The sequence below is a fragment of the Oncorhynchus gorbuscha genome, linkage group LG04, assembly GCF_021184085.1.
Source record: "Oncorhynchus gorbuscha isolate QuinsamMale2020 ecotype Even-year linkage group LG04, OgorEven_v1.0, whole genome shotgun sequence".
NCBI lineage: Eukaryota > Metazoa > Chordata > Actinopteri > Salmoniformes > Salmonidae > Oncorhynchus > Oncorhynchus gorbuscha.
Window position 1 is genome coordinate 46,366,603 of NC_060176.1, and position 60,948 is coordinate 46,427,550.

The 60,948-nt window shown below is 41.2% G+C and overlaps 4 protein-coding genes across 6 annotated transcripts in view; all 4 read left to right on the top strand.

Moving 5' to 3' along the window:
• LOC124034151 (caspase-3-like) overlaps positions 1-2,447 on the top strand; it is a 5,243-nt gene extending 2,796 nt beyond the window's left edge. Inside the window, exons 5-7 of the mRNA XM_046346931.1 lie at positions 116-291; positions 444-558; positions 1,072-2,447. Of these exons, the coding sequence (XP_046202887.1) occupies positions 116-291; positions 444-558; positions 1,072-1,301 (521 nt within the window). The 3' untranslated portion in view covers positions 1,302-2,447. The remainder of the gene's footprint in view (positions 1-115; positions 292-443; positions 559-1,071) is intronic.
• A 12,690-nt stretch (positions 2,448-15,137) lies between these two features.
• On the top strand, positions 15,138-24,208 carry ncaph (non-SMC condensin I complex, subunit H). Of its 2 annotated transcripts, none has more exons than XM_046345229.1 (18): positions 15,138-15,299; positions 15,828-16,047; positions 16,162-16,252; positions 16,435-16,527; positions 17,043-17,160; positions 17,358-17,509; positions 18,022-18,211; positions 18,544-18,626; positions 18,902-19,122; positions 20,499-20,644; positions 20,774-20,880; positions 21,202-21,321; positions 21,817-21,924; positions 22,141-22,287; positions 22,503-22,613; positions 22,931-23,010; positions 23,291-23,366; positions 23,787-24,208. In XM_046345229.1, exons 2-18 carry the CDS (start codon positions 15,833-15,835, stop codon positions 23,844-23,846), a joined length of 2,118 nt encoding a protein of 705 aa, XP_046201185.1. In that variant the 5' UTR covers positions 15,138-15,299; positions 15,828-15,832; the 3' UTR covers positions 23,847-24,208. The 2 variants fall into 2 exon arrangements, with proteins under 2 accessions (XP_046201185.1, XP_046201186.1); XM_046345230.1 differs by having other exon boundaries at positions 22,934-23,010.
• Positions 24,209-27,559: 3,351 nt separating this feature from the next.
• Positions 27,560-38,358, top strand: vamp8 (vesicle-associated membrane protein 8 (endobrevin)). The gene is made up of 3 exons (XM_046346932.1): positions 27,560-27,757; positions 35,734-35,889; positions 36,218-38,358. The coding sequence occupies exons 1-3, from the start codon at positions 27,743-27,745 to the stop codon at positions 36,401-36,403; spliced, it is 357 nt and encodes a 118-aa protein (XP_046202888.1). The 5' UTR covers positions 27,560-27,742; the 3' UTR covers positions 36,404-38,358.
• Positions 38,359-39,846: 1,488 nt separating this feature from the next.
• LOC124034153 (vesicle-associated membrane protein 5-like) lies at positions 39,847-52,399 on the top strand. Of its 2 annotated transcripts, none has more exons than XM_046346934.1 (3): positions 39,847-39,984; positions 49,977-50,120; positions 51,144-52,399. In XM_046346934.1, the coding sequence occupies exons 1-3, from the start codon at positions 39,922-39,924 to the stop codon at positions 51,342-51,344; spliced, it is 408 nt and encodes a 135-aa protein (XP_046202890.1). In that variant the 5' UTR covers positions 39,847-39,921; the 3' UTR covers positions 51,345-52,399. The 2 variants fall into 2 exon arrangements, with proteins under 2 accessions (XP_046202890.1, XP_046202889.1); XM_046346933.1 differs by lacking the exon at positions 39,847-39,984 and adding an exon at positions 41,681-41,955.
• The last annotated feature ends 8,549 nt before the right edge of the window (positions 52,400-60,948 follow it).

Sequence of the window (60,948 nt, forward strand, 5' to 3'; positions counted from 1 at the left end):
AGTGATGTGACATCTGGCAAAATTTGATCAACTGAAGGAAATCTCTTTTTAATGTTAAGTTCGATTGACTTCAAGAGCCACTGTGTGTGTGCGTGCGTGTGTGTGACATTTTCAGTGTCTCAAGACGACCACAGCCAGTCGGCCTCCTTTGTGTGTGTGATGCTGAGCCATGGAGACGAGGGGGTGTTCTATGGCACAGATGGCAACGTAGAACTCAAGAAGCTCACTGGCCTCTTTAGGGGCGACCGCTGCAAAACGCTGGTGGGCAAGCCCAAACTCTTCTTCATCCAGGTACTGTAAGGTTTTAGCTGCCTGTTCAAACTTTCTGTACTGAAGTGATGAACATGTATTTGCATGACTGATATTCAGTGGTACATTGCTAAGAGTAGCTTATCTTCCCCTGGCCCTTAACCCCTGATCCTTTCTGTGGATCTGGTGACTAGGCGTGCCGTGGCAATGACCTGGATGGTGGCATAGAGACAGACTCCGTTGCTGATGACTCTCCAGAGAGGATTCCTGTTGAGGCAGACTTTCTCTACGCTTATTCTACAGCTCCAGGTAATAAACTCTGTTTTATTAATGCCCCACTTTGACATACTTTAAAGGGCCATGGCAGTCAAAAATGTGATTTTTTTAAATATTTATTTCCACACTGAGGTTGTAATAACTGAAATTGTGGAAATTATAATCCCTTTTTAGTGTAAGAGCTGTTTGAAAAGTTTTGGTGGATAGAGTTTTGCCAGCCTAGCGACATCACCATTTTAATTGAAAACAATCGCAGTAAGTTACTTCATTGTTACCAAGAAATGATTTGGTATTGAGATAAAAACGTCTGCAGTCGTGCATACTACATATGTTACATTTACATGGTACATAGTACTGATATATGTTATAACTTTTACACACAAACTGCAAACGGGTATGACAGTAGACTATAAGCCTACTACTATAGCCATGTATACTTGTATGGTAATTGCACTGTACCATGTACAAAAACGACCATGTATGTGCTTTAGAGAGATTAATGATTGGTTGGTCTGATTGGTTTGTGACGTCCATGTCTCTCCATAGGCTACTACTCCTGGAGGAACACCCAGAAGGGCTCCTGGTTCGTGCAGGCCCTCTGTGAGATGTTACAAAGGTACGGCAAACAGCTGGAGATCATGCAGATCATGACACGTGTCAACCACATGGTGGCACTTGACTTCGAGTCTATGTCCAACATGCCTGGCTTTACTGCCAAAAAGCAGATCCCTTGCATTGTGTCTATGTTGACCAAAGATCTCTACTTTCCACATTGATTTGATATTGTTGTCTAGACATTACTATGACTTGATTGTGTATCCTGTGGGACCTTTTTAGCTATGTGCACAATGTTTACTGGACTTCTAAGTAGTGCTGCGCAATTACACAACATTTCTAAACTACCTATGTCGTTTCAATATTTTGAATTCCCTTTATGCACATTTTCTCTAGAGATAAACCAGATCATGCCGAACTGCAAATTAGGAGGGAGTTGTAGTTTCCAACAGGACAACATTATACGTGGTTTAATGCAGAAAACGTGGTAATTAACTACCATGACCAGAATCCTACTTGAGACAGAAAAACACTCGATTGAGAGGGGTAGAGGGCAGTTGCTCTCTATGCCTTATTTACTTTGAAGAACTACTAAAATTGTGATTTTGTCAGACAGCATAGGCAGAAGCTCTATAGAGAGGATGACTAATATTTTTTTTAATTGTCATCAAATAAAAACACTTAAAAGTAATCAAAATAAAACAAATGTAATATACACAACTCAAATATTTGTTTAAAGTAATGTGAATAAAGTATGGTTAATAAGTGATAAGCAGTTATGGGCAGTCACTACCATCATGGGACTTTTAATGATTGTTTTATTTTGTGTTACCGCATTCAACCCACATAATGCATTTAATGTATTATCGAAATCGAAAACTGGGATTATTGTTTAAGAATTTAAATGAAACCGAACCGACCTCAAAAAGCACTAATCGCTCAGCACTACTTCTAAGTGGATACAAATTTAAATACTTGTATTCTGTTTGGGTTAAGTCTTAAAGAGAAAGCTAAAGGTTTGATTCAATATATCTTGGACTCGGAGGCCTAAAAGGCATGATGTTGGACCAAAGAGAATGGATTTTTAATGGCAGGCATTAAGCAACGATTATGCAATATGAATACTTGCTATTGATTTGTTGTATATGTTCTGAATTATCGAGTATAAAGGGAAACACGCTTTCAGATAGCAATAATGTAGTAAATCAATCACTCAGGCTTTAAAAGTATTGAAAAATGTGCCATGTCCTTTTAGAAATGATAACTGTCTTACCTGTGGGATGGTTTGTTTTTTTCATTGCACATTGTACATTCAAATAGCTTACTACATGAAATATAAACTTGAATAAACTAGCTTTTATCCTTGATTCAATTGTTATCCTATTATTTTCCAAGAAACCAAACATTTCTGTGAATGGGATTTTAATTAATATATACAGTACCAGTCAAAATTTTGGACACGCCTACTCATTCCAGGGTTTTTCTTTATTTGTACTATTTTCAACAATGTAGAATAATAGTGAGGACATCAACACTATGAAATAACACATATGATAGTCAACTGGAATGCATTTCAATTAACAGGTGTGTTGTTAATTTGTGGAATTTCTTTCCTTAATGCATTTGAGCCAATCAGTTGTGTTGTGACAAGGTAGGGGTGGTATACAGAAGATAGCCCTATTTGGTAAAATACCAAGTCCAAAGAGAAACGACAGTCCATCATTACTTTAAGACATGAAGGTCAGTCATGGTCAAATTGCAGCAAAGAAACCACTACTTATTTAACCAGAAGTTGTCTGAGAACACATTTTACAGCAACAACCTGGAGAATAGTTACAGGGGAGAGGAATGAGCCAATTGTAAGCTGGGGATGATTAGGTGACCATGATGGTATGAGGGACAGATTAGGAATTTAGCCAGGACACCAGGGTTAACACCCCTACTCTTACAATAAGTTCAATGGGCTTGTTAGTAACCACAGAGTCAGGACACACGTTTAACATCCCATCTGAAAGACGGCACCCTACTCAGGGGAATGTCCCCAATCACTGACCTGGGGCATTGGGAAAAGGTGCCCAATGCCCCAAGTCTCCCATCCAGGGACCTAACATACTTAGCTTCATAAGCAAGCCAGCAATGGGATGCAGGATGATATGCTGCTGGCTGTAAAGGACACCCATAAGAAGAAGATTGTTGCTTGGGTCAAGAAACATGAGCAATCTGGAAATCTGTCCTTTGGTCTGATGAGTCCGAATTTGAGATTTTTAGTTCCTTTTCGAGACGCAGAGTAGGTGAGCGGAAGACCTTTCAAAGCTTTGCACACTCTTGGAATTCTCTCAACCAGCTTCATGAGGAATGCTTATCCAACAGTCTTGAAGGAGTTCCCACCTATGCTGAGCACTTGTTGGCTGCTTTTCCTTCACTGTGCTGTCATCAAGGCAAAGGGTGGCTAATTTGAAAAAATCCTAAATATATTTTGATTTGTTCAACACTTTTTTGGTTACTACATGATTCCATGTGTGTTATTTCATAGTTTTGATGTCTTCACTATTATTCTACAATGTAGAAAAGAGTAAAAATATAGAAAAGCCTTGAATGAGTAGGTGTGTCCAAACTTTTAACAGGTACTGTAAGTTTTTTTATTTTTAATGTTAGTCTGGTGGTGCAAGATAATGTCTCCCACAACATTGTGAAATAACTAACGAGAAAATTCTTACAAGACTAACGTGATGTATGGCGGCAGATAGCCTAGCTGTTAGTGTTGGGACAGTAACTGAGGGCACATCGACAAGGCTCTGTCGATGTGCCCTTGAACAATGTACTTAACCCTAATTGTGTAATGCTCGTCAGAAGAAGTGGACCAACGTGCAACGTGGTAAGTGTTCATGATTCTTTATTACATCCGAACACCAATCAAAAGACCAACTAACGTCACGTTCCGTACACTACGCAGAGCTAACAAAAAAAAGAACATCCCACAACCTAAGGTGGCAAAACATTCTGCCTAAGTATGATTCCCAATCAGAGACAACGATAGACAGCTGTCCCTGATTGAGAACCATACCCGGCCAAAATATAGAAGCACAAAACATAGAAATAAAGAACATAGGATGCCCATCATAGTCTCACCCTGGCCTAACCAAAATAGAGAATAAAAACCTCTATGGCCAGGGTGTGACAAATTGCTCCTGTAAGTCACTCTGGACTGTCTGCTAAATGCCTAAAATGTCAAATGAATAAATGTCATGAATGCCTGATTCAGTATTCTGTATGAAAATCTAACATACTATGGGTTATTCAAAACTATAATGTCATTATCCAATATATGATGGGCAGCATAATGGCCTGCTCGTCTCCGCAGTCTCACATCTTATCTGAGGCCACACACTCCATGCAGTGTGTGGCCTCAGATAAGACGTGTGACTGCAGAGAGGAGCAGACTCATGGCTCTTGGATTTCCAGATTATTTCCTGTGGTAGGAGCCAGGGAAACCTCTGCTTTGGCTTTCTGACAAGAAACTACAATAGGTTTTTACTTTCATTCAGTTGAAATACAGAGAGGTTACAGTGCATTTAATCATGACACGGGCAACAATTATATTCTTGTCTAATAGATATTGTGAAAGGGGAGCAGGCAAATAGGATTTAACAGAAGATCAGAGTGGGTATTCTGCCTCCCAGAAATAAATATTCTGCCCCTCCAGAAAAGGCACCTGTCCCACAGAAAAAATATTCTGCCACCCAGACAAAGGCACCTGTCAGAAAGGAACTGGAGCAGATGACTCGGTATGACATTTATCCCCACATTCAGTCGCATATTGCTAAGAGCAGTGTTACGTCATGTTGCCTGTGCTGAGCCAAAACATGTCCTCCAATTATTGCTTGATAATACGAGGAGGATATTTAGGCGTGTGCTTCGGGCTCCGGCCCTCGGCCTGTTCAAATAAGACATAGAGCATCCCTGTCTTCAGAGGATCTGACTGATGGGGACGTTAGTTAAAGGGGAAGTTTACCGAAATTTACCAAGCGATTCCATTCATTGAAACTATGTAATTGGAGTTTGCCTTTTGATGCCCCGTGTACACTAGCACGCGGTGAAACACTGCTTCCCATTCATTTTCAATGGAGGAAAGTGGTGAGGAGCGGAGAGTGCGGATGACGTGGCATGTTCACTAGCAAGCGGTAAATTGCCGCGTGCCACTTAGGCCGCCCATTGTGACTCGCTTGTGGGTGTGCTGGCAGCATATAGCAGCATGTTCGATTGTGCGTCAAGAATTCAGCATAGCAAGTTTGTATGAAGGTCTGGTTATTAAATGGGTAAATAGTTCAATAGTAATATGCTCTAAAACGCTCTGGTGACAAACTTTGCTAGGGCAGGTACTTTTGTGTAGTTCCAGTCCCTAGAAGTGAGGAAGATAATAGTAACATAATATTCAGTGCAGTGTAATTTGAGTATAATGAAGTCTGTTTCTTGTGAGGTTTTCTGTCCTCAGATTAAGAGAGCTATGAAAGCCTGTCTACAGATGAAGAGGTCTCAATGAAGAGCAGTGGTTCTCAGTCCTGGGGACTCAAAGAGGTGCACATTTTTGTTTTTGCCTTAATACTACACTGCTGATTCAAATGATCAACTCATCAAGCTTCAAGTGTTATTTATGTATTCATTTGTGATGCTATCCTTGATATGATTCTGTTAATGTCACATGCCACACATTCACATATGTGTGCCAATGCATCTTTCAATCCAATGTTATCATGATTTGTTATGAGGGATATTATACTTTAGTAATCCACAATGACCTGGTGATGTAAAAGTCTAATAATATTATTTTCCATATTCCTAGATACCTTGTAACTGGAGATTCCTTCAAAATGATTGCCTACAGTTACCGTGTAGGGCACTGCAAGGTTGGGTGACCAGGGCCATCTGGGACTGCCTCCTGGAGAAATTCAGGCATATGAAGGCTACCTGTGTCCTGCATAACTTCATGAGGATGGACACGAGGGCCAGGAGGGGAAATGCAGCTTGCCGGCGTGTGCCAGAGGAGAAGTCTGGTGCTCTGCGGGATGTTTCAAGGTTGGGGTCCAGCAACGCAGCATGAGAGGCAATCCGTGTGCGGGGGATCTTCACCTCCTACTTCTCCAAAAAAGTGCTGTTCCCAGGCAACACCATAGACTACACTATGCACAACCAAAGGCTATTTTAAGAGCCATCCACATTGCAATAAGAATATTCTTCCATTTACTTAGCTATGTCAACTGCAGTTATTCAATTCCCAGTTTCCCTCCCTTTGAGTTCTACTTCTCAGGTGAGGGTGCTGTTTAGATAAGGGTGTGATGTCTGTAGAAAACCAAAATAGGCTATTTTAAGTCACCCATATTGAAAAAATGTAGAACAATTAGACACCCTATAACCCACACCTACACGCACATGTATCAATCTGATTGCTGGATTGTGTTGTGCAGTAAGTAGGCTCAGGTGTATAACTGTAACTCCTTCCACCTTCAAAGAACAGGCAAGAGGGCCAACCATGGAGAATAGTAAGACACTTCATTATTTCTATAACTACGCTATATTGTTTGTCCTCGTGTGTCCGTTCATGTTTTTCAGCATAAAGTACTCTGCAGCTACTTAGTGTGGACACCATGTGAGGCCACACACACAGATTCCTGTTGAACACTCATTAACCTCTACAGGATCGGTGTCCTCCCGCAGTACTGTTGAGCTAATGTAGGCTAATGTGATTAGCATGAGGTTGTAAGAAACAAGAAAAATTCCCAGGACATAGTGTTAGGGATTTCCTCCTCTTCTTCCGAAGAGGAGAGGCAAGAAGGATCGGCGGACCAATACGCAGCGTGGTTGAAGTTCATGGTTTTTTAATAAGAAAACTATACATGAACAAACTACAAAACAATAAATGTGAAAACCCGAAACCAGTCCCGTGTGGTACTGACACAGGAGACAATCACCCACAAAACCCAACACCAAACAGGCTACCTAAATATGGTTCCCAATCAGAGACAATGACTAACACCTGCCTCTGATTGAGAACCATATCAGGCCAAACACAGAAACAGACAAACTAGACACACAACATAGAATGCCCACTCAGATCACACCCTGACCAAACAAAACATAGAAACATACAAAGCAAACTATGGTCAGGGTGTGACACAGATATATCTTATATGGGCAGAAATCTTCAAATCTTGTTAATCTAACTGCACTGTCCAATTTACAGTAGCTATTACAGTGAAATAATACCATGCTATTGTTTGAGGAGAGTGCACAGTTATAAACTTAAATGTATGAATAAACCAATTAGGCTCATTTGGGCAGTCTTGATACAAAATTTGTGTTATAATGTGTTATATCCTACATGAATTTCACATTTCCACAAACTTCAAAGTGTTTCCTTTCAAATGGTATCAAAAATATGCATATCCTTGCTTCAGGTCCTGAGCTACAGGCGGTTAGATTTGGGTATGTCATTTTAAGTACCTTATTAAGTACATTATTTACTCAATATCAGTCTCTCTCCTTCACATCATCCCTCTCTCCCCTTATCCCTAAATCCTCTAGGTTATTCAGCTGTGTCGGTGAACCCCTCCCGCATCTGAACTGGCTACATAAAGGGCACAGCATGATCTGAGGTGAGAGGTCACTTGGTTAGGTCAACAGTAAGTATTATTAAAGAGATGCTTTACATTGAAATACAGATAGAGATGCAGTAGTCCCAGAGTTTATGATCCAAGGTCAGTGTTGTATTTCACCTCCTGATAATTATAATATATATGCCATTTAGCAGACGCTTTTATCCAAAGCGACTTACAGTCATGTGTGCATACATTCTACGTATGGGTGGTCCCGGGGATCGAACCCACTACCCTGGCGTTACAAGCGCCATGCTCTACCAACTGAGCTACAGAACCCCATGACTGACAGTGTTAGATGTTTTTTTTAACAAGGTTTAAACATGCTATCTCTCTCTCCATCTGTCTCTCATCTGCAGGTATGTTTTGTTGTGAAAGAGGATGCCAACCCCCAGTCCCGTCATCGCCACCTCACCCACTCTTAAGATGTCCTTCGGTAGGGATTACGAAATAGGAACCAAGTCTAGATTTAACCTTAGCCTGCAGCTTTGGTATGTGCTGAGAGAAGGACAGTGTACCGTCTAGCCATACTCACAAGTTCTTGTATGAGGTGACAACCTCAAGCCCTAAACCCTCAGAGGTAGTAATCACACTGGTGGGAAGAGGGGTGTCCTCCTTACCAAACCACATGACCTTAATTTTGGAGGTGTTCAGAACAGGGCTAAGGGCAGAGAAAGCTTGTTGGACACGAATAAAGCTTTGTTGTAGAGCGTTTAACACAAAATCCAGGGAGGGGCCAGCTGAGTATCATCTGCATATAAATGGACGAGAGAGCTTTCTACTACCTGAGCTATGTTGTTGATGTAAATTGAGAAGAGTGTGAGACCTAGGATCAAGCCTTGGGATACTCCCTTGGTGACAGGGAGTGACTGACAGATGTTCTGACGTTATACACTGCACTTTTTGAGAGAGGTAGTTAACAAACCAGGCCAAAGACCACTCCGAGAGATACTAATACTCCTGAGCCGGCCCACAAGAATGGAATGTTCTACCGTATCAAAAGCTTTGGCCAAGTCAATAAAATTAGCAGCTCAACATTTCATAATAGATTCAAGAGAAATGGTGACATATTTTAGGACCTTTAAGGTTGCAGGGATACAGCCATAAACTGAGCGGAAACCAGATTTCATAGCAGAGAGAATACTATAGACATCAAGAAAGCCAGTCAGTTGATTATTGACAAGTTTTTCCAACACTTTTGATAAACAGGACAAAATAGAAATTGGCCTATAACAGTTAGGATCAGCTTGATCTCCCCCTTTAAATAAAGGATACACCGTGGCTGCCTTCCAAGCAATAGGAACATATCCAGAGAGGAGAGACAGGTTAAAAAGGTCAGAGATAGGCTTGGTGCTGATAGGGGCAGCAACCTTAAGGAAGAAAGAGTCTAAACTATCTGACCCAGATGTTTTTTGGGGGTTAAGTTTCAGGAGCTCCTTTAGCACCTCGGACTCAGTGACCACCTACAGGGAGAAACTTTGTAGTGGGGCAAGGGAAAAATAGGGAGGAGCATTGGGGCTAGTCGCATTAGAATGGGTGGGAGATGAGGAAATATTGGACAGGCAAGGAGGCATGGCTGAGTCAAATAGGAATCCTGACTTAATGAAGTGGTGATTAAAGAGCTCAGTGATGTGCTCCTTGTCAGTAACAACCACATCCTCTACATTAAGGGACATGGGAAGCTATGAGGAAGAGGGTTTATTCTCCAGGTCTTTAACATTTTTCCAGAACTTCTAGCAGTTAGACCCATAGAGATAACTGCTCCTTAAAGTAACTAACTTTGGCCTTCCGGATAGATAGCCTGAGTGCATTTATTTCTCATTTGCCTGAACGAGAGCCAGTCAGCCTGACTATGCGTGTGCCGATCCTTTCACCAAATGCAATTCCTGAGGTGGAGTAACTCTGCAAGATCACGGTCTAACCAGGGGCTGAACCTGTTATTAATTCTCATTTCTTTATGGGGGTGTGTTTTAACAATTTTATTTATTTTTATTTAACTAGGCAAGTCAGTTAAGAACAAATTCCTATTTACAATGACGGCCTACCCCAAGGATTCGATACCACTGAAAATATAGAAAAACAAGGTCCAAGGACCTTCGACAAAGGGGATCAAGCTGATTCTATACCAATTTACAGAGGCCCAGTCATGAAGGAAGGCTTGCTCATTAAATTATTTTAGCAAACGTCTATGACAAATCAGGACAGGTCATTTCATTGAGCAGCCATTACGAACACAGGCTGTAAAACAGTGATCACTAAGGTCATTATAGAAAGCACCAGACCGATACCTATCAGGATTATTTATGAGCATAACATCGAGGAGAGTAGCCCTTTCTGGGTGTTTGGAGTCATACCTTGTGGGATTGGTAATAATCTGAGAGATTTATGGAGTCCCATTGCTTTAGGATTTGGTCAGGTGGTCTAAGCATGTCCCAGTTTAGGTCACCGAGCAGGACAAATGCAGACTTAGTGTAAGGGGCCAGGAGAGAGCTTAAGGCATTTAGGGTACAGGCCAGTGCTGATGGTGGCCGATAACACCCTGCAACAGTCAACAAAGAGCTATTTGAAAGTTTAATGCTTAAAACCATCAAATCGTTTGGGGACCGACTTGGTGGAGACAACCAAGCACTGAAGGGGTTCCTTGGAAAAGATTGCCAATCCACCACCTTTGGAAGATCTGTCTTGCCAAAAAAGTTTATAACCAGAAAGGTTAACATCAGTGTTCAAAACACTCTTTCTTAATAACCTCATCTCAGTAATGACCACCACATCTGGATTGGATTTGTGACCCCACACTTTCAATTGATCAATTTTAGGTGATACGTTTCTAGTGTTAAGGTGCAGAAACCCAGGCTTTTACGAGAGCAGAAATCAGTGAAGCCGATATCCGAGCACAAGTCAGAATTGGGGCTAGCAACAGTAGATGGGCCATGGTCTACATGCACATTTCCAGATATCATCAACAGTAATACAATCAGGGCACGGCAGAGGACAGGTAGAGCTCTGCAGTGTTGATTTATGACATTGGAATGTGCATTAGATGGCAACAAGATCATATTGTACAGCAATTTCATCAGGTAACATGAATACAAAGCCGGCGAGAGGTGGTTAGAATAGGATGAGAGGCCAAGTGTCCGTGAAACCAATAGAGAGTCAGAGTCCCGAGTGTGGGAACAAACATAGTCTGTCCCACGGTCGGGTAAACAAGCAAGTTCATAGTCAACAAAGCCCGCAGGAGTCATGAGGTAAATAGCATAAAGCACATGAAAAAAATATATTTATATTATGTGTTAAGCACATTTTTGCTCTTGAATTTATTTAGGCTTGCCATAATAAAAGGGTTGAATACTTGTATATATATTTTTTTATATATTAATTTGTCAAATAAACGTAACTCCATTTTGACATTATGGGGTATTGTGTATAGGCCAGTGACACAAAATCTCAATTTAATCCATTTAAATTCAGGCTGTAACACATTTTTTTAAGTCAAGGGGTGTGAATACTTTCTGAAGGCACTGTATCACACATGTACATCACGCTTTGAATACATTATGTCTATCATAATATAAAGAACCACCTTTCCTGTTACAACATAAACTAACTGTAATTTGTGAAACATAAAATTTGAGAATAAGAATGTGTGTCTGCCATGTAAAGATGTCTAACTGCACATCATAATTATTTTGCAGTCACATTACCTAAACTGACACATCACAGGCTGGAAGCAGCATAAATTTGTAACTTTGACTATTCACAAGTGCTGGGAGTCTTCCACTTCCTGAAAACAAGTGTAGGTGATGGATATTTGGCTCAGATGGCGTTTACCACGCAGGATGGGAAAATAATCCTGACTCCTAGACCCAGTGTCTCACCGCGGAGGACCCACTCCAAAATTATGAGGTATAAGAACTGTCTGGAATGACAATTATACACTGAACATAAAAATAAATGCAACAATTTCAAAGATTTCACCAAGTTACAGTTAATATATAACTGACTAGTTATCTCCCTTTCATTTCCCTTCATAAGGAAAATTCATTTAAATTCATTAATTTGGCCCTAATCTATGGATTTCACATGACTGGGAACACAGATATGCATCTGTTTGTCACAGATACCTTAAAAGAAAAGGTAGGGGTGTGTATCAGAAAACCAGTCAGTATCTGGTGTGACCGCCATTTGCCATATGCAGCACCTAAAGTTGATCAAGCTGTTGATTGTGATCTGTGGAATGTTGTTCCACTCTTCAATGACTGTGAAGTTGCTGGAAATTGGCGGGAACTGGAACATGCTATCTTACACATCGATCCAGAGCATCCTAAACATATCTGGTGAGTATGCAGGCCATGGAAGAACTGGAACATTTTCAGCTTCCAGGAATTGTGTACAGATCTTTGCGACATGGGGCCGTGCATTATCATGCTGAAACATAAGGTGATGGCGGATGAAGGCCCGAAAATGGGTCTGAGGATCTCGTCACAGTATCTCTATGCATTCAAATTGCCATAGATAAAATGCATTTGTTGTTCGTTGTCCATAGCTTATGCATGCCCATACCATAACCCCACCATGGGGCACTCTGTTCACAACGTTGACATCTGCAAACCACTTGCTCACATAACACCATACACGCTGCCATCTGCCCGGTATAGTTGAAACTAGGATTCATCCGTGAAGAGCACACTTCTCTAGCATGCCAGTGGCCATTGAAGGTGAGAATTTGCCCACTGATGTCGGTTATGACGCCGTACTGCAGTCAGGTGAAAACCCTGGTGAGGACATTGAGCATGCAGATAAGCTTCCCTGAGACTGTTTCTGACAGTTTGTGCAGAAATTCTTTAGTTGTGCAAACCCACAGTTTCATCAGCTGTCGGTGGCTGGTCGCTTTGCTTTGCTTTATCTTGGCCACGTCGCAGTTGTAAATGAGAACTTGTTCTCAACTGGCCTACCTGATTAAATAAAGGTGAAATAAAATAACATTTAAAAATAATTCATTTAAGCAATTCTATTTTGCTCTTTACTCGTCAGAGGCTGTTCCTGACACATCTGGACATCCCCTGTCTCAATTCAGATGAACAAACCAACATGGATGCCTCAATAAGTGATGATGAAGCTACTCTGGCAATTCAGTTCATGCAGAGCGGTAAAGCCCCTGGGCCTGATGGCTTCCCTGTTACATTTTTTTTAGCATTCTCCTCTAAATTATCCCCTATCCTCAGCTCAATGTACAATGAAATCCTTTCTAGACAGAAACTGTCACAGACACTTACCCAGGCGACTAATTCGGTTTTGCTTAAAAAAGACAAGAATCCCCTAGACTGTGGCTCATACTGCCCTATAAGCCTTTTGTGCTGCGATTATAACTTTCTCACTAAGGTCCTCTCATGCCGTTTAGAGTTGGCTTAACCTGGTCCCCATTAATACAATACGTGGAGAGTCTGTCTTTTACTTAGTGTAACTTGCATAGTTTGGTAAGCAGTAATGTCTGTTCTAGTGGCCATTTTATTTATTTATTTTTATTTCACCTTTATTTAACCAGGTAGGCAAGTTGAGAACAAGTTCTCATTTACAATTCCGACCTGGCCAAGATAAAGCAAAGCAGTTCGACAGATACAACGACAGAGAGTTACACATGGAGTAAAACAAACATACAGTCAATAATACAGTATAAACAAGTCTATATACAATGTGAGCAAATGAGGTGAGAAGGGAGGTAAAGGCAAAAAAGGCCATGGTGGCAAAGTAAATACAATATAGCAAGTAAAACACTGGAATGGTAGTTTTGCAATGGAAGAATGTGCAAAGTAGACATAAAAATAATGGGGTGCAAAGGAGCAAAATAAATAAATAAATTAAATACAGTTGGGAAAGAGGTAGTTGTTTGGGCTAAATTATAGGTGGGCTATGTACAGGTGCAGTAATCTGTAAGATGCTCTGACAGTTGGTGCTTAAAGCTAGTGAGGGAGATAAGTGTTTCCAGTTTCAGAGATTTTTGCAGTTCGTTCCAGTCACTGGCAGCAGAGAACTGGAAGGAGAGGCGGCCAAAGAAAGAATTGGTTTTGGGGGTGACCAGAGAGACATACCTGCTGGAGCGTGTGCTACAGGTGGGAGATGCTATGGTGACCAGCGAGCTGAGATAAGGGGGACTTTACCTAGCAGGGTCTTGTAGATGACATGGAGCCAGTGGGTTTGGCGACGAGTATGAAGCGAGGGCCAGCCAACGAGAGCGTACAGGTCGCAATGGTGGGTAGTATATGGGGCTTTGGTGACAAAACGGATTGCACTGTGATAGACTGCATCCAATTTGTTGAGTAGGGTATTGGAGGCTATTTTGTAAATGACATCGCCAAAGTCGAGGATTGGTAGGATGGTCAGTTTTACAAGGGTATGTTTGGCAGCATGAGTGAAGGATGCTTTGTTGCGAAATAGGAAGCCAATTCTAGATTTAACTTTGGATTGGAGATGTTTGATATGGGTCTGGAAGGAGAGTTTACAGTCTAACCAGACACCTAAGTATTTGTAGTTGTCCACGTATTCTAAGTCAGAGCCGTCCAGAGTAGTGATGTTGGACAGGCGGGTAGGTGCAGGTAGCGATCGGTTGAAGAGCATGGATTTAGTTTTACTTGTATTTAAGAGCAATTGGAGGCCACGGAAGGAGAGTTGTATGGCATTGAAGCTTGCCTGGAGGGTTGTTAACACAGTGTCCAAAGAAGGGCCGGAAGTATACAGAATGGTGTCGTCTGCGTAGAGGTGGATCAGGGACTCACCAGCAGCAAGAGCGACCTCATTGATGTATACAGAGAAGAGAGTCGGTCCAAGAATTGAACCCTGTGGCACCCCCATAGAGACTGCCAGAGGTCCGGACAGCAGACCCTCCGATTTGACACACTGAACTCTATCAGAGAAGTAGTTGATTTGTGCAGATAAGCATTTTTATCTAACTTTTTCCCCCATTGTTTTTGTTTCTATTACTGTTTGTTTCTGTTTTTCATTCCTATTTAACTTACATTTATAGATGCCTTGGTGGGAGGGAGGGGATGGATGGATGGATAGGAGGATGAGGAGTTGGGGTTGTACTGTTTTTGTTGTTATATCTGAAAATCTATAAACAAAGTACAAAAAAAAGAAATTGTTGTTGACATGCTTAGCAATCCTATGGGTGGAGTGTTTCAGCATGATATAGATAACGTTTAATTGCGTTGGGGGAGGGTATGGTAGAAGTTAGGGATTTATTTGGTTTTAAATGTATTTTCATGGTAGTACAGAATGGTAGTATAGGGGCAGTTCATGATTGATCGTACATGCCAGCACAGTAGGTCGTGGCATGCACAAGAAACCTCTCTGCCCAAAATGTGTGTATGGGCGGAGTTGAGTGTTTACGTTCTTGAATCCACGTGGTGACGCATCCTGTCGTTACGTAAACCGTTCGGCGCAAAAATTCAAATGTTCTCAGGAAGAAAAGTGCATTAGTACAAAGTAAAACACGCTTCATGTTAATTTAGGCAGTTTAACCTTTATATAAAGAAAGATACGTTCACTGTTGCAGAAGCGTTGGATATAATCGAGGTAATGTATGAAATCGAGCTACAGCTTTTTTGTTTTCATCCAGCATTCGTAGCTAGCTAGCGTAAGCTAAAACATGTTCTGTAGGATAGCAAGTTAGCTAACGTTAGCTAGTTCACTCACTGATGTCAGATACCTATAGCAATTTAGCAAACTAATCCAGCGTGTCATGTCTTTAAGCTATATCGTTGGTTAGTTAACGATGGTATCACTGCTAACCGTAACAACAATAACAAACGATACCTTGCTCTATCTAGCTAACATTAGCTAGCTAGGCTGGATTTTGCTTGCAGCCCTGCTAACTAGCTACGGTTACTTGCCAACAACAAAATGTTATTACTGCTTTGATGGTCAAATCAAGCCTTCTTTGCATTGGTAGTGTTAGCTAGGTTCCTACATCGAACTGTTGAATCTAACAGATAATGTCTACGGTAGCTAGTTACAGTATAACTTGTCTACATGCAACTTTTGGAAGCAGAGAGGAATAGAGAACTGAAAGTACATCACTGTGTCCGTTTCTCCCCCGGACAGTCACGATGAGCGCATCCTCCACACCCATCTCCCGGGTGCGTCAGTGGGCCTCACCGTCCCTGAAGCACAAGGGCGCCTCTCCTGCCGCCATCAGCACACCGCTCCTCGCATCTTTCCCGGGCAACGATGATGAGCTGGAGCGGCGTCAGAGGCGCAGATCCCGGGTCATTGATCTGCAAGCCGCCGCTGACTCTTCATTTAATGAATCTACCTCTCATAGGTAGGGCACCCCAAACCCTCTTTTTGTTAGTAATTAAGTTAACTCGATCTTGACAGGTGTCATATTGATTTGTTAGACCTTTGTATAAGATATACAATCCGTGTTTGTATTCAGCACCACCGGGACCCCTGCCGCTGTGCCTAAGCTGTCAAATGCACAGATCTCAGAGCATTACTCTACCTGCATCAAACTTTCCACTGAAAATGTAAGCAGAATGTCCATTCACATATTTACTATCTTTAACAGCCACTTCTAAGAGGGGAAGAATCCATCCCAAGGAAATGTTGTTGCTCTCCCTCCTCATGTCTTATTACATCATATCTCCAACCATGCAAGTTATTAGAAACTGGCATCTCAGATGTTCAAAGCCTTCTTCTATTTTTGTAGAAAATTACCACCAAGAATGCCTTTGGTCTCCACCTGATTGACTACATGGCTGACATCCTCAAACAGAAAGATTCTGAGCTCACAAATTTCAAGGTATGGCTTTAGACACAAATGATTCCATTGTTGTAGTTTCTGTTTATTTGTCTCTTTGAATTTCCTCTTTACACAATACTTTCTTCAGATTTGTGCTACTGTTGAGGAGATGAAAGTATAATCTGGTAATGGAGAGAGAATAAATGCACTTATAGCCCAACCACTTAAGATAGTCATTGTTTTTATAGGCCTACTCCAAAAAATGTATTTTATTTGTACCTTTATTTAACTAGGCAAGTCAGTTAAGAACAAATTTGTATTTTCAATGACGGCCTAGGAACAGTGGGTTAACTGCCTGTTCAGGGACAGAACGACAGATTTGTACCTTGTCAGCTTGGGGATTTGAACTTGCAACCTATCGGTTACTAGTCCAACACTCTAACCACTAGGCTACCCTGCCGCCCCTTAAATAATTAAGCTTATGATAGACTATTCATTTAACTTTACTGGCCTAGCGTCTGTTGGCTATATGGGAGAGTAACCATCTCATACTATTCCTCTCTGTCCTTGCCAAGGTGGCAGCGGGTACCTTGGACGCCAGCACTAAGATTTACGCGGTCAGAGTGGATGCTGTCCATGCTGATGCCTACAAAGTGCTGGGAGGACTGGGTGCTGAGACCAAGCCTGGGGAAGGTAATCACCTCTTAACTATAACATCTATAAACTGTCCTGTTTTTTCCAAATGACAAACTAGTCCCCCTATAGTGCACTAAATTTATCCAGGGTCCATAGGATAGTGCACTATATAGGGAATAGGGTGCAACACTGACTTTCTGTAATTTAATAAAAGATCTACAGCTTCTGTTTGAACCTTGTCTGTCTGTGTGTAGAGCATGGAGCAGGGGCAGGAGGAGAGATGGAGGAGGGGGCTGAAGGTGAGCTGGCTGCTAAGCAGGTGGTGAAGAAGAAGAGGCCTCCCAAGAAGACTGTGGAGCAGAACCTGAGCAACATCAACAGCTCTGAGTCTGAGATGAAGTGTGAGGTAAGGGATGGTTTCCTGCTCCAGGACTGGCCTGGGTTAAAGGATCAGGCTATGCCTGTGTGTGTTGTGTTCATTATGTATTCAGTTGGAAATCTTCAAGACTGGTAGCCAAACAGTGCTTGAGTCCCAAATGGCACCCTCTTCCCTATATCACATTTGATTGTTCACATACACATACTGTATATTGCTGGTCTAGTGAAATGCTACACCTGCAATATAGGGAAGGATCTGGTCAACAGTAGTGCACTATTTAAGGAATAGGGTGCCCTTTGGGATGCAACCCAGGCTACGCTTGTGTTCATTGTGGATTCACCTGGAAATCTTTGAGACTGATAGCCAGACACTGAATAGAGGTGGAATTGATTAGGAATGCCTTAATTTAATGTGAGGCCTTATTATCATATTTCCTGAGCGTATGGATCCAGCCTGGGTCGTGTGAGTTTCTACAAAGCTCATTCATGGTAAACTCACACATATTATCCCCCTCCTCATTATCGTCCCTCCAACTCCAGGTGGACCCCATGTTCCAGCGCATGGCGTCGTCCTTCGATGAGAGCAGCACGGCAGGTGTCTTCCTGTCAGTGTTGTTCAGTGAGGACAGTCGCTGTGAGCTCCTCTTTCCCTCCCACATGACCCTGTTGCACTCCAGGCCCGCTTACTCCCAGCCTCCACCGCAGCACGTCCCTGCAACGCCCTTCACAGGTAACACTGACCGTGTCATCACACTTTGAGCCATATGTAGCAAGCGCCTCAGAGTAGAAGTGCTGATTTAGGATCAGTTTTTCTTTTTAAATAATATGATATGAATAAGGGGATCCTGATATCATCAGCACTTCTAATCTTATATGCATGATAAATTCAGCCCCTGGGCTGTTTTTGTTGTGTACTACCCCCTAATGGACTTGCATAGTATCTCTTGATTTTAGCAGACACATCTGGTTCTACTGATGCTATTAGCTAAGGTATTGGCAGTTGGTCTACATGTTCTGATACTAGTATCAAGCATGTAAAGATGTTGATTGTGTGATTGACAGGTGGTCTCCAGCGGATCCAGGAGAAGAGCTCTATCTGCCCTTCCCTGGCAGACTTCTCTTTCACCAGCTGGAACCCTGACCAGGTCAGCGCAACATATACACTGCCAATATACACAGCCTGTGTCTCAAATGGCATCCTTGTCCCTATATGGTGCACCACTTTTGACCAAGGCCTATAGAGCACTGGTCAAAAGTAGTGCACTATATAGGGAATAGGGTGCCATTTGGAACACACTCGTCTTTATTTTTTGGGGGGAATGATACAATTGGTCAAATTGGATGTATAGTTTGAAACGGTAGCTATACAGCCTCAGAGTATCTTAACCACAGTCTCTATATAAACTCTTGTCCTATACAGACCGTGAACCAGATGCTGGAGAAGATAAAGCAGGGGGATCACGTGTTTGACGTGAACGCGGAGGCAGACGAGGAGGAGTGTCAGGACTTTGGGGATGATTTTGATGGCGACTATGAGGAGGGTCAGGGGGACCATGGTGGCGACAGCTCCAAGGAACACGGTGGCGACGGCTCCAAGGAACACAAGGATCGCTGTGAGGCTGGAGGGCCCGGGAGAGGACGGTGAGGATATTGAGTTTTTTTTTGTTTGTTTGTTTTTTTTACAGGGTGTTAACAACCTAGGGGTAATGTACTGAGTACTTTTATTTTTTTGGTGCTCTGCTTGTATCTCCCTGTAGAGGATCCCAGGGATGTTTCATGAGGCACCAAGGGTTATTCCATTTCTAAATGGGTCAGGTAGCTTGAAGTGACTTTGATCTGTCTTGAGTTTTTACCATGATCTCCTGAGTGTTAAAACATTTTTTTATGACAGTAACACACTCAGACCCAGTAAAGCGTCTGTCAGCAGTTGAAACGAGAACAAAAAGCTGAGGGATGAGGCTGGAGAAATGTAACCACTCTCAAATTCATAGAGAGCTATGGATGCAGGGACTGACCAGAAACATTTGTTTTAACCATGTTTTGAGGCTATTTTGTTTACAGACATTGGAGTAAAACAAGCGTATATTTAATGTTCTGATCGGCTATGACCGTTGAACTTAGCTCATGAGGCATTTATAAGATACGTTCTTCAAGAGTCAATGGGTATACACTGGGTGTACAAAGCTTTATTGAGTTGCAGCCCCCTCCCTCAGAACAGACTCAATTCATCGGGGCATGGACTCTACGAGGTGTTGAAAGCGTTCCACAGGGATGCTGGCCCATGTTGACTCCAATGCTTCCCACAGCTGTGTTATGTTGGCTGGGTGTCCTTGGGGTGGTGGGACCATTCTTGATACACACTGAAAACTGTTGAGCATAAACTGTTTTCAAAGCAGTTTTGCCGTTCTTGACACAAACCAGTGCGCCTGGAACCTACTACTGACCCCGTTCAAAGGCACTGAAATATTTTGTCTTGCCCATTCACCCTCCGAATGGCACACAATCCATGTCTCAAGGCTGAACTTTTTTGTTGTTGACCTGTCTCCTCCCCTTCATCTACACTGATTTGAAGTGGATTTAACAAGTGACATCAAAAATGGATCATAGCTTTCACCTGGTCAGTCTGTCATGAAAAGGGCAAGTGTTGCTAATGTTTTGTGCACTCAGTGTATATCATTAATTTATAAGAAGGGTAAAAAGTTGCCCCTTTTATATCCAGTTTAGATGTCAGGATGACTCTGGATAGAAACAGATTTACAACTGGCTATGAGCTACTTAACTTAACTTTGATTTGAACTTCAGTCCAGACATAAAGCTTTAGAATTGAGTTACTTATCAGAGCAGAAGTAAATTTGTCTTACAGAACTGAGGATGTGTTAGTAAGTTCGTTATTTTACACAAAAATGGGGGCATTCTTATTAAGTCTAGGCTGAACAAAAATAACTGATGTTTTGTCTTTTTCTAATGAATCTCAAATAAATTTGAACATGGTTCTGTGATGTTATGACTGTTCACAGGGATGTGATTCCCATCGGAGAGGGGGACATAGCCACCATGTGTCTGCAGCTGTCCGATCAGCCCAGAGAGTACTCCTACTTCAGCCCCAGGACCATGGCTACCTGGGCAGGCCCTGGCTACTGGCGCTTCAAACCTCTGCACAAAAGTTAGTGGTGGTTGTACACAGAGAGTCATGTTGTTTACCTATGTTTGGGATATTCCCTTAACAGCATTGCCCTCCAAATATATCTGAATTCTTCCCTTCTTGCTCTCTTGTCTCGCTCTGTGTGTTTAGAGGACAACATGCCTGAGAAGGAGGGTCGCAAGAGAAAGCCAAAGAAGGCCTTTGAAATCGACTTTAATGACGATGTCAACTTTGACACCTACTTCCGCACCACTAGAGTAAGCCCTTGGTTGCCCCTCTAGTTCGCTGATGCAATCATTCTCAATTTATCCTCATTTTTTGATCCGTACCCAAGAATATCACTCACTAAATGCCAGTTTTCTGAGGCATTGCCATTGTGACAATTGTGTAAATTTGTTTTGATGCTAATACGTGGGTCAAGTGTCTTAACAATCCCAGGCTATGTGTGAGGCAGTTTCATGTTAGTCACTGCAACAGAGGAAGTGTGATTGTAGTTGCGGATGGAGTTTTCCCACCATTCATATATGAACTCAAACAGTTCTCTCACTTCTGTCTTATGTTCCTTTCTGTTCTCCCAGGCCGCTACCACGAACACCAAGTCAGCCCTCAGCACAAGAAACAAGAAGAACACTCTGGCTGCAGACTTCCAGTTCCCCCCTGAGACCCTGTCCCAACTCAGCCTTAAGCCCGCCAGCACAGTACGGTCTCCCTTCTACTCTCTTTATCCCAACAACCAGCATGGAAAAAAATGCATAGAAGTAAATGTAACCCCACACCAATTGACCTTGTCCCCGCGTGTCTATGGCGATAGAGGGGGACAGTGGTGTGCTTAAAACAATGTGCAGCCGCCACCAGACACAATCAGACCCTCATCACCGTAGCTGACTGGAACTGATATGCTGCTACAATGTTGTCCATTGTACTATTAACATTTTTGCTTCGCACACCTTCTCTCACTTTCTCTCTGCCCTATTTATTACCCCTTTTACCTATCCCCTTCAATCCTTTTCTCTTTCTCTCACTGTTCTTACACACACACACACACACACACACACACACACAAAAAGTGGGGGAAATGACACATTTAATGTAGAACCTTGGTGGTGAACATTGACTAATTAGAAGTGAGAATTGTGATGCCACTCAGAGCACATCACGTGTGTATGTCAGTTAACTTGTGTGTTCTACGTCAGTTATGTAAAGAGGGTCAGAAGAGGTTGTCTGGAGAGCTGGGGGAAGGCATCGGAGACTACGACTACAACAATGCCAATGACACAGCCAACTTCTGCCCCGGACTGCAGGTCTGAAACCACCCGACTGTCAATCTCACACGGTCTTTTTCAATGTTTCATTTCCCTCGGATACCTTTTATTTCACCTTTGTAATAAGTAGCCATTATAACAGCATTATTTATCCCTCATCAATGCCACATTTTGGACCCTCAATTGTTTAGTAGCTGCTTCAAATAATGGGTTAATCTCTACCTACATCTCTATCAATCTATATATATATATAAGGGTGGTGAAAGTGATGATGATGGTGAAGGGTTCAGTGGGGGTACAGATGACGCCCAGCCTTCTGGGGATGGTAACCCCGCCTCCTCACAAGACCATGACGACGTGTCCACCTATGGGGAGGATGACCTGGTGCCCGAGCCATACAGGGTAAGACTGGAGGGAAGGGGAAGCCAATGTTTAGCAAGTGTGTTTTTGAAAAGTTTGCATTTGAAGACCGTGGTCAGATAAACAAGACCAAAGCATGTTTTGATGTCTTACCTTGTCCATAGACTGCTTACATGGCATGGGAACCAACATCTAGTTTTCTAAATTGGCTGAATTATCCCTTTAAATGTTAAGCCTAGCTTTACTTTTCATTTCAGGTGAACAAGATTGAGATAAACTACGCCAAGACAGCCAAGAAGATGGACATGAAGAGGCTCAAGAACACCATGTGGAATCTTCTGACTGACAGTCTGGAAAAACCAGCCAAGGTTAATTTGAAGTATTTCAATGTTTCTTTCCCCCCAGGTCTCATTGATTGTAATTTTGTGTGGTCTGCAAATGTTTTTTTTTTTCTCAATGCCTCTTCCCTACAGACCTGGGTTCAAATACTATTTAAAATCGTTCAAATACTTTAAGTGTTTGCTTAAGTCTGCCTGGAGTGCCAGGTGGGCAGTGTTTGCATTTTACTATCGGTACCATTGTAACAGGCATGCGCAATCAAGCTCAAATGAAGTATTTGAAATTATTTTTAAAAGTATTTGAACCCAGGACTGCTTCCTTGTGATTAACAGTGTTGTGTTCTCAGCAGGAGGTTGAAAATGTGGAGACTTCAGAAGTGTCTGGGGAGAAGGTCTTCAGCCAGACCACACAGACCCTGCGTCAAAGGTACCCAGACTTAATATCAGCACTGGGCCCATTCTCAAATGGCTCTAGTGTTCTTTCTCAGCTGCCATTGGAGAACAATTTGGAAATTGTGGTGGATTTGCTTATTTTTTTCTTAAACTAGTAGCTAGATGGACATTTATAATTTATTTAGACTGCTGCCAACTGAGGGCCTTTGGATGGTCCAAACATTCATTTGCTCAAATGGATGTAGATAGGACATGCGTGCTGATAAATAATGTAATAAACCCCATGTCTTCTCCTTCCTCTCCTGTCACTTAAGCTTGCCCCCCAACATGGCTCAGAACCTGTCCGTGCCCCTGGCATTTGTCGCCCTGCTGCACTTGGCCAATGAGAAGGTGAGTAGCTACTCCTCTGACTGCCAGCATCATAGCATTCCTAAAATAATTTGGTTCTAGACATGGTTATTATGTTGAGGTTTTATTAGTTGAGAGGGTTTGTGGAAGGAATCATGGTGTACTTTAATTGATCTTGGCTGTGCTAAATAGGCTGCGTTTACACAGGCAGCCCATGTTTGATATTCACTAATTGGTCTTCACGTGACCAATCACATGAGATTTTCATATCAGATCCTTTTCAGAGCTGATCTGATTGGTCAAAAAAATACAATTATTGGGCTGCCTGTGTAAACGCAGCCAAATAAACTTTAAATTAGTCTTTAATTTCAGATAGTCATCGGTATCAACTGTTATCACTTTGTTGTTGAGTGACGGAAGAGTTCATCACAGCACTCACTCATTCATTGTTTCATTCAACAGAATTTGGAGCTCATCAAGGTGGACGACATGTCAGATATCATCATCAAGCAAGGTCAATGAAAAGGGATAGACAATGGGACAGAGTTATTGCCTTTTCTCTTCAATATGCTTAATTTCACTTTTTCTATGTATATGATGAATTATGGGCCATTCATGTCAAGCAAAGGCACCCTCACATTTAGATTTTGAGCCTGTGAAAGATGTTATTTCTCAATTGTATAATAAGTGGCCCTTTTTAAAATGACTCATCTATTTTATTACCTGAAGTGTTTTAAACATTTACCTGTACTTTGTTTAATCTGTCCTTTTTTCCCCCCTCTACGTCTATTGTGTGTAGATAATATAAATCCTTCACTCCTGCCTTCCTCACAACGGTGGAATGTACATACATACCAAAACAAATAAAACATTTGTTTTCTAAATTACCTGTTTTCTGTGTACAAACAAAAGCAAACTGCAGGTTAGCCCTTTTTTAGCGAATGGTTATTTATGCTGCACCTTATTCTACAGTAAACAGACGTCATTGGATTGTAGCGAACTCCCTGCAGCCTTGTCACAGAGAGGGTGTGTCCCAAATGGCACCCTTTTCCTTACATAGTGCACTACCTTTTACCAGAGCCTTAAGGCAATAAAGTGCCATTTGTTACGCAGCCACATGGTTAAAACCGGTTGGTCAGGGTTAGCAGTGCAGATGGGCTGGGTGATACTGCATCAGCATGACTGGTACAGCAGGTGTGACTGGGCTTGGGTCCAATCACGCACACATGGCTGGCTGTAGAGGGAGGTTTGCAAGGTTATAGTCTGAGAATATTTTGTATACATGTTACACTGCCTCAAACTCTATTCAACATGATTCTATATGGAATGATGAATGCAGGGCATCGCACACCCCATTCCATACCTTGACTGACACACTACATTTGGAATTTGTCATTATCTGCTTTTAAAGTGCACTGCAAAAATGTATGCATGCGACTACTATAAATCACTCTAGATAAGTGCTAAATGACAAATGTAAATGCAATAATTGCTTTCCATAGACTCACTCAGCATTAACGGGGTATCACATAACGTGCTGTATGAGGAGATTTAGCTTGACACTTGTCTGTAAGCATCAAAAGCTTACAGCAAACAGCCTACCAGTAGCAGCACAAGACTGTCGACCTAAAAGCTTGTCTGAACCGCCGTCAGATATAGTAGCCCATCTCAGCATGTGAGATCCATCCTGTTAGACAACATCCATCTTTATCACTGAGATGTTAAGAGGGGAGTCATGCACCCCAGAAAATCAGAGGGGGCACATATGTGAGTATAACTGGGGGGTGGTCTAGAGGGCTAGGCCCTCCGTCTGTAAATTGGAGAGTTTAGCTTTTTTCAAACACCTGAAACTGTGTTTAACTGCAATCTAAAGCCATACAATTAAGCATAATGGTTATGTAAAAAAAGGTATATATTTATGTAAATGTCCCTGCATGTCTAAGCATACCTCTTGAGCGGTCTGTATCCTCTTGACTGGTGTTTTGTTTTATTTTTACTAAATATGCTTATCTGCATCTGCTAGAAATCTGGGTAAAAGATTGAAAGGAATGTGAGTCTTATTTAGTAATTGCTTACTTTTCTGAAATATACCAGCCTTGCCATCTAATATAGTTAGACAAGCTAGCTACTCGAACTTGATTGATAACCTGAAATAGCTCCTTGGTAGCTAGTTGGGAGATTGGGAACCTATCTAGGCTAGCTAAAGCTAATATACAATTTCTAGGTGGCTCGTAGTATTACAGAGAAACCAGGGTTTGAAGCCGGTTCAGGGAACAGAACTGAAAATCTGAAAAACAAAGAAACGTTTAATTCAAGGAACAGAAATGGAACCTTGAAAGAAAGTGATCCATACTGTTCTGGAAAATAGCCTTTATTTTAAAAGCATGGGAAACAGTTAATAATTTTATTTTACATTCCAGGCAAACAAACCGCCTTTGCAAAGCCCTCACTCAAAAATGTATTCCAGTCTCTGCCTGCAAGCTGAAAATCTATGCCTGTATGTGTTTAGGCTACCTGCCCCTCCCCCCTCTGAAGCATAGGCCACTGACATTACATTTACGCTTGATTCAGAAGATAGGGAGATATTTTTCAATAGCTAGAGAAGAATGGAATAACTTTTTCAATGCTAGTTAGGCACTTAAAGGACTCGCAGACTATGAGAAACAAGATTCTCTGGTCTGATGAAGCCAAGAACTATTTGGCCTGAATGCTAAGCGACACGTCTGGAGGAAACCTGGCACCATCCCTACGGTGAAGCATGGTGCTTGCAGCATCATGCTGTGCGGATGTTTTTCAGCGGCAGGGACTGGGAGACTAGTAAGGATCGAGGGAAACATTTACGGAGCAAAGGAGGAGTGGCTTCAGGACAAGTCTCTGAGTGAGCCCTTGAGTGGCTGAGCCATAGCCCGGACTTGAACCCAATCGAAAATCTCTGGAGAGATCTGAAAATAGCGGTGCAGCGTCACTCCCCATCCAACCTGACAGAGCTTGAGAGGATCTGCAGAGAAGAATGGGAGAAACTCCCCAAATACAGGTGTGCCAAGCTTGTAATGTCATACCCAAGAAGAATTGAGGCCGTAATAGCATCCAAAGGTGCTTCAACAAAGTACTACACTACATTCCCGAAGAAAATAATGTACTTATTACTCCATACATTTTTCCTGACACCCAAAAGTACTAATTTCATTTTGACAGGAAAATGGTCCAATTTACACATTTATCAAGAGAACATCCCTGATCGTCCCTACTGCCTCTGATCTGGCGGACTCACTAAACACAAATGCTTTGTTTGTAAATGATGTCTGAATGTTGGAGTGTGCCCCTGGCTATCCGGTAATAAAATAAATGATGTCATCTGATTTGATTAATATAAGAAATTTGAAATGGTTTATACTTTTACTTTTGATACATAAGTACATTTTAGCAATTATATTTACTTTTGATCCTTAAGTATATTTAAAACCAAATACTTTTAGACTTTTACTCAAGTAGTATTTTACTGGGTAACTCACTTTTACTTGAGTCATTTTCTATATAGATATCTTTACTTTTACTCAAGTATGGCAATTTAGTACTTTTTCCTCCACTGACTAATTCATTTAATGCATGTCATAACAAGATGCCCAGAGCTTCAAGCTTTCTTCTCAACACTCACTCTCTCCACACCTACAACATTTTTGTTTACGCTGGTGAAGTAATTTAATGAACTAAATGTAAAAACTGTTGATTTCACAAGTAAAAAAATGAACAGAAAGGAAGGATATATATATATAAACCAGTACTTTTGGGGGGTTTGGAAACCAGTTCAGAACTTTATTTTGCTAGTTGAAACAGTGGAACAAAACCCAAACATATTTTGGTTCCAAACCCTGAGAGAAACAAGCAAAAATGTATATGTTTTTTATTTTTTGAAACAGGACAAATCTGATGGGGCACGTGCCCCCTATGGGCATGACTGCTGATAGGGGTGAGATGTCAATCCACCTGCTGCTGTATGTTCTACAGTGCATGCACACAGATCAATTGCAGGTAAAAATGAAAATGTTCTTTACTGTAATCTCCAGGCCCCAGCATATGAACACATAACTATTATCAAGAATGCTGATGTGAAAGTGTGTGGGTCAACCAGCATCAACGACATTATCCTGAGTTGGGTCTACTTTTTCTTACTTGCGGCAGGTGTACATTAGAAGGCCGCGTTTTACGCCCTCACGAGGATGCAAGTGGAAGCGAATCATTCGAGCAGGGTCAAAGCGAAGCGATTCACTTTGAGGGAGCAAACAACAACCCAGGAAGTAGGTAACGTAATCGGCTGTTGAACGGGGACCACAAACTCAATACAAAAGTTCGACACATTTGATGCATCAGGATCAAATAAGTTATTGCTCGGGTGGCAAAGGACTCCATTTTCCAACAACATGTCTAATGATATGGTAGGTGCTGGAAAAAATCGTTATTTTCTGATGTGCTTGAAATATTTGGCTTTGTATAGAAAACAAAACATTACAGCGTTATAACCCGTCTCGGTCGAGTCCACACAGTCTATCCTTCTCACTTGAGAATCTAAATGTATCAGGTTGATAATTTCGTCTCCTGTTTGGGCTTCATATTATGTAATGAAAAGGTTCTGTTTTGCCCTCACTGCAAATTCTTTCTGACCAAGATGTCGTGGCAATGTCGTTTTTGAGGAAATGGACCAAAGTGTTGAAATTGTACATTTCTCTACTGGCGCCTGCGCAACAGTTGTTACTTTTGGGTAGTATAGTTTGATTTGATAAACACACTTCAATGTAGCCAAATCTATTTATTAGACAAAAATAAAAATAACAATAAAGCTTGAAACAATATCTTGGACAATATTGCAAGAAAATTAATTAGTTAACACCTCAAAGACAACCTCAGCATGAAGCTTCAACTGCGTAAATTTGAAGGATATGATAGTCAAATATACAAGGCTAACTCAAATACTACACCTTACTCTTTATGGGCTCTACGGGAGAATACTGGAAAACCCCGTATGAACTTACTGTGGAATACTGTACTGTGCTTCCTCCTCGGGAGAGGATGTAATAAAGTCTTGAAGTTTACTGAACAAAAATATAAACACAACATGTAAAGTGTCGGTTTCATGAGATGAAATAAAAGACCTCAGAAATGTTCCATGTGCACAAAAGCTTATTTCTCTTATAATGTGCAGACATTTGTTTACATTGTTGTTAGTGAGCATTTCTCCTTTGCCAAGATAATCCATCCACCTGACAGGTGTGGCATATCAAGAAGCTGATTAAACATGATGATCATTACACAGGTGCAGCTTGTGCTGGGAATAATAGGCCACTATAAAATGTGCAGTGTTAAAACACAACACAATGCCACAGATGTCTCATGTTTTGAGAGAGCGTGCAATTGACATGTTGACTGCAGGAATGTCCACCAGAGCTGTTGCCAGATAATTGAATGTTCATTTTTCTACCATAAGCCACTTCCAATGTCGTTTTAGAAAATTTGGCAGTACATCCAACTGGCCTCACAACCGCAGACCACATGTAACCACGCCAGCCCAGGACCTGCACATCCGGCTGCTTCACCTGTGCATGTGGGATCGTCTGAGACTAGCCACCTGGACAGCTAATGAAACTGTGGGTTTGCACAACCAAAGAATTTATGCACAAACTGTTTCATCGTCCTCACCAGGGTCTTGATTGCAGTTGGGCATCCTAACCGACTTCAGTGGGCAAATTCTCACCTTTGATGGCCCCTGGCACACTGGAGAAGTGTACTCTTCACAGATGAATCCTGGTTTCATCTGTACCAGGCAGATGGCAGACAGCATGGCGTTGTGTGGGCGAGCGGTTTGTTGATGTCAACGTTGTGAGCAGAGTGTCCCATGTTGGAAGTGGGGTTATGGTATGGGCAGGCATAAGCTATGGACAATGAACACAATTGCATTTTATCAATGGCAATTTGAATGCGCAGAGACACAGTGACCAGATCCTGAGGCCCATTGTCGTGCCATTCAACTGCCGCCATCACCTCATGTTTCAGCATGTTTCATGCACGGCCCCATGTCACAAGGATCTGTACACAATTCCTGGAAGCTGAAAATGTTCCAGTTTTTCCATGGCCTGCATACTCACCAGATATGTCACCCATTGAGCATGTTTGGGGTGCTCTGGATCAACGTGTACGACAGTGTGTTCCGTTTCCCGTCAATATCCAGCATCTTCGCACAGCCATTGAAGAAGAGTGGGACAACATTCCACAGGCCACAATCAACAACCCGATCAACTCTGTGCAAAGGAGATGTGTCGGGCAGCATGAGGCAAATGGTGGTCACACCAGATACTGACTGGCTTTCTGATCCATTACCCTTTTTTAAGGTATGTGTGACCAACAGATGCATATCTGTATTCCCAGTCATGTGAAATTGACTGATTTTCTTTATATGAGCTGTAACTCAAGTAAAATATTTGAAATTTTTGCATGTTGCATTTATATTTTTGTTCAGTGTACAATTGACTAAAGGGATGATTCCTAAAAGGAAAACATTTTTTGGTTGTATTTCCATTAAATATAATCCATAGAAGGGTCCTTTGGAGGAAAGATATTTGACATTTGTATCTTAAAGCATAATTGAAAAAATAATAAATTGAAGAGGTATATTTGTGACATTTTGGCTTTACCCTTTAAGACTACATAATCTTTAGTCTGTAGGTGCTACAAAGCGAAAATGTGTGTCATATGAAGCTTTGCCGCTGACTCTGTAATATTAGTAGTATATTGAAAATATATTCATGGACAAAATATGATTTTGCAAATGTTCTACATATTGTTTAACATAATATACTCTACAGGCATATCAAAGTTCCTGAGTGGTATTTCTGCTACTTTTAGGGTTATGGTCCAATTTGTAAGCGTTACCAATATAGTGAATGTATAAATGGATTCAAAATGCTAGCTCTCTGCTGGTTATTTGCAGGGTGTGCAATGGTACAAGTAAAATAAGTGCTGTGATTGGTTACATTGCTTACCATGCCAATTTCTCCGTATAAAATAGGCCATAACCTTAAAACTAGCAGAGATCCCACTGGAACTTTGAATATGCCCATAGATCAATGTATTATGTTCAACAATATTTGCGTGTATATTTTTCAGTATTCATAAATTAATGTAAGACAATTGTTATTGAAATGAAATACTACTCTCATTACAGAGCAAGCAATAAAGATTCAAATGACAACCATTTTTGCTTTGTAGCACCTACAGATGAAACATTTAGATCTGGAATTCATAGCGTTGAAACTGCCACGTCTGTTTGCGATATGACAACAACAAAGATGCTACTTCAAACAACAAACGCTGTTTTTTTTTCCCCTCGGACATCATTGCACCTATAACAGAACATCAGAGTACACATTTCATATTTTACCATGATGCTGAATGCTCATTCCCTCAAAACAATAACAAATGCGCTTGGGGTGGCGCTGTTGCGCCTATCGCGGATCTCAGCTTTAGAGAATGTCTGGGTAAGTCCAAAATGTCACAAATGTTCCAACTTCAATTGATTATTCCTCAATTAAGCTTCAAGATACAAATGTCAAATATGCAGTACCAGTCAAAAGTTTAGACACACCTACTCATTCAAGGGTGTTTCTTTATTTGAACTATTTTCAACATTGTAGAATTATATTGAAGACCTCTACTATGAAATAACACATGGAATTATGTAGTAACCAAGAAAGGGTTAAACAAATCAAAATATATTTTAGATTCTTCAAAGTAGCCACTCTTTGCCTTGATGACAGATTTGCACACTCTTGGCATTCTCTCAACCAGCTTCACCTGGAATGCTTTTCCAGAAGTCTTGAAGGAGTTCCCACATATGCTGAGCATTTATTGGATGCTTCTCCTTCACTCCGCGGTCCGACTCATCCCAAACCATCTCAATTGGGTTGAGGTCGGGGGATTGTGGAGGCCAGGTCATCTGATGTAGCACTCCATCACTCTCCTTCTTGGTCAAATAGCCTTACACAGCCTGGAGGTGTGTTGGGTCATTGTCCTGTTGAAAAACAAATGATAGTCCCACTAAGTGCAAACCAGATGGGATGGCGTATCGCTGCAGAATGCTGTGGTAGCCATGCTGGTTAATGTGCCTTGAATTCTAAATAAATCAGTGTCACCAGCAAAGCACAATCACACCTCCTCCAGGCTTCACGGTGGGAACCACACATTTGGAGATAATCCGTTCACCTACTCTGCGTCTCACAAAGACACAGCAGTTGGAACCAAAAATCTCATATTTGGACTCATCAGACCAAAGACAGATTATCACCAGTCTAATGTCCATTGCTCGTGTTTCTTGGCCCAAGCAAGTCTCTTATTATTGGTGTCCTTTAGTAGTGGTTTCTTTGCAGCAATTCAACCATGAAGGCCTGATTCACACAGTCTCCTCTGAACAGTTCATTTTGAGTTGTCTCTTGAACTCTTTGAAGCATTTATTTGGGCTGCAATCTGAGATGTAGTTAAATCTGATGACCTTATCCTCTGCAGCAGCGGTAACTTTGGGTCTTCCTTTCCTGTGACGGTCCTCATGAGAGCCAGTTTCTTCATAGCTCTTGATTGTTGTTACATTATAGCCTTATTCTAAAATCTACACACAATACCCCATAATGACAAAGTGAAAAAAAAAAATGGATATGTTTGCAAATCGATTTAAAATAAAAAACAGAAATACCTTCAGACCCTTTGCTATGAGACTAGAAATTGAGCTAAGGTGCACCTTCTTTCCATTAATCCTCCTTGAGATGTTTCTACAACTTGATTGGATTCCACCTGTGGTCAATTTAATTGAAAAGACACACACCTGTCTATATAAGTTTCCACAGTTGACAGTGCATGTCAGAGCAAAAACCAAGCCACGAGGTTGAAGGAATTGCCCGTAGAGCTCAGTCTGGATTGTGTCGAGGCACAGATCTGGGGAAGGGTACCAAAACATTTCTGCAGCATTGAAGGTCCCCAAGAACACAGTGGCCTCTAGCATTCAGAAATGGAACACGTTTGGAACTACCAAGACTCTTCCGACAGCTGGCCGCCCGGCCAAACTGAGCAATCAGGGAAGGGCCTTGGTCAGGGAGATGGCCAAGAACCCGAGGGTCACTCTGACAGTGCTCCAGAGTTCCTCTGTGGAGATGGGAGAACTTTCAGAAAGACCACTATCTCTGCAGCACTCCATCAATCAGACCTTTATGGTAGAGTGGCCAGACTGAAGCCACTCCTCAGTAAAAGGCAAATGACAGCCCACTTGGGAGTTTGCCCAAAAGCACCTAAAGGACTCAGACCATGAGAAATAAGATTCTCTGGTCTGATGAAACCAAGATTGAACTCTTTGGCCTGAATGTCAAGCGGCATGTCTGGAGGAAACATGGCACCATCCCTACTGTGAAGCATACTGGTGGCAGCATCATGCTGTGGGGATGTTTTTCAGTAGCAGGGACTGGGAGATACCCAAGATGACTCAATGCTGTAATCGCTGCCAAAGCTGCTTCAACAAAGTACTGAGTAAAAGGTCTGAATACGTATGTAAATGTGATATTTCAGTTTTTTATTTTATATATATTTGCTAAAATGTCTAAACCTGTTTTTGCTTTTGGGGTATTGTGTGTGTGTGTGTGTGTGTGTGTGTGTAGATTAATTAGGGGGGGAACTATTTAATCAATTTTAGAATAAGGCTGTAACCTAACAAAATGTGGGAACAGTCAAACGGTCTAATCTTGGCCGAAGTTTAGGAAGTTGGTAGGTACTTTTACTGTGTTAGTTGCCAGGGCTGTATGGTCGTGAAGGGTACATTGTAGACGGACCACTCGATAGGCTCAACATCAATGTTTTACAGTAGCTCCATAAATCCACAACGTCCCTGAGATGTATTTTATAACAGAATTTTTGGTGATGGTTGGGAAATTAAAATCTGATAGGCTACAATGTTATTGACCAACATGTTAGGGAAATGACTTGGCATTTAGAAGTACATTTTAGAGCAATCTATGATAGAGGTTCAATGGAACAGAACATTCTTCAGCCCTGTTCAAGCCTATACTCTCACACAAAATTAATTTATTCTTAGTTCACAGTAGTTATCCCAGATTAACAACTGTTCGTTCAGGTTCATGTACACATGAGCTACTCTCTGAAACAGATTTACTATGATTTGATGGCAACCTCTGACCAGACTGGGGTTAATTTAGTGAAGGTTATCTGAGAAAGGAAACTGGACCTAGTTTGCTGTCAAACATCATAATTATCTATAGCTTGCCCTGGTCCCAGATCTGTTTGTTGCTGTAATTGTCAAACATGTTTGGCATGATAGCACAGACTGGCACTTATTTACTGACCTAAGATCCATAATTCATCTGAATAATTTCCTCATTTATGTTAGCGACGGGATTATCTGTTGGATGTACTTTCTCTATCAGAGCAGACAGACATACTTTTGAATATATAGTGTATGTGGACACCACTCCAAATCAGTGAATTCGGCTATTTCAGCCACACCGGTTGCTGGCAGGTGTATAAAATCGAGCACACAGCCATGCAATCTCCACATACAAACTGCGAACCAGGCCTAATTGCCCAACATCAGTGTGCGACCTTTATAATGCTCTTGTGGTTGAATGGAAGCAAGTCCCCGCACCAATGCTCCAACATCTAGTGGAGTGGAGGCTGTTATAGCAGCAAAGGGGGGACCAACTCCATATTAATGCCCATGATTTTATAATGAGATGTTCAACGAGCTTCAAAAGGGCTTGATTCTCACGTATATTTGAGTAAGATTCTGTGTAATACTGTATGTAGCCTACTAGTGTCTCTATCATCAGTGAACTTCCTTTGTTCGTCAGTATGTAATGTTTCGCTCTCAATGGGACTTGTCATTTGATAGCAGTCTGCCATTCAGTTTGCCTCATGCAGGCAGAGCCCTGTGCCGGGAGAGAGCAGGTCGTGAAGGAGGGAGCGAGGAGACTCATCGAGTGGAAAGAAGAGATTCTTGTGTTTGTGAGCCAGGGGGCTCACGGGGTTTGGAAGAAATGTGCAACAACCCCCCCTGATCTGTTTAAAGGAAAGAATGAATGGGGCCATGTATCGTGAGATTTTGAGTGAAAACCTCCTTCCATCAGCAAGGGCTGGGTGAAACGTGGCTGGGTCTTTCAGCATGACAATGATCCCAAACACACCGCCCGGGCAACGAAGGAGTGGCTTCGTAAGAAGCATTTCAAGGTCCTGGAGTGGCCTAGCCAGTATCCAGATCTCAACCCCATAGAAGATATTTGGAGGGAGTTTAAAGTCTGTGTTGCCCAGCAACAGCCCCAAAACATCACTGCTCTAGAGGAGATCTGCATGGAGGAATGGGCCAAAATTGTCTTCACACCAGCAACAGTGTGTGAACCTTGTGAAGACATACAGAAAACGTTTGACCTCTGTCATTGCCAACAAAGGGTATGTAACAAAGTATTGAGAAACTTTTGCTATTGAACAAATACTTATTTTCCACCATAATTTGCAAATAAATTCATTAAAAATCCTACAATGTGATTTTCTGGATTTTTTTCCCCCTCATTTTTGTCTGTCATAGTTGAAGTGTACCAATGATGAAAATTACAGGCCTCATCTTTTTAAGTGGGAGAACTTGCACAATTGCTGGCTGACTAAATACTTTTTTGCCCCACTGTACGTGTAGTACTGGCATAACACTTCAACGCCTTACAGCATCTTTTACACAGCAAGCTGTCTGAAATATGAACGGAAATTACTACTATGCAAATAAAAAAAACATGGGGAGTGATGAACAGTTACAGGGGCCTTTCTTTCATATACGCCTCCTGGCAATGCAGTTACAGGAGCCTTTCTTTCATGTACACCTCCTGGCAATAAAATAGGCCTATTTGAAAGATGCATATGTTCCTGATTCTGACTTGGATCGTTGGGTGTATTCCAAACGGAAGCAAATGGATTTGAATTTGTCCAATAGAAACTCTCGTTTTCGTTGCAAAACGTTCTCCATTTGGAGTAAACGGTTGCCGTTGCAAAACGTTTTGGACCAATGATTACACCTGTTTTTTTTGTGTGCAGGTCTTACGTCATCATTAAAAGGCAGTTATGACCTAAAGTTACAGCACATACAGGTGTAAAACTGCTCCACAGGGTCCCCTGCCTACTGTTGTAAATTGATTTTTGATAAAGCTTTTGTAAGAGAATACAAAATAAACTCACACAGATATTACCAGTTTCCAAAAACATGTGCAGAAGCGTATTATCCTCATTGACCTCTCTCGCTCTCTCTCATGCTCTTTCTCTCTCTCGTGTTCTATTACTTTCTTTCTCTCATGTTCTATCACTGTCTGTCTCTGTTTTTCTCCAGGAGAAGGGTGAGGTGGTGGAGCAGGACAAGGTGAAGACCCTGCAATCTCAGGTGGATGGGGTGAAGGACATAATGACCCAGAACGTGGACCGGATCCTGGCCCGGGGTGAGAGGCTGGACGACCTGATGGGCAAGTCAGAGGACCTGCAGGCTGGGGTCAGTCCTACAACACTGTTCTTCCCCTCTTGTGTGCTCCTCTACTGTTTTTAAAAATGTTATTTCATAGTTAATCCAAATTAGGTATCCATAATTGGATTTAAAGTAGTCTATGGACTTAGAGTTTGACCCACAGTTTGGGTTTTGTGTAGTGTACTTCAGTTTAAATCCAATTAAATCAAATCAAACTGCATTTAAAATTCGCAATACACTTTACAGTAAAACAAAATGCATTATACACACACACAGTTTGCAAAGCATTGGTTACTGCAAAACCATGCAAATGGTATGATTTTTGTTAGCATATCCCATCCCATCTCTCCCTCAGGCTCAGAACTTCAAGCACACGTCTCAGAAGGTGGCTCGTTCCTACTGGTGGAAGAACATGAAGCTGTGGGTGGTGATAGTGGTCATCGTCCTCGTCATAATCCTCATCATCGTACTGCTCGCCACTGGAGTCATCCCTACTAGCTCGCCTGCTTCCCCTCTTCCCACACCCACAAAAGCGCAATAACCCCCCATGACGGAGACACACATTTACAGTACATCACACACACGCACATACACGCTTACTTACCACCTGAGCAATTTCTTTCAAGAGAAGCCCAACTTCGAAACCAACTTGGCTCATGATCAATAGCTACTGTTGACTCTACAGTTCAACAATGCGTCATCACTTTGAAATGAAGCATGGTGGCTTTTATGAATAACCCTCACTTATTTGCACATTTTCTCCCTTTTTCTTAAATACATCACTATCTCAACTCTTGTACTGCTTCACACCCTCCATCTAACCAGTCTTTGGCCATTCAAACACCATATGGTTCATTTGAAGAAAAAGAACTACTAACTTCCCTGCTATCTCTGTTAATGCTGGGCCGCAAATATTTCAGGGAAGACCAAAGTACTAATTAAGGGGTAGATATTGTCATTGTAGCCTATATAATGTTATTTGTGACACATTTCTAAATTCATGCTGGTATTTATTTGGCATTTATGGTTTCTATTCCTTTGGTGTTTTGAGGGTATGTAATGTGATCCACACACAGTCAGGGGTAAGGAGTTAAGCCTCCAAGAGGTCAAAGGTCAGGACAGATTTGAATGGGTGAACATGGGAGATATGAAAAGATTTGTGCTGTAGAGATGTGTTTGTCATGGTCATTGTTCCTGATATTTATTTTAAATTGTTTGTATAGTTAGTCTTTTCTCACTTTTTCACTGTGTTTGAATGGGTTTTAGCTGAGCTGGTTACTAGAAAGGTTGTCACAGTGTTTTTGTTTTGAAAGATGGGAGAACAGATTTTCTTACTTGCAATGTTACAGTTAAAGAAAGCATCGGAGGCCACAGACGACACAGGCTGGTGGGAACTGAGAGAGGGAAAGAGAGAATGGTGGGAGACTCTGGAGAAGCGAAAGGTCTTTACACCTCTATCCATGACCTTCTGATACTCCATCATACATAACCTGCTGGAACTCTTGTCAGGACCTATGCTTGTTATCATGTTCCATGCACCCAGGTCTTGGAAACCCTGGCTAACTCCAGTCAAGCTGCTGTGAGAGAGGGATGATTGAACAGCTAACAAGTCCCCTGCTGGTCTAAACTAATGTCTGCAGCTCCTATGACTGCTGTCACGACATGGCTTAGTTACTGCCTTGTTTTAGGAAGACACTATCTTTCAATTGTAATGTACTGTAATTCAGTCATTGCTTACCTATTTCTTCCCCTTTTATTTCTTTGCCCACTTTAATCTTAATTCCCCCAAAATGTATTAATTCTGGTAATGTAATCTTGACTCCATTAAAACGATAAATTGCAGAGTAGCTTTAGGTACATGTATTCTTTAGCTACTTTTGACTTTTAACTTATCCCCCTGCCCACTCCAATGGTGCAATACCATCTGAGCTTTGGAGAGGTCAAGGGGTTAACTCCCATGCGTGTATATAGTTCATGTTTAGTTTTTTCACCTGTTAGTACATTTGTAAACCATCCAATTAGTGTAACATTGAGGTTCATTTAAGGCTATATGTCATCTCTTCTGAACATCTTTTGTTTTTCATATTACTGTATTAATGTTATTCTTAATCAACAATACCAATGAAGGAGTATGATATGACATGCTTGGATTAAAAAGTGTCTACATACTTAGAAAATGCCTGACAACTTTTATAATGGGAAATTATTGAAGTACAATTTTGCCTTAATCCCTTAATTAAAAGTATGAGCACATTTAAAAAAAAAAAACGTTTTTATAATGCTGCCACCATAATGTGCCTTGCTATAGTCCGATCATAAAGGTCAGATATGTGTAGCCGTGGGGCGCCGGGCCAGAGATATAATGATATTTTAGACCAGTAGGATGTATTGGGAATTTGGGCCAGTTACAATTGTTGAAGAATTTGTTTTTCATTCATTGATAAGAGTTCAATTATGTTGTTTCTGATGAGTTATATAATAAAAAGTATTACCTTACGCAGTGATTTAGTTTTGTTCTTTCCTATTGTCTCAAATTATATTTGCTTGATCATAAAGTCACAAGAGGGAGACACATCACACTAACACAAAGAGGTCGGTGTAGTTGCTCAAAGGATCATGGGGAAAACCCAAAGGTTTTCCCCATGGCTGTTTAACTGTGTTCTAACTGCTGGGATCTCTCAATACGCTAATGGGGGGGGGGGGGGGGGTCTTGATTAAGTGTTTACTTTGTGAAGGCGTTATCTTGAATCAACAGAAAAGAACCGTTGAGCCATTACCAGGACAGTCAAGGTTCCCAGAGTTTTAATCTAATATTTGATATCTTTGGAAGCATTAACAGTATTTACTTGGACTGTATATTAGGTTTTACAGTGGGCATAAACAGTGTTAACATCTTGCAATTTGTACTCGCTATGCAAAGACCTCAAGGACATCTCAATCTCCATCCATGTGTCAGATCTCACATACGGGAAGGGGGTCCAGGTTGTTTGGATCTGATCTCCTTAGGCTGTGTTAACACAGGCAATCCAATTCTGATATTTTTTCCACTAATTGGAAGGGATACTGGATCGATAGAGGTAGATATGTATAGGACAGTGGAGGCTGCTGAGGGCAGGATGGCTCATAATAGTGGTTGGAACAGCGCAAATGGAATGGCATCAAATATATGGAAAGCGTGTGTTTGATGTATTTGATACTATTCCACTGTTTCTGCTCCAGCCATTACCACCAGCCCGCCCTTCCCAATGAAGGTACCACCAACCTCCTGTGGTATAGGGGTTCAGGTATATAAGGTATATGTATATGGGTAAGGTGACTAGGAATCAGGATATATGGTAAACAATAAACAGAGTAGAGTAGTTCTGGTTTATCCCAAAGAATGAATGTGATTGTTTTTAACAAAGCATGAAAAATGCTAATCTTATATTACCAAGGTACTTCTCACATAACAATTTACATTTGCAATCCTTAGGACCAACCATGTGTTCCTGAAACAACAGATTCCAATGTAAGAAACTAAAAGAGCCCATTTATACTGGACAGGAAATGGTATCTAGGCATTCTGTCCGGATTCTGATTGGAAGTCATGTGGATGTGAGTCCTCATTCCTCCATATTACATAATGATAAGGAGGGAGGGCCGAGTCGACTGAATATGTTCTTTGTGTTGGTGTGGAACGGACCCAGACGTGACCCATTGTTAACGAGGCCTGAGAGAGTCTGGTTAGTACCACACGACCTGACACAGCCTCACATGGTGGCTGTCATCTGCCCCCATACAGAACTGGATTGGAAATGGGGCAGTTTGGGTAAATGCCGGATGGGTCTGTCCATATTTAACCCAGTGGACCGTTCTAAATTGGGGGTTTTGTGCAGAATGATCATTATTTGCCAAATGTAGGGTCCTCAAGGGAAAAAAATGGGCAATGTGTGAGCCGATTTGTGGTCCCAGTCCATACCTGCCCCCATACACAATTAAGCGCCCCAACACTGGGCACAGCTCTAGTATGCTCTGATAAAGCCAAGGCAGGCAACCAGGGTTATAGCTTACTTCTTATTCATGTTTATCATTAAGTCAATGTTGACAGATGAAGGCGATAAAGAGAAAATCCTACCTTCCCAGGTAACCCATTTATGATTTCTTTATTACAGTTAAAGGACAGTTAATGAAAATGTTTGAAAACATGACGTTAGTGGTGGTTTGTTTAATGTCATATTGGTAAGATGGAGGACAACATATATTCCTGCATGACCTTAATTACAAATATACTAAGGTACACAGTGCACTCAGACAAAAAGTGTGGTTTCCGTTCACATGCATGTTTCTGTACTGGTTTCATGTCACAAAACCTTGATGGAAATAGTTGTAATGATGAAATAATGTAAGAATGTGCATTCAGCTCATTGATCAAATTACTCAGACTGCATTTTCCTACTGAAAACTTGTGAATTCCCTACCAAATGGAATATACATTTTTAAGTTTATTTAACAGCGAGAAAAGTTTTACTTCCTCTCGCATGTATTACTTCACTTTCAATTTCCTGATTATTATTTTTTTGTGGGGTTTGTGCTCTCTCACCCCACTCCTCCCTTCCTTTCCAAGATGTCCTGCATGACAGTTTCATATTATGACTGTGCTATGTCAGTTGTCATAAATGGTATGTAGGTTTACATCAACTGTAACTCTTATGGTGAGCGTTATTTATTATTTATTATAACTGAATAAATACAGACTAAGGCTGTGAGTTAAACTATAATTGAAATATAGTATTAACACAACAGGGTGTACAGTAGAAGCACGAGGAATTTGGGATGGAAGTTGGTAGTCCATAACTGGGGCGGCAGGGTAGCCTAGTGGTTAGAGCATTGGACTAGTAACTGAAAGGTTGCAAGTTCAAATCCCTGACCTGACAAGGTACAAAATCTGTCATTCTGCTCTGAACAGGCAGTTAACCCACTGTTCCTAGGCTGTCATTGAAAATAAGAATTTTTCAGAGCCTGACCGTTGCTAACAGTGAACACAGACAAGGACCCATTGTTTAAGTTTTGGAGCCTGTTAATGTGGACCAATTTGTCATAAAATGCAGTTTTTGTTTTCAATCCCCTCTACTAAAAAGGCAAATCATGGTCATATAGCCCACTCATTAGACTAGCTACTGTCATAGTAGCAGTGGTGGAAAAAGTACTCAAAAGTCATACTTCAGTAAAAATAAAGATATCTTAATAGAAAATGACTCAAGTAAAAGTGAAAGTCATCCAGTAAAATACTACTTGTGTAAAAGTCTAAAAGTATTTGGTTTTAAGTATAATTATGTATCAAAAGTAAATGGAATTGCTAAAATGTACTTAAGTATCAATAGTAAAAGTAAAAGTATTAAGAATTTCCAATTCAATATTTTATGCAAACCAGACAGCACCATTTTTTTTTAACGGAGAGCCAGGGGCACACTACAACACTGACATTAATTCACAAACAAAGCATTTGTGTTTAGTGATTCTGCCCGATCAGAGGCAGTAGGGATGACCAAAAAATGACTTAAGTAATACTTTAAAGTATTTTTACTTAAGTACTTTACACCACTGCATAGTAAGCCTAGGTGAAAGTGAAAGGCAATGGCTGAATATGAATATATAATGAAGACTCTATAACACTCGTCAAAAGCCTGTACAATCTGTAGATTTTCAAATGATAGGGAAGGTGTACGGTTTTGCACTTTCACTTATGTAGTATGATCACGCATCTAATATTACCGATCAACATTTAAATTCAGTGACATTACGGCCGCGACGTCACCGGGTCTGTTCTGCTGACTTCCAGAAAAGGGGTGGATGTCACCCGACCCGACCAGTAGACTTCAGTGAAAGTGGAAGAGAGTAGATCAGGAAAAATAAAGAATATCGACTAAAAGAAAGATTGCAACGAACTGTAGCCAACTGCAAATGAGATAAGGTTCAAATAAAAGTTTGTCATATCGGAAAATCATCTTGGATAAAGACAACATTTGTTTGAACACAAAGTTTATGCCAAGACGCAATGCATTGTGTTCAGTGACAGTTTACGACGGGAATAGAGATAGTAACGTGAAAGCAATGGTAAGTTTCTATGATTTTTTTGACAAATAAAGGATTAAGAAATACTATATTTATATATGTTTATGTGTTCATAGTTATTGCACAGACCTGTAAGAAGCGTTCCTTTATCACTGTATGTGTATAGCCTATATTAGGCTACAGCCTGGCTTTGAATTGCGTTAGACCGTTTTCCTACATTGAACTTGACTGTTATGTAGCCTACATCGTGTGATACAGTTAATTAGATATTAAATATTCCCTTTTATAGTTTTTATTTGATTTGGATTTGACTTATGAGAGATCAAACATAATTCAAACAAATTCATGCAAATAGATTATCTCATACAGACAGGGTTGGGTAGGTTACTTTATAAATGTAATCCGTTACAGTTACTAGTTACCTGTCCAAAATTGTAATCAGTAACTTAACTTGTTGAAGTTTACATAGCTGGCCATATATGAATGTTACATTTTACTTTATGGGTTGGTTATTTAGGCTTTTTCTAACCCATCGCCTTCTACTTCACACAATAAAAAGATTAAGTTACAAGTTATATCTTTACATTAATAAAAACCAAAGTCTATCAGAATTCCAGTCATTCCAATAAATGTTATACCCCTTGATCTTCAAGAATAGGACTTGGAAATATAGATTAGCCAAATTGTTTCACCTGAGCATAACCCCAAAATCAAGGACTTATTAGCCACCAGCCCTACTCTGTTGTTTATGATTTTGTTGTCATGGCGGACTGATTGGGCTCATTGATTTGAGTTGAAAAATAATGCTGCGCTCATGGAATGACGTGCTCTGAGCCATATTGAAAAGTGCTGTTTATATATGAAAAATGTATGCCATATTCTGCATTTGCTATAGGCCTGTTGTTTACCTTTTTGTTGGTGACACTTTAATATCTTGATAATATGCAGATGAAACAATAACAAAACTGACACCCCGCCTTTGTTTTGGTAAAAACAGAAGATAGCCAGCCCTATTTGATAAAAGACCAAGTCCATATTATGGCAAGAACAGCTCAAATAAGCAAAGCGAAACGGCAGTCCATCATTACTTTAAGACAGGAAGGTCAGTCAATACGGAACAAAATTGCAGTCACAAAAACCATCAAGTGCTATGATGAAACTGGCTCTCATGAGGACCGCCACAGGAATGAAAGACCCAAAGTTACCTCTGTTGCAGAGGATAAATTCATTCGAGTTACTAGCCCAAATAATGCTTCACAGAGTTCAAGTAACAGACATCTCAACATCAACTGTTCAGAGAAGACTGTGTATCAGGCCTTCATTGTCAAATTGCTGCAAAGAAACCACTACTAAAGGACACCAATAAGAAGAAGAGACTTGCTTGGCCCAAGAAAACATGAGCAATGGACATTAGACCGGTGGAAATCTGTCCTTTGGTGTGGATTCCAAATTTGAGATTTTTGGTTCCAACCGCTTTGTCTTTGTGAGAAGCAGTCTGGGTGAACGGACGGTCTTCGCATGTGTAGTTCCTGCCATAAAGCATGGAGGAGGAGATGTTATGGTGTGGGGTGCTTTGCTGATGACACTGTCTGTGATTTATTTAGAATTCAAGGCACATTTAACCAGCATGGCTACCACAGATTTCTGCAGCGATACGCCATCCCATCTGGTTTGGGCTTAGTGGGACTATCATTTGTTTTTCAACAGGACAATGACCCAACACACCTCCGGGCTGTTTAAGGGCTATTTTACCAAGATGGAGAGTGACAGAGTGCTGCATCAGATGAGCTGGCCTCCACAATCCCCCGACCTCAACCAAATTGAGATGGTTTGGGATGAGTCGGGCCGCAGAGTGAAGGAAAAGCATCCAACAACTGCTCAGCATATGAGGGAAGTCCTTCAAGACGGTTGGAAAATCATGCCAAGTGAAGCTGGATGAGAGAATGCCAAGTGTGCAAATCTGTCATCAAGGCAAAGGGTGACTATTTGAAGATTCTCAAACATGAAATATATTTTTGTTTAATTTGATTTGTTTAACACTTTTCTGGTTACTACATGATTCCATATGTGTTATTTCATAACTCTATTGTCTTCACTATTATTCTAAAATGGATGTAGCAATTACAGATTTCCCCTTAAATCTATCAAAAGTGTGTGAGTTTGAGCACGTGTCCATTAGGCATGGATATTTTTTCTTCTCAGAATGAATTCGATTGAGCAATCATAGCCCCACTTTCATTCCATAGGCTGGGATCCGCACTATTCAGCTGTTGCAAGAGTGCATTTTCCACTGGCTGTCCACTGGTTTCAAAAACAATGATTGATAGGTAGCTTAAACTTCTTTAATTAAACCATTATTGGGTTCAAATACAAATTTATATTTGTGAACAGCCATCCAAAACAACCACCAGCTAAATGAGAGAGCAGCAGTGTGATTCACATCAATGCGCTATGTGGATATCAATAAAAAGTGATACCCGTATCGCCATAGACTACATCACTGCTGTCGTCCTTACCTCCAAGCGTTTATTCAAATTAGATCATCTTTGGATGCCAACAGCAGTTGCACCATTGGAAGACATAGCTTGGACTGTAGCCTACAAAAACGTATGCCTGATTTTCCCGCGATCCATCAAACACATTTAGTGTGTCATCATAGTAGTCTTTGACTTGTGGTCAGACACGCTCAGGCTGAACATATTTAGATTTTCAATTTTGATTTGAATGTCTTTGACATCCTTTCTGAATTTAAAAGTAATCCTCAAAGTAATCTAGTTTTCAAAAGTATCTGTAATCTGATTACAACATTTTTGCTAGTAACGTAACTGATTACAGTTACCGTTTTTTGTAATCCGTTACTCCCCAAACCTGCATACAAACCTGAAAATGGTTTGTGAACGTCATCAGAGGGTCAGGGTAATAATTTAGTGTAGGATATTAACCTATCAATCAACCACATTTAAATGGTTAGATATTTTTATGTTTGTTTATGACATTACTATATTTACTCTTATTTAATAACAGATATAGACCCAGCTCTGTTAAATATCTCTGAAGTCCATAAGCAGACTATCCCTCAAATCACATTTTATTGGTCTCATACACATGGTTAGCAGATGTTAATGTGAGTGTATGTGCTTCTAGTTCCGACAGTGCAGTAATATCTAACAAGTAATCTAACAATTCCCCAACAACTACCTAATACACACAAATCTAAAGGGGTGAATGAGAATATGTACATATATTTATATGGATGAGCGATGGCCGAGTGGCATAGGCAAGGTGCAATAGATTGTAGAAAATACAGTATATACATGTGATATGAGTAATGTAAGATATCTAAACATTATTTAAGTGCCATTATTTAAAGTGACATTGTTTAAAGTGACTAGTGAACCATTTATTAAAGTATTTATTAAAGTGATTGGGCTTCAATGTAGGCAGCAGCCTCTCTGAGTTAATGATTGCTATTTAGCAGTCTGATGGCCTTGAGATAGAGGCTGTTTTTCAATCTCTCGGTCCCAGCATTGATGCACCTGTACTGACCACGCCTTCTGGATGATAGCGGTGTGAACAGGCAGTGGCTCGGGTGGTTGTTGTCCTTGATGATCTTGCTGTGACATCTGGTGCTGTAGGTGTTATGGAGGGCAGGTAGTTTTCCCCCGGTGATGCATTGTGCAGATCGCACCACTCTCTGGAGAGCCTTGCTGTTGAGGGCGGTGCTGTTGCCATACCAGGCTGTGATACAGCCCAACAGGATGCTCTCGATTGTGTCTGTAAAAGTTTGTCAGGGTTTTGGGTGAGAAGCAAAAGTTCATCCGCCTCCTGAGATTGAAGAGGCGCTGTTGCACCTTCTTCACCACGCTGCCTCTGTGGGTGGACCATTTCAGTTTGTCTGTTATGTGTACGCCCAGGAACTTAAAACGTTCTACCTTCTCCATTGCTGTCCCTTCGATGTGGATAGGGGGATGCTCCCTCTGCTGTTTCCTGAAGTCCACAATCATCTCCTTTGTTTTGTTGACGTTGAGTGAGAGGGTGTTTTCCTGACACCACACTCCAAGTGCCCTCACTTCCTCCCTGTAGGCTGTCTCATCGTTGTTGGTGATCAAGCCTACTACCGTTGTGTCGTCTGCAAACTTGATGATTGAGGTAGAGGTGTGCATGGCCATGCAGTCATGGATAAACAGGGAGTACAGAAGGGGCCCAAGTGTTGAGGGTCAGCAAAGCGGAGATGTTGTTTCCTACCTTCACCACCTGGTGGCGGACCGTCAGAAAGTCCAGGACCCAGTTGCACAGGGTGGGGTTGAGATCCAAGGCCTCCAGCTTGATGATGAGCTTGGAGGGTACTATGGTGTTGAATGCTGAGCTCTAGTCAATAAACAGCATTCTTACATAGCTATTATTTTTGACCAGATGGGATAGGGCAGTATGCAGTGTGATGGCGATTGCGTCATCTGTGGACCTTTTGGGGCGGTATGCAAACTGAAGTGGGTCTAGGGTGGCCGGTAAGGTGGCGGTGATATGATCCTTGACTAGCCTCTCAAAGCACTTCATGATGACAGATGTGAGTGCTATGGGGCAGTAGTCATTTAGTTCAGTTATCTTTGCCTTCTTGGGTATAGGAACAATGGTAGCCATCTTGAAGCATGTGGGGACAACAGACTGGGATAGGGAGCGATTGAATATGTCCGTAAACACACCAGCCAGCTGGTCTGTGCATGCTCTGAGGATGCGGCTGTGGATGCCGTCTGGGCCAGCAACCTTGCGAGGGTTAACAAGTTTAAAAACGTAAATGTTTTACTCACGTCAGCCACGGAAAAGGGAGGGCGCAGTCTTTGTTAGCGAGCCGCGACAGTGGCACTGTATTATCCTCAAAGTGGGCAAAGAAGGTGTTTAGTTTGTCTGGAAGTGTGACGTCGGTGTTCGTGACGTGGCTGTTTTTGTAGTCCGGGATTTCCTGTAGACCCTGCCACATACGTCTCATCTCTGAGCCGTTGAATTGCGACTCCACCTTGTCCCTGTACTGGAATTTCGCTTGTTTGATTGCCTTGCGGAGGGAATAACTACACTGTTCATATTCAGCCATATTTCCAGACCTATTTCCATGGTTAAATGTGGTGGTTCGCGCTTTCAGTTTTGCGCGAATGCCGCCATCCATCCACGGTTTCGGGTTAGGGTAGTTTTTAATTGTCACAGTGGGTACAACATCTCCAATGCCCTTCTTTAGAAATGCACTCATCGAGTCAGCGTATAGGTCAATGTTGTTCTCTGAGGCTGATTGGAACATATTCCAGTCCGCGTGATCAAAACAATCTTGAAGCGTGGCTTTCAATTGGTCAGACCAGCGTTGAATGGTTCTCTTCACTGGTACATCCTGGTTAAGTTTCTGCCTATAAGACGGAACGAGCAAGATGGTGTCGTGGTCGGATTTGCCGAAGGGAGGGTGGGGAAGTTAGAGTAGTAGTGGTCGAGAGTATTAGCCCTGTGTGTCGTGCAATCAATATGCTGATAGAATTTAGGTAGCCTTGTTCTCAAATGTTCTTTGTTAAAATCCCCAGCTACAACAAATGCAGCCTCTGGATATATAGTTTCCAGTTTACATAGAGTCCAGTGAAGTTCCCTGAGGGCCGTCTTGGTGTCTGCTTGAGGGGGATTGTACACAGCTGTGACAATAACTGATGAGAATTCTCTTGGTAGGTAAAATGGCTGGCATTTGATTGTAAGGATTTCTAGGTCAGGTGAGCAGAAGGACTTGAGTTTCTGTATGTTGTTATGATTACACCATGAGCCGTTAATCATAAAGGATACACCCACGCCCTTCTTCTTCCCAGAGAGGTGTTTATCTCTGTTGGCATGATGCATGGAGAAGCCGGGTGGCTGAACTGATTCTGACAACATATCCCGAGAGAGCCATGTTTCTGTGAAACAGAGAATGATACAGTCTCTGATTTCTCTCTGGAAGGCAACCCTTGCTCGGATTTCGTCTACCTTGTTGTCAAGAGACTGGACATTGGCGAGTAGTATAGTCTGGTGCGGTGAGCGATGTACTCGTCTATGGAGCCTGACCAGGAGGCCGCTCCGTCTGCCCCTTCTGTGGCGCCGTTGTTTTGGGTCGGCTACTGGGATTAGATCGATTGTCCTGGGTGGTGGTCCGAACAGCGGATCCGCTTCAGGAAAGTCGCATTCCTAGTCGTAATGTTGGTAAATTGACGTTGGTCTTATATCCATTAGTTCTTCCCGGCTGTATGTAATAAGACTTAAGATTTCCTATTTCCTGGAAGGGGCAACAGTTCCTGTGTGAAGACTTTGTCGCCAGTTGTTTTTTAAACCGACTATTGTTCAGCTATTAAAACTTAACTGGTGGTGCGAACTAAATCAGTGCCATGCATATCCTCAAACTTTATGTCTCAATCCAATTTAACTACAACAATCCAGATGTAGTATTATTCACCATATGACAGCTGTAATAGTGAATATAAATGGGAAAAAATGCACCGGTAATTGACCCATAACTTATAACAGCTAGTCCTAACTTGTCACTGGGGGCACTGAACTAGTGTTCTAACCTGGTCATATCCCACTATGTTTGTGTGTATGAAAGGGTATCGAAGAAGTAATGACAGTGAAATATGAAATCATCAGATTCGCTGAGATTGCACTTGTTTTGTTCAGTCTCTTGATAAACATTTGGCTATTGGCTGGCACTGACAATTTGGGATTATGGAGAGGGAATTGAATTGTTTCTTTGTTATCTTGCTAGGTCGTTATCTAGCTATAGCCACCTGGAAAGTTTCAACAATGGCTTTTTACAAAATAACAATATTAGCTAGCTAGCTAACGTTGGAATCTAGACCGTAAACTAAGCAACACACACGGACATGCAAGGCCAAACAATGCTACTGACACCATCTGGTTTGAGTGGCTAACGATGAACACAAAAGAGATTGACTGCCTACATTCTGTTCAGAAGTGCTAAGTACTGTCGGCGGGAAAACGTTTGACAATCCTACCGGTGTGTCTGAGCTTTAGTGTTAGAGCACTCAGCATCCTTGACTCCTGAATCACTCACTTCCCTGTCCGGCTCAGAGGGCAAAAGGTCACGGACAGTCCCATCAGGATATAAATCAAGCTCTGCACAACCTATTAATAAATATCCTGTTTACGTTTTTAGTGACTTGAGATTTGCGTCTTCCGTTGATATCAATACATGATTTAAGTGTGCACATCTCAGTTAGGATTCGGCCCTTACAGTTTATATTAGATTTTGGTGGCCTCCAAGAGTGTCATTGTCACAGTGGGTTGTTCAACCTTCGTTGCCCCAGGGTAAAATGCTTCATTTGTTTGGAGAGCTGTAGGGTGCCGCCATGTTCCTCCAGACAGACTCAGAGGCTACAGAAAACAGAGTAATCCAGATTTCCAGGAAAACCTGCCCCACTTCAGTTGTTGGGTGTCATATTCCTGTTCTGTCTTGTTTGCTCTATGGAAACGTAATCTCTCAGCCAAAATGACTAATGATTCATGTTACTGTGTTAACAATGCACTACCGTTAAGCATTGCATAGGTTACACAACATAAGAAATACAAAATATTACCTTGAACATGTTGACACAAAGATAGGGACAAATCTATAAAGAACAATGCGTGAGCTACAGATTCAATTATCTTAATCACCCTTTTGCAGAATAACCTTCCTGCAACGCAGGAAATGTAAAACATTTAGTGTATTTGGGGTTTAAAAAGGCTTCTAAAGTTTATAATTTCCACTTTGAAATTCCTTTTACGAGAAATACATCAATCTCTACAAAAATGTCCATGAATTATAATCCACATAATTATTCACATTTACTGTTGCTGCAGGATTATTTTCCCTGCTGTAGGAAACTAGCTCAAGTTAAGATCCTACATCTGTACACACACTATGGTGCTTATGATTATTGTTCAATCATTGTGTCAATAAATTTGTTCAAACCAACCCAAATAAACCATTAATAAAATTACATCAAATCGGTAGTGGTTCCATGATTTATCTTCCATTAACCCCAAACATTTTTTTGTGTGTTCAGGAGAATGGGAAGAACCGCCTGCAGCAGGCCCAGGAGGAGGTGGAAGAGGTGAAGGTGATCATGCTAGATAATCTCAACAAGGCCGACGAGAGGTCAGGCAAGCTGGGAGAACTGGAGAACAGGGCCGATGAACTTCTGGAGAAGGTGATTGAAGTTTATGGATCTGTTCCAAATTGTGCACTATATCGGGAATAAGGTGCCATTTGGGGTGTACCCTAGATGTAATAATATATGTCTTTAATGGAACCAAATCATGACTTAAAACAAAGCATTCGTAATATGAAGACACAGACTTTGAAGGTCTTACTTTGATGATTCCAATGCTATCATACACAAATAGCACAATAGGGTTCTCCTTTGGATTCTCCAGCTTTGGTGTCTCATGAAAGGTTTTTCCAATGTTCCATGGTCCAAAACAAGTCCAGGGAATAGGCAGGAAATGTCATATTGGTGTTTACAAATACACTTTAGGTGGAATTGGAGAGGGGAAATAATGTACAATTTACATCCTGGTTGTGGTTTAAGCTGATATTTTTAGAAAGGTATTTCCTATTGTTGTAAGATGAATTAAACCCACTAGTCTCCCTCGGTATAGAGAGAGGGGTGTCCAGGATGTGCCACAGGGTGCATGTCCGTAATGGTCCATCCTGGGGTCAACCAACCAGGTCACAGCTTTCCCACATTTCTCCCCAGCCAGGCTGTTACATCACAACAACCACATAGTTCTCTGAGGACTCGCTCGGTGGCTGACTGGGGTTGCATCCCAAATGGCACCTTATTCCCTATCCCACTACTTTTGACTAGAGCCCACATGGGACACAGCCATAGTTATCTGAGGACTGGCCGGCTGTTACTGGGTTACTGGGAAAAATAAAACAGAAGCGTCAAGAAAAACAAACAGTCTCGATTCATTGGAAGATCATTGGGAAGGTAGTGTGCACTGTAACTAAAGGCTTCTGTCTAGCAATTTGTCAGAAAATGTCAAGTTTCATGACAGAATAGTTCTTTCTGGATTTTAAAATATGTACAATGCACCATGACCTCAATTGCACGGATAAAGCAGACCCCCCCCCCCCCCTCCATATTCTGACAGATATAGATGCATAGAGTCTTGGTATTAACATCCTACTATCTTAATATTAACATCTTATAATTATGTGTTTTCAGAGTAAGGCTTTCTCAAAGTCTGCTGGAAGAGTTAAACAACAGAAGTGGTGGGAACACATGAAAATGAAAGTGTTGCTGTCCGGTATAGGGGTTGTCGTGGCAGCCATCATCATTGGGATTGTTGTATGGACAGCGTCTGGACCTGACGACCGCAGCTCAAACAGCTCCACTGCTGTAGAGCAGCCCACCTCAGGGCCTTAGGACCATAGACTGCCTGTCAGAGCAAAGGACATGGAGGAAAGGAAGATGGAAGATGGAGATGGAGATAGGGGCAATCGAGGCCTCCCCGGAAATAAGGAGTCAATCAGACAAGAATAGTGCATGTAGATGAATATATAGGTTTATTAACCTGGTCCCAGATTTGGGACCAAACATTTGGCATGACATTGAGCGACAACGAGTTGGTATGATGATAGCACAAACATGCTTTCCACCTGAGCTCAATATAAGTTTTTGTAGGTTGACTCTTCTTAACTTTTTAATCTGTGATATTGTTTATTTTTAGAAGCATTTTAGGCTCCGTGCTCAGTGTGTAGATCGTTGAATGAAATGGTACCATCACTAGCTCAGCTGCTTCCCAATTCAGTATCGTCTTCAACTGGCCGTAGTTGGTCAGGCTCACTAGTTTAACATTCATACTCAGAAATGCTTCAGCCTTACCATAGGATTTGGTATATGTGAATGTTTGGTCAGTTCAAATAAAACATATTGTGCCTTTGGTATGTTAAAAAGCAAAAATCACCATTGGATGAATTGTGTATCCTTTTTTTCAGTATTCCATGTAAGCTGTAAAATTATAATTGTCATGACATTTTATGAGTAAGTCATTTCATGTCATTCTTCCTGTTTTTCTGGTCAAAAGAAACATAAGAAAAGGAACTTAATTTTATGTGTATACAAAACACTTATGTTTGATGAAAGTTTGTTTCTGTGGGCAATGCAGTGTGAGTGCCTATGTTACATGTGTCATTCATTAGCCTACAGGTAAGCAAGGTGTACAGTATCAAAAACCGCTGCAGAGAAATTGCATCATCTCTTCACTTATCTTCTTAACATATGAGTTTGTCATTTTGGTGTCCTCTCTATTTGTAACCTCATCCCCATGCTCAATTGTTAGCCGGCTGGTGGATGAGATTACCCTATTTGTTACTGATTTTCCTTTCCCAATTGTTTTTTACCCTTGAGCTATTACCATCTCAAATACATGTAAAACTGTAGTGCACAATTTGTAAAATAAAAAATAAGTTGATAAGTTATTTCTGTGGAGCATTTTGATTGAGTGTGTACAATGCATTCGGAAAGTATTCAGACCCCTTGACTTTTTCCACATTTTGTTACGTTACAGCCTTATTATATAATGGATTTGATTGTATTTTTCCCTCTTCAATCTGCACACAATATCCCATAATGACAAAGCAAAAACAGGTTTAGACATTTTTGCAAATGTATTAAAAAATAAAAAACTGAAATATTACATTTACATAAGTATTCAGACCCTTTACTCAGTACTTTGTTGAAGCACCTTTGGCAGCGATTACAGCCTCGAGTATTCTTGGGTATGACGCTACAAGCTTGGCACACCTGTATTTGGGGAGTTTCTCCTATTCTTCTCTGCAGATCCTCTCAAGCTCTCAGGTTGGATGGGGAGCTTCGCTGCACAGCTATTTTCAGTTCTCTCCAGAAATGCTTGAAAGGTTCAAGTCTGGGCTCTCGTTGGGCCACTCAAGGACATTCAGACTTGTCCCGAAGCCAGGCCTGCGTTGTCTTGGCTGTGTGCTTAGGGACGCTGTCCTGTTGGAAGTTGAATCTTCGCCCCCAGTCTGAGGTCCTGAGCACTCTGGAGCAGGTTTTCATCAAGGATCTCTCTGTACTTTGGTCCGTTCATCTCCTAGTTCCTGCCGCTGAAAAACATCCTCACAGAATGATGCTGCCACCACCATGCTTCACCGTAGGGATAGTGCCAGGTTTCCTCCAGGCGTGATGCTTGGCATTCAGGCCAAAGAGTTCAATCTTTGTTTCATCAGACCAGAAAATCTTGTGTCTCATGGTCTGAGAGTCCTCTAGTTGCCTTTTGGCAAACTCCAAGCGGGCTGTTATGTGCCTTTTACTGAGGAGTGGCTTCCGTATGGCCACTCTACCATAAAGGCCTGATTGATGGAGTGCTGCAGAGATGATTGTCCTTCTCCCATCTCCACAGAGGAACTCTGGAGCTCTGTCAGAGTGGCAATCGGGATCTTGGTCAACTCCCTGACCAAGACCCTTCTCCCCCAATTGCTCAGTTTGGCCGGGCGGACAGCTCTAGGAAGAGTAGGTGGTTCAAAACATCTTCCATTTAAGAATGATGAAGGCCACTGTGTTCTTGGGGACCTTCAATGCTGCAGAAATGTTTTGGTACCCTTCCCCAGATCTGTGCCTAGACACAATCCTGTCTTGGAACACAATTCCTTCGACCTCATGGCATGGTTTTTGCTCTGACATGCACTGTCAACAGTGGGACCTTATATAGACAGGTGCGTGCCTTTACAAATCATGTCCAATCAATTGAATTTACCACAGGTGGACTCCAATCAAGTTGTAGAAACATCTCAAGGATGATCAATGGAAACAGGATACACCTGAGCTCAATTTCGAGTCTCATAGCGAAGGGTCTGAAGACTTATGTAAATAAGGTATTTCTGTTTTTTACTTGTAATACATTTCCAAAAAATTCTAAAAGCCTGTTTTCACTTTGTCATTATAGGGTATTGTGTGTAGATTGGTTAGGAAAATCTTTTATTTGATCCATTTTAAAATAAGGCTTTTACAAAACAAATTGAGGAAGTCAAGGTGTCCAATGTACTGTACATAAAGTAGCCCCATATTGAGTGAATTTACATATACATTTAGACATCATAAAGGGACTTTGTATTTGATGGAGAGAGAGCTGCTGACAAGTTAAATAGACAGTGAGTGAGAGACAGAGATAAAAAGAGCTGACAGGTTAACAGTTGCAAACAGGGTCAGTCCTCGATAACCAAGTCAATAAAAATACCAAACCAACCCTGTACCAGCTCGTGTTATCCTAAACCCCTCCCATACATAATTTGTGATCAGATGGACAGACTTTACATGACGGTACCCGGTAGAATGACGGTGGTGTAGCACAGATAGAACAAGGAGAAAATATCTACCAAGTTGGTCAGTGTCACACCCTGACCTTAGTTATCTTTGTTTTCTTTATTATTTGTTTAGGTCAGAGTGTGACAAGGGTGGTTTGTTTAGTTTTTGCATTGTCTAGGGGTTTTCGTATTGTATTTGGGGTTTTCGTATGTCTAGGGGTTTATATGTCTATGGTTGCCTGGATTGGTTCTCAATCAGAGGCAGATGTTTATCGTTGTCTCTGACTGGGAACCATATTTAGGTAGCCATATTCCTTGATTATTTTGTGGGTTGTTATTATATGTCTAGTTGCCTGTTCTGCACTAGCCATATTGCTTCACGTTTTGTTGTTTTGTTTAGATTTGTTCAGTGTTCTCTCTTTATTAAAGAGTTATGTTCACTCACCACGCTGCCCCTTGGTCTCCTCCATACAATGACCGTGACAATTAGACATTCAACAGACAATCAACAGACAATCGCCAAAAGCCTCTTAGAATTGTAAAAATAAATAACTAATTAATTGAATGTCACAGAAACATAAAAATAGAGATGGTTTATTCTATAAATGTCTAGCATACTTTTAAAACCTTTGTTTTGAATACAAATTACAGTTTTGATTTAATAGAAATACATCAAATCTATAAGATGCCATTAAAAGCGGTATAAATCAATAACAAATTCACAGTGTCTCACAGAAACATCAAACTAGGTGTGATTTATTCTATACATGTCTAGTATACTTTTACAACCTTTGCTTTGAATATAAATTCCAGTTTTGATTTGATAGAAATACGTAAAATCTATTAAAAGCCATTTAAAGCTATATAAATCAATTACGTTTGGGTCGGAAAACCGATATGGGTCAGAAAACGTACCTCTATGCAGTGATGGGATATGCCACTTTATTCTGGCTGACTATAGAGCTATCATCTGCTCTTACTTCTTCTACCCGGAATGGCACTAGGTTATCAATTGAAAACCTTAGTTTCACTACACTCCATCTTCTTCCATACAGGGTAAGTGGATTTATGTAGTCCTCTCTCTCGGTGTGAGCTATAACCTGTTTCAGGGACTTGCACAGATATCTTCCATAATGTCTTCCATAATGGCTCATAGTCCTAGACTGCCAAGGAGTCAGAGACCCCATTTGGTCTACATAGAACTCCACTGAGACATCCTTCCCAATCCCACTCTCACTTCTGGTTTATCCAGATCAAGTGATCTCTGATGCTAGGTTAACCTCTTGAAGCTAGGGGGCACTATTTTTATGTTTGGAAAAATAACGTTCCCATAGTAAACGGCCTATTTGTCAGGACCAGATGCTAGAATACGCATATAATTGACAGATTAGGATAGAAAACACTCTAAAGTTTCCAAAACTGTCAAAATATTGTCTGTGAGTAAAACAGAACTGATATTGCGAAACCCTGAGGAAAATCCAATCAGGAAGTGCCTCTTATTTTGAAACCCTTCTGTTCCTGTGCATGCCTATCCTCCATTTAAAGGGATATCAACCAGATTCCTTTTTCTGTGGCTTCCCTAAGGTGTCAACAGTCTTTAGACATAGTTTCAGGCTTTTATTTTGAAAAATGAGCGTGAAAGATCACATTGCGTAAGTGGATAGGTGGGGGCGCTCAGAGTGAGTTTTTGCGCTACAGAGTAAATCGGCTATTGTTCCTCCCGCTGTTATTGAAAAACCTACACACTCGGTTGATATATTATCTAATATCTATTTTTAAAATACCCGAGGAATGATTATAAAAAACGTTTGACATGTTTCTGTGGACATTATGGAGACTATTTGGAATTTCCGTCTGCGTTGTTGTGACCACTCTTTCCTGTGGATTTCTGAACATAATGCGACAAACAAACAAAGGTATTTTAGGTATAAAATAATCTTTAACCTGTAGTGACACCCCATCCCGTGAACGGGACCGTTGTCATCATCTGACACTAATAAGCATAACACAAGGGACATAAATCTTCCTAGAAAATCTTCCTATTCATGAAAATCACAAGTGAAATATATTGGAACACAGCTTAGCCTTTTGTTAATCACCCTGTTATCTCAGATTTTCAAAATATGCTTTACAGTCAATGCTAGACAAGCATTTGTGTAAGTTTATCATAGCCTAGCATAGCATTAGTAGCAGCAGGCAACCTTGTCACGGAAATCAGAAAAGCAATCTAATTAAATTGTTTACTTTTGATGAACCTCAGATGTTTTCACTCACGAGACTCCAAGGTAGACAGCCAAAGTTAATTTTTTCCCAAAATATTATTTTTGTAGGTGAAATAGCTCCGTTTGTTCTTCACGTTTGGCTGAGAAATCGCCCGGAAATTGCGGTCACCACAACGCCGAAGAATATTCAAAATTAGCTCCATAATATCGACAGAAACTTGGCAAACGTTGTTTAGAATCCATCCTCAAGGTATTTTTCTAATATCTATTCGATAATATATCCGTTGGGACAATTAGTTTTCACTAGGACCGATTGGAGTAATGGCTACCTCTGTATTTTACGCGAGAATCTCTCTCGGAGCCACCATGTGACCACTTACGCAATGTGGCTGCCTACGGCTATTCTTCATCAGAAATGCGTAAAACTACGTTACAATGCTGTAGACACCTTGGGGAATACATAGAAAGCGTAGGCTCGTTAATGGTACATTCACAGCTGAATAGAGATTCATTGGAACGCAGCACTTTCAAAACCTGGGCACTTCTGTTTTTCTCAGGCTTTCGCCTGCAACATCAGTTCTGTTATACTCACAGACAATATCTTTACAGTTTTGGAAACGTTAGAGTGTTTTCTATCCAAAGCTGTCAATTATATGCATATTCTAGCATCTTTTCCTGACAAAATATCCCACTTAAAACGGGAATGTTTTTTTCCAAAAATGAAAATACTGCCCCATAACACCAAGAGGTTAAGGAACAAAAGGAACATTTGTTGTGTAACTGGGAGTCTTGTGAGTGAAAACATCCGAAGATCATCAAAGGTAAACAGCTAATTTGATTGCTTTTCTGATTTTCGTGACCAAGCTTCCTGATGCTAAGTGTACATAATGCTACGCTAGGCTATCGATAAACTTACACAAACGCTTGTATTTCTTTCGCTGTAAAGCATAATTTCCAAATCTGAGACGACAGGTGGATTAACAAAAGGCTAAGCTGTGTTTTGCAATATTGCACTTGTGATTTCATGAATATGAATATTTTTGAGTAATATTATTTGACTGTGGCGCTATGCTATTCAGCGGCTGCTGACGAAAATGATCCCGCGACAGGGATGGGTAGCGTCAAGAAGTTAAAACAAAATCCTCATTGTCTAACTATGTGTCAAGTTTCCCTCTTTGGCCTTCTCGGATGGGTCTTGGTGTATTTAGGAATATTGCTCCCACAATAAGACAGCTCAGACCAATCAGCACTCCTGTAAAGCCCCACCCTTTCTCGGAGAACATATCCTCAGCTAGAGGCCAGCCCACACTTTCACTTCTATGAACACCCACAGGGATGACAAGACTGGATCAGGGAATCTTCATTAGAGAGATGATTTGGTTCTCCTCTCTAACACTGTGATTGTTCGACAGTGTCAGTGTGTCTTACCCTTTTTCAGTGTGTGATATGAACCCAAGTAGCTCTTTCAGGTATTCTCACCACGAAGGCTGTCACCAGGAGTACTTGGTATGGCCCCTCCAAATGGGGCTGCTTCCTGTCTATTATCCTCAGGGACTGGATTGAGTGAATCACCTTCTCCTGTAATTCACCTGTAGTGCATAAAATCGTGGACATACAGGTTTGGTTAACAAACCGTTTCTCATGTGTTCTGATTATATCTTTAACTTCTGTGCCTACTTGTTAGCTAGATTTTTTTTACATTAGTTTATTATCCAATAGGCCACAAAGCGTCCTATCCTAGACCACAACTTACCCACCCCCCTTTGATACCTGGCTCTGCCCAGGTAACAACCTTGCCTACTCTAAACAATGACTTAGGCAAGATTAGTAAATTATCCTTATGTTCTGACATTATCATGTAGGAGCACCCCTTTCATTTTCCACATGTCCAATTCTCCCTTGGGCGTCCATTCATGTCTATCCTGTATCAATTCATTGCTAAGTGTCTTATCTAGTTTAAGAGGTATCTGTGCTGCTTTGTATGTTCTTAAATATATATATGTTTATCTATTTAAACAGTAACCCTTTTCTCTCCTTTCTTATTTCACAGACACTATTCAATGCTACTATTTCAGTGTCACCCCTATCTTGCTTATTTCCTGGCCCCCTTCTCCTCTCTGATCTCAAACCTTCAAGGTCTCAGCAGTGCGGGGAGGGCTCCTCTGTCTGCCCTTTCCCCTATCTGTCTGTAACAACTATGTGTTGTTTCCAAATATTAAGTGTCTCACTGTTTGGCCTTATCTGAACTCATGGATTTTAGAAAAGAAACATGTCTATGGTGGCAGTCTCTAAAGTCCTTACATAACCTTAATCAACCTATCTCGATCCAGCAATAATCCTAAATCCCTGTCAACTTTAATACGATTTAAATGAAAATCTTTTAATGGTCAAATAAAGCCAAAACGAATGCTAACAATATCATATCTTTTCTGTACTAATGAGCTCACTCCTTCAGGAGTCCACTGTATTCTATCTAACAATAACATGGGTTATAGTCTCATCAATAATTTAATATATGTTGACTTGGGATACAGAGTATCTACAGAATAAACTTACAAAACTAAAACTGCAACTTATTTCTTTTCATAAATAACAGACTGCTTATAAAATCTATATTTTTCGGGAAGGCACAATGAACCTTTCCTCAGACACCTGGCTTCACGCATTTCCTGTCTAAACACTCAATGTACCATATCTTCAAAACATTTACAGCATCGAATTATAAATCCTAAGCTTAACAGTCAGTTAGAAAGAGGAGAACCTAATAAGACCAGCAGAGGGAAACGAATCCTCACAGGGACAAGACAAGATAATAAATGACAAAACATGACAGTACCCCCAATTTGTCCTGCCTCAATTCCACTTTCTCCTCTGCGGCAACGGAGGAAACATAATTATGTCCAAGAGCTACCCAAACTCCTCTCCTTAACCCTCCCAACCAGTATCTCAAATGTCCCCGACATTTATGATCTTATGGCCTCCCCTGTAAATAGAGGCTGATCAGACGGGAAAAGCGATAGAGGTCAAAGGTTATACACACCCATTACAGTCATGTTCCATACTATATTAGACATATTTCGAATCCACGTGTTTAATTAGAACTCAGAAAATAAAACTTCTAATATTTCATATGCTGAGTGTACCCCTTTAAGATATCATGTCTCTGGAAGGTTGCAAAGCTACTCTCTGGCCGCAACAATACCTAACTCTTAATCCTAATTTTATTGGCGGCTCTCATCTGTGCCCTGTAAATAGTGCAGACCCACCCTCCTCCAGGTGCGCTGATAGGAAACGCTGCCATTAGACACACACAACTGTGATGGGAAACCTGGTAAAGACCCCTGAAAATTAAAATAAAGACTGCCTGCAATTCCCTTGTTGGCCTGTATAATTCTTTGTTAGTATACTTTAACTTCCTGTTAAATTTCACTTGGTGTTACCGTAAACAATCAAAACCAAAATCAATAACCAGAACTTCCAAAACTATACAACTATTCTGTCTTATAGCCAAATATAGCCCAGTGAACGCCATTCAATCAGTTTGATGGCCACCTAGCAATTGTGTTTAGGTTTGAAATGTACCCGTGACAATATAATGCAGTCTTCCCCGACAGAAACAAAGGCAGACCGGTAACCTCAACTCTAAAAGTGCATGTGAGACCATGACTCAGAAGCTATGAAGCGCACCGCAGAGGGGACCCGGCATGACACAAACAATAGTCACAACCTCATTGGAGTTTTTTGTGCCTCGAACACCGGGATGACCAGCTAATTGTTGGCAGAGTGAGCCCACTAATACCAAGGTTAACTAATCACAAATGTTTGATCTTGAATAGAACTGTACCACATCAATCAACTGTCAAAATTGTACTTCAGAAGTACAGATCAGTAGACCACAGAACAACTAAACAATTTGAGTAACGTTATTGTGTTCTTGCTTCACAGAATCCGTTATTAACAACAAATCAACCTGCCTCAACTTCCCTGAAAATTAGTTCAGCAACTCACTGCCTCTAGGCAAAAATATACCCCCTCCAACTGAGTTCTGCTTTAATCCTATCGCCAAACTTTTCAACCTAAGAGTAAAACCAAACGAAAATAACATTCAACCTTACCCATTAACATCATTGTTGTCCAGATGGCGACAGTTTAGAAAAATTCCATTTCAGACTACGACTCTGGCTCCCAGCCCTATTCCATTATCGTCAACCTCATTAGATTTAGGCTGTCTCAGGAGTAGGATTCAGCGGATTTAAATACGTTCTTTTAGAAGATCAAAACGCTAACCGGACCACTTAAACAGCGTCTTGACAACGACATAAGAGCTGTGATTTAGAAATTGGTCTTTCAATTTAACTTAAACAATCTATTAAGAAAGTTCTAATTATATCTTATACCAACACTAACAACCGTATCTTTCCAGGCAAAACATGACAAATGGTTTAATTACAATGAAAGACTCAATTCCAGTCAGAATGCATTTAC

Excerpts from the sequence above, each read along its gene's own strand:
- vamp8 (XM_046346932.1), top strand. Across the intron at positions 35,890-36,217 it reads CAGAGGACCTGCAGGCTGGG|GCTCAGAACTTCAAGCACAC; the intron begins GTCAGTCCTACA and ends TCTCTCCCTCAG.
- LOC124034153 (XM_046346933.1), top strand. The coding sequence starts at position 41,884 with ATGCCAAGACGCAATGCATTGTGTTCAGTGACAGTTTACGACGGGAAT. Across the intron at positions 41,956-49,976 it reads ATAGTAACGTGAAAGCAATG|GAGAATGGGAAGAACCGCCT; the intron begins GTAAGTTTCTAT and ends TTGTGTGTTCAG. Across the intron at positions 50,121-51,143 it reads CCGATGAACTTCTGGAGAAG|AGTAAGGCTTTCTCAAAGTC; the intron begins GTGATTGAAGTT and ends ATGTGTTTTCAG.
- ncaph (XM_046345229.1), top strand. The coding sequence starts at position 15,833 with ATGAGCGCATCCTCCACACCCATCTCCCGGGTGCGTCAGTGGGCCTCA. Across the intron at positions 17,161-17,357 it reads TGAGACCAAGCCTGGGGAAG|AGCATGGAGCAGGGGCAGGA; the intron begins GTAATCACCTCT and ends GTCTGTGTGTAG. Across the intron at positions 20,881-21,201 it reads CCTACTTCCGCACCACTAGA|GCCGCTACCACGAACACCAA; the intron begins GTAAGCCCTTGG and ends CTGTTCTCCCAG.